Here is a 71,822-nt window from a genome sequence, read left to right on the forward strand (position 1 = left end):
ATTATAGTGCTTAATTTTTTGTTTCAACTTCTGTCAACCAAATAAATCTCAATAAATCTCTTTGATAAACAAAACATCTTGTGTTTGCGTGTTACAGTGGGAACATAAATCAAAAATTATGGATTCACAACATTATCTTGTGATGTTGAAATATTTGAGATGAAAAACTTCCCTTATCTCTAAAACATCACACATAATACATTTAAAAATATTTTATATATGTTTTTCTTTTAAAGTAAAATGAAAGTAAATTACATAAAATGACTAACTGTAAAATAACTAAGCCTTTTTGTTTTAGTATGTTGTAGTTGAACGAATGTACCCTAAATGTGCAGTGCTGAGGGTCCTTGAGGACCAGCGTTGAGAGACTCTGCCCTGGAGAAGGTGTGTTCAGCTCTGTGAGCTCCAGGACCCCTGCCCTAGACCACTATCAGCATGCTATTGCATCAGCCAAATGTCTTGAAACTGCAAAATGTGTGTGGTGCACTATTTGTTTTAATGATTGTCAATAATCAATCAGTTTTGTTCTCGTTATATAAAGTTTGGAATATGGATGTGTGTACTTATACTCTTGAATGCTATCAGTATTTTTATTGCATAATTGATGAAAGGGATTTTTCTGCAGTGTCATGACAAAAACAGAGCTTAATTAAAGGGCCAGTTCACCAAAAAATTAAAACTCTGTCAGTAATTACTTACACCCATGTCTTCATACATCCATAAGACTTTTGTTCATCTTCAGAACATAAATGAAGACATTTTTAATGAAATCTGAGAGATTTCTGTCCCTCCATTGGGAACAACTGAACTTACACATTCAAGGTCCAGAAAGGTATTAAAGACATCATTAAAGTACTCCATGTGACTCCAGTGGTTTAACCTCAATTTTATGAAGCTATGCAAGTGCTTTGTTTGCACAAAAACAAACATAATGGACAGCGGCCCTCCGGGAGCAAGAAGGACATTTGTTTTAAGTGTTTACTTGTTTTACAGGAAATTCATGATCTTATACAACTTTTTTTAAAGATTAGTTGCAAGACCTTTTTTATGAGATAGAGACAGTAAAGATGAAACTGGAATTGACAGAGAGAAGAGTTGGAGGATGGGGTCGGGAATCATTTCATTAATATTTCTTTTGTTTAATTCAGAAAATGTCTTCCGACTGTAACTTTCATAGAGTCAGAGCTGCTCAAAGTACAACTTAGGCATGCAAAGGGTTTTTTAGCCTCTTTTGGCCACTGTGAAACCACACATAGACCTTCACAAGAGTTGTGTTATGATGAGATCGACAGTTTAGTTGAGCTGAATGCATCAAGATCACACCTCAGCTCTTATTCCTCAGAAAACACACACATTATTAGTGTTATAAAATGCAACTTCATCCTCCTCATCTGTGTGTTTGATCTATTTTCTCGTCATTGCTTCTGAGCTCCTGAAAGAAAAAAACAAAAACTCAGAGTCTGACAAAACAGTATAAAAAAAACAGATAACAGTATATTCAAGTAAGTTTGAGGTTAAAGTACAAGGTCAATGTGCAAATCTACTGTATGCACATATTCTATAATATGATGTAAATGTAGTATTTGTTAGCTTCTATTGTGTTTCTGGTCTTCCAGCATCTGTTTTTCACTGGATCATCTGAGGGGTTTGACTGAATCAAGATGCTGCTGATCATTGAAGCTCTTCTTCTCATTTCATCTGCTCTAGGACGGGTAAGCTTGTGTGTTCTGAAGTCAAACACAGACAAACATAACAAGAACTGCATTATGATGAGCTCAATATTTTAAACATTTTATACATCACAGTCACACTTCAGCTGTTATATTCCACAACATGCATATTATCAGCCATATAAAACAAGCTACCTTCCTCTTCCCTTAGTTTCAAACGTCATTATCATCTGACTGTAAGTGAATGACTTTTCTGATCCTTTGCTTTCATCATTGAGCTCCTGAAAAATAAAGATAAACAGACATCAATATTCACAGGTAATTTTGGCAGTAAAGTATAAGGTCAGTTTAATGCACATTTGACAGTTTTTCAAATGTATAATTATGTTATGTAAGAAGTCAGTGAAGCACACGTATTCATTTGAAGTTAGTTTTCATTCTAAATGTTTAATAAAATAAATTTGAGAGAACCTTGCCAAAGTTATGAGAATATTACCTCTAATTTGGGTGTTTTTTATTGTTTATTGTAGACAATGACCAGCAGGTGGCGCTGTGACCACACTGAACAAGTGCATTCAGAGCTTGCAACCATGGCCTCAAAGTGTACTAATTATTATAGTGTGTGTTACAGTAGTACTTTTCATAACTAATTATGGTTGACATAACTGCAAGCACCACAGTACATATTTTAATTAATAAATAGCTTTTATTGATACAATATTTTAGTTTGTTCTTTATCATTAGATCAGAATCAAGTCAAAAGTTAAGCTGTCATATAGTCATATTACATGTTAGAGCATGTTGCAACATTTCACAAAAAATATACGTTTATATAACAAGATCACTTGGTGTATTACATGCATTTCAAAAACAATAATTGTTTAATAACAATGAGATACATGCAGTAGCTATATGCATGCAAGTTAACCGGTTAGCACTTTGCACAGTAAAGTTAATGTTAGTAAAACATTAACAAAAGCAACCCGGTTTCCACCGTCACATACTGCACAGTTCAGATCACTTCTTGTTCCAGTGCTGTTCAACACAAACACAGTCTCACACCAGAGATCACTGAGATTTTCTCTTCTCTTGACGGCAGTGACATTAAACGTCTCATATGGAGGAATCAGCACCTCTTCCTCCTCAGGAAACCTTGAGTAATGTGTGAGATTCGCACCTTCACAAGTTTTGATTTCAAAACAAGAAACATTTCCATAACCTTCTGCTAATTGTTCGATCAAGAGAAGAGGATGCAAATGAGCCGAAACGAATCGTTGAGTTCAGAACATCTCTATTAAATTGGACATTCGTTCCTCGATAAGGTGGAATAGCATCTGTTTTGTGTTTTATTCAGAATCTGTATCGCGTCTGTTAACAGAAAGTGAAGTGAATGCCACACGAAGGTCTTGTCTGTGTAGTTTTGTTTAGCCATTGCGGAACGGCATTATTAAAATCAGCGTATACTTTAAAAGCTGAGTTAGTGTACACATAAATGGCAACTGAATTATTCTTCGTCAAGTTGTCTTCTGGAGCCGTGGCATTCTTTTCACCCAATTTCCAAACGTTTTGATATTCAGGCAAGTAAGACAGTTCCTTCTCTAGATATTTAGTCTTCACCAGATTCACCTTGTCTTTTGTACAACCGTCATATTGATCATCGACAGAATTCAGTGCCATATCCAGTGGATATATCTGTCCTTCAACAGCATCTCTGTGATCCTGCAGCGACAGGAATCATAATGATCACATCATCATCAGTGTTCATGTCTGTAATATTCATACTAGAACACAAGCTTACCTGTCCTAGAGCAGATGAAATGAGAAGAGCTTCGATGATCAGCAGCATCTTGATTCAGTCAAATCCCTCAGGAGTACTGTATGTTTACTATTAGAGTCTTTTACTTTACCTCCAAATTTACCTTGTTATTTTCAGGAGCAATGACGAGAGATCAGTAAAGGAGGTCGCTCATTGCCAAACTTTTTTAAATTATCCCAGTGTGTGTGTGCGTGTGTGTGTGTGTGTGTGTGTGTGTGTGTGTGTGTGTGTGTGTGTGTGTGTGTGGTCCTGGTAAACCCTGTGTTGTAAGAACCAAATAATCCCCACAATGATAGCAATACCAGTCATTTTTGACCTTTCTTTTTAACTTTTGCACTTTTTAATTGTTTTGGAATTGGGGATGATAATTTTTGCCTAAAATCACTTGATAGAAGACTTCAGCTGCTCATTGGTCCATAACCATCGTCGTGTGACTCTCCTTTTCATGAAGAGTCATACATTTTCAAGATCAATACAGATCTGCTGGCCAGTCAGTCACATCCACATGTGTCTATCAAACCATGCAGGATAATTACCATGGACTTCCCAAGAAAGATGTCTCTGTACAATCCCAATATATGCATCCACGTCAATAGTACTCTCACACATATGCGAGTCACCCATGCTGTTTACACCCATATACATGAGAGACGTTTGTTTTTTGCACTTGATGAAAGTTTGGTCCCTTTTGTCTTTGCCACTGAAACTTTAATGTGTGTTTTCCCATTTCCACTGTCTTTGGACTATTTAAGTTGAGCTCAGGCCCAGAGAACTCATTGGCCTCTCTAGAACTGATGTATAGATTTCTCCTTGTGTGAGTTCACCTGATAATTATGGATGGATTCAAAACAGTTTAACTTGGATTTTGTATAATCTTTTCACTTTTATTATGCCTTTGTCCCAACTTTTTTGGAGTGTGTTGCATCCAAGTCAGATTCAAATTTAAGTCAAGTCAAATTTATTTATATAGCGCTTTTTACAATTGGTAATTGTTTCAAAGCAGCTTTACATATTAGAAGCACAGAAAAAAGAGAAGTGGTTAAAAATAAGCTGTACAAGCAAGCGTGGTAATATGTAACATATACAAGATGGTGCTACATTAAGCCAATGTCGGCTGACTCCCAGGGGTGGAAAAAAACCCCTAGGAGAAAAACCCAGCGTGCTAACACTGGGAAAAAAGTCCTAGGAGGGAAAAAACCCCTTGGAAGATATATATAATATATGTAAATGGATATGGAGATCAAAATATGAATTATACATTTTTATTATAGAGATTAAAAATAGATTATATATAAATATATGTAAGCGGATACGGGGATTAAAATCTGAATTATAGATGCAGCCAGAACTGGATCTGTAGGCCCATTGTCTCCTGGGCTACGTTGTAGTCAGGTCCAGACACAGGTTCTCCATCTGATCTGGATACGGCCTGGATCCAGCACTCGGCAAACCTCAGGATAAGCAGAGAGACTGATATTAGCGTAGATGCCATTCTTATTCTGATGTACAGGTATATCTAGTGTTATAGGAAATGTTCTCGGTTCCGGCCGACCTAATTATTGCAGCGTAACAATCCTTTAACGGATTTGAAAAAATGTTAATGTATTGATAATGTGTTATGTGTATGCAAGAGCAAAGAGATGTGTTTTTAGTCTAGATTTAAACTGACAGAGTGTGTCTGCTTCCCGAACAATGCTAGGAAGATTGTTCCAGAGTTTAGGTGCTAAATAGGAAAAGGATCTGCCGCCTTCAGTTGATTTTGATATTCTGGGTATTATCAACTGGCCTGAATTCTGAGATCGCAATAGACGTGAAGGACTATAATGCACCAAGAGCTCGCTTAGATATTGGGGAGCTAAACCATTTAGAGCTTTATAAGTAAGTAGCAAGATTTTAAAATCTATACGATGTTTAATAGGGAGCCAATGTAATGTTGACAGAACTGGGCTAATATGGTCATACTTTCTGGTTCTAGTAAGAACTCTAGCTGCCGCATTTTGGACCAACTGTAGTCTGTTTAAAAGCCGAGCAGAACAACCACCCAGTAGAGCGTTACAGTAATCTAGTCTTGAGGTCATGAATGCATGAACCAACTGTTCCGCATTTGTCATTGAGAGCAAAAAAATCCAACAAAATCAATTTGTTTATACAGGTCCTTCTCAAAAAATTAGCATATTGTGATAAAGTTCATTATTTTCCATAATGTAATGATAAAAATTAAACTTTCATATATTTTAGATTCATTGCACACCAACTGAAATATTTCAGGTCTTTTATTGTTTTAATACTGATGATTTTGGCATACAGCTCATGAAAACCCAAAATCATCTCAAAAAATTAGCATATTTCATCCGACCAATAAAAGAAAAGTGTTTTTAATACAAAAAAAGTCAACCTTCAAATAATTATGTTCAGTTATGCACTCAATACTTGGTCGGGAATCCTTTTGCAGAAATGACTGCTTCAATGCGGCGTGGCATGGAGGCAATCAGCTTGTGGCACTGCTGAGGTGTTATGGAGGCCCAGGATGCTTCGATAGCGGCCTTAAGCTCATCCAGAGTGTTGGGTCTTGCGTCTCTCAACTTTCTCTTCACAATATCCCACAGATTCTCTATGGGGTTCAGGTCAGGAGAGTTGGAAGGCCAATTGAGCACAGTAATACCATGGTCAGTAAACCATTTACCAGTGGTTTTGGCACTGTGAGCAGGCGCCAGGTCGTGCTGAAAAACGAAATCTTCATCTCCATAAAGCTTTTCAGCAGATGGAAGCATGAAGTGCTCCAAAATCTCCTGATAGCTAGCTGCATTGACCCTGCCCTTGATAAAACACAGTGGACCAACACCAGCAGCTGACATGGCACCCCAGACCATCACTGACTGTGGGTACTTGACACTGGACTTCAGGCATTTTGGCATTTCCTTCTCACCAGTCTTCCTCCAGACTCTGGCACCTTGATTTCCGAATGACATGCAAAACTGAGCAACAGTCCAGTGCTGCTTCTCTGTAGCCCAGGTCAGGCGCTTCTGCCGCTGTTTCTGGTTCAAAAGTGGCTTGACCTGGGGAATGCGGCACCTGTAGCCCATTTCCTGCACACGCCTGTGCACGGTGGCTCTGGATGTTGCTACTCCAGACTCAGTCCACTGCTTCCGCAGGTCCCCCAAGGTCTGGAATCGGTCCTTCTCCACAATCTTCCTCAGGGTCCGGTCACCTCTTCTCGTTGTGCAGCGTTTTTTGCCACACTTTTTCCTTCCCACAGACTTCCCACTGAGGTGCCTTGATACAGCACTCTGGGAACAGCCTATTCGTTCAGAAATTTCTTTCTGTGTCTTACCCTCTCGCTTGAGGGTGTCAATGATGGCCTTCTGGACAGCAGTCAGGTCGGCAGTCTTACCCATGGTTGCGGTTTTGAGTAATGAACCAGGCTGGGAGTTTTTTAAAAGCCTCAGGAATCTTTTGCAGGTGTTTAGAGTTAATTAGTTGATTCAGATGATTAGGTTAATAGCTCGTTTAGAGAACCTTTTCATGATATGCTAATTTTTTGAGATTTTCAGGTTTTCATGAGCTGTATGCCAAAATCATCAGTATTAAAACAATAAAAGACCTGAAATATTTCAGTTGGTGTGCAATGAATCTAAAATGTATGAAAGTTTAATTTTTTTCATTACATTATGGAAAATAATGAACTTTATCACAATATGCTAATTTTTTGAGAAGGACCTGTATTTACAAAATACATTTAAATTTGACAATGAAAACATTGGAAATTCTTTCTTTGTACCTTTGTCAATTATCCAAATTACAGATTCTTTTTTTTATTGCATTTTACAATATGTCCCAATTGGGGTTGTATGATAATAAATGGGTTTCATGTTTTTTTTCTGCAGGTAAATTTAGGGACATAGTACAAGATGAACTTCTTGTATGTAAATTTGGTCTACTACTATCAATTTTGTAGCAAAATCAACTAATGGCCAAATTCCTGCTAGGACTATGGTCCCTGTTATCAAAATTGCCAGTAATACAGGTTTGGGCAGGCATGGTTCCTTCCATTTCTTCATTTTTCTTGCCCATTCTTCACATTTTTCTCTATCATCCAATTTCATAATTCCTGAAAAATAAAAACAGAACAATTAATGGGAGTTTTCCGGGGGCCCCCTCCATCCGCTTAATTTACAATGGAAATTCCTGACTCAAGAATAACCCTGCAACGTTATTCCCGAGCCAGTTCCATTTTAACGGCGCAGGCGAATACTTCAGGTTCTGATGTTGTGGTCAAATTCACAATGACTGTAATTTCCAAAGTAAATCTGCGTGCCGGTAGATCTTCTGTTTCACCTTCCATAATAGGTTTTTGCTTTGCACCAGCATTTTTTTTCTGAGGGCTTCCCTCCTGCCAGAAGTCTATCGACACACATCCCACCCTGGTAACTTTTTGTATTATTTTGTTCGGCCAACGTTCTTCGTCAATTTGTCCAAACTGGCATCTCATATTACCATTTTCCTCATCGCATTCACCTCGCCTGGGAAAATCAACTCTTTGTGACATTATTTGTTCTCCATCACCATCAATGGTTACAATTGACTAGATAAAACCTTTCCCTTTCTTTGGTTTCACTGGTCGTCCGTTGTCATCAAAGCACATTTTCAGGTTCTCTAGTTCATGGCCCAGACTCCTTGGATCCACTAGCAACCGTTTGCTTTGAACTTCCTCTATTCCTGCATGACATCTTGGTGTCGAGGAATAATCAATACTGCTGTTGCTTAGCTGTCATTATCTAGGCCCACACTTGTTGCGTTCCAACTACTGCTAACTAAACCACGAGCTTTTTGCCATGCCCACACCCTATGCCTTCCTATCACCAGTAATTCTCCTTTTTCCATATCAATCAATCAATCAATCAAACTTTATTTCTATAGCACCTTCCAACAACCGAAGCTGAACCAAAGTGCTGTACAACATTAAAAACAAGATAAAAAATAATAATGATAATAACAAATAATAATAAAAGTACAAATGGGTCAGCAGAGCACATTCCAACATTAAGATAAAGAGAAGTGTCACAGGGCCACTAAGCGTTAAAAGCTATTCTAAATAAGTGGGTTTTAAGTTTGGATTTGAACAAAGGCAGGTCAGTGATGGAACGTAAGACAATGGCCAGAGCGTTCCAGAGTTTTGGACCGGCCACTGCAAAAGAACGGTCGCCCCACTGTTTGCACCGGGACCAGGGGGACCTCCAGGAGATGTTGCCCATCAGATCATAGAGCTCTGCTGGGTCGGTGAGGACTCAAAATCTCACACAAATAGGAAGGTGCAAGGCCATTGAATGCATTAAAAACAAATGTCAAAATGAATTCTGAACTAGACAGGGAGCCAGTGCAGGGAGTATAGGACAGGTGTGATGTGCTTGTGTTTCCGACTGTTAGTGAGCAGGCGGGCCACAGCATTTTGCACAAGCTGCAAAAAGTGAAGACTAGCTTGGTTAACTCCCACATAGAGCGCATTACAGTAGTCTATGCGGGAACTAACAAAAGCATGGATAGCTTTCTCCAGGTCACAACGGCTCAAGAAGGGTTTAACCTTTGCTAGGAGGCGGAACTGAAAGAAGCTTGCCCTGACCACAGAATCAATTTGCTTATCAAATTTTAGACTGCTGTCTAATTTCACCCCCACATTTTTCACAACATGATTAAAATGGGGGGTCATCACAACAAGACCAGGAGCTGAAACGCTGGGCAGGTTGGATGTGCCAAAAACAATACATTCTGTTTTGTCCTCATTCAAACAGAGAAAGTTCTGAGACAGCCACAATTTGATGTCATCTAAACATCTGTTAATGGATTCAAGACTGTCAGAAGAATTGGGGACAACCATGGATCCCTGTGGCAGACCAGAGGTCATAGGGGCTGAAGAGGATGAGAGGTAATCAATCATAACAGAGAATGTCCTATCTGTTAAATATGATCTAAACCACTGCAGCACAGTTCCCTGAAGGCCAACCTGTTGGGGCAGACGTCTCAGAAGGACTGAATGGTCCACGGTGTCAAACGCTGCAGTAAGGTCCAACATTACCAGCAGCACAGGCTTTTTCGCATCGAGGGACAAGAGTGTAACACCAGCTAAAGCAAAACAACCAGAGTTACACAAAATCTGAGGGGGACATCCACCAGTTGTATTTCAAAGTATTTAACCCCATTACAATATTAATCCCAAAAAATAAATAAATAAATAAATAAATAAATAAATAAATAAATAAAAGAAAAACAAAACAAAACAAAACAAAACAAAACAAAACAAAACATTCATCAGAAAAAATACATCATTGTACTTAACCCCCAAACAGGCATGAGACCAGACTACCCTGCAACCCTCTTCTTACAGGAGCAGACACATTATACACATGAACATTGATGATGGAACCCACAATGTTAATGTCCATATTAAGAGTCCAGTCCTCCTTTTAGAACATGCCTCAAGGAACATCACAAGAATATATCAGTCCAAACGAGTATTCAGGATGAAATTGTCTTTTCTCTTTTCAGTACTCAAGACTGGTTTCAACACTGGTTGATGATTGGTACAGCCCATACAATCACCCAAGAAAACCCTCTGTATACAAACAAAATTAAACAATAATCAGACCAAACCTGAAACATTCCTTTATGCATATACAAAATCCAACCAACGGAACCAAAAAAAAATAACACTTACATTGAGCTGAAAGAACAATGATGTTCCTCAAAATAGGGCCCATACAAGGGCTTAAACAGAGGCCCTGTCCCAAATGGCACACTCCGGACTTGTGGACTTCCTCAGAGTCCACACTTTGGTGACGTCATGTAGTGCAGACCTATAGGGTCCTTGGCGCGAGTCCACGAGGGCGCATTGAGAGGTATTTTTGGGACAGACTCGATCGTCAGGCCGGAAATAACGGTCTGGTTGTTTTTTGACAGGAGCTGCAGGTTCGGGGAATATGCTGCCTATTGTTGTTGTTGTTGTTTTTATCATTGTGTTTGCGAGATGGCTTGCCATGCAGAAAAATCATATTTTTGCGCTCCGACGTCGTAGTCGAATACGAGATTATTTTTCGTGCATACAAATGCTGATGTTATGCACAGAGGAAAGGGTAAGGAAATAAAAGTTATTGACTTTGTAGCTAAATGTTATAATTGTTATAATTGTCAAATCGTTAGTGCATTAAGTAAATAATACACATAATAAACATGTGCGTGAGTTTCAGATGAATTTACAGGTTTACATATAAATACTAGGTTTACATATGACTCAGTAAAGCCCTGACATTCGGTTCTATTTATTTAATGAATCATAATGCGATCGTGTTATTCAACGCGCTATTATTATGTTTGAGATATCAACCACTGGTCGATGACCATAATGTTTGTATAAACTGTAGGTAACAACTGGTAAAATGTACACCTAGGTCATAAAAACCGTAATGATACCTACACTTAAATATTTTCTTCTCAGCCATGTCATCAATTGCTCTTGAGCGAAATCTCCTCCCATCCGTTGTCTGATTGGCATTTCGCAAGGAACCCTGGGTAGTTAAAGTGTGCGGATCCTGCATCTATGCGGGCTTCGCGGAAGACCGCTTCAAGGGTACAAAGAGGGCGCTGCTGAGCACACTTCAGAGCGTTAAATGTTGAATGGGACGGCCTACGGACTCGTAGACTCGGCGAGCACGCGCAATTTAAGTCCACGAGACCGAAAGTCCACATGAAGTGCGCCATTTGGGACAGGGCCAGAGATGAACTCCTAGCCCTGCTACAGCACACCTGGCTACTATCTTACTCACTCTCCTATAAAAGGGTAAGCTAGCATGGTTACGCACCTAAAACTCCCCCTAGTGACAGGGAGGAAAATTACCCCAGGGACAGTTTGTACCAAACTGTTACAAGAGAATATCGTTCTGTACTTTCAGCAGAGCAGATTCAGTGCTGTGTCGTGTTCTGAAGCCAGACTGGAATTTTTCAAAGATTTGATTGTTGTCTAGAAAAGAGTTTAACTGAATGAAGACTATTTTTTCCAAAACCTTGGACAGGAAAAGCAAATGGGACACAGGTCTAAAATTTGACAGGACAGCAGGATCAAGGTTGGGTTTTTTTAGAAGAGGTCTGACCACAGCGTGCTTGAATGCAGTTGGTACAGAACCTGAGCTGAGGCAGCTGTTTATGAAGAAGAGGAGACATGGCCCCACTGTTTTAAAAACCTGTTTAAGCACCTTGGAAGGAATAATGTCCATAGGACAGTTAGTTGGTCTCAACCCCTGGACCACCTCAGCGAGGAGAGACAGTGACACTGGCTTAAAGACAGAGAGTACAGAAGAAGAGCACAAGTCTAAACTGTTAGACATATTGTTAATGCCCTGTTTAACAGAGGCTACTTTGTCAACAAAATAATGGAGAAAATCATCACAGGTTGACTTTGTCGCATGCTGCAGAACATTAATAGATGGATTAGTAACAGACTGAATTGTACTGAATAGCACTCTCGGGCGATTACAGCTGGTGGAAATAACATTTGACAAATACTGACATTTAGCTGCTTTAACAGCATTTTGGTACTCAGTGAGACTGTCCCTCAATATACCCAGTGATACGTGTAACTTGTCCTTCTTCCACTTGTGCTCAGCCTGTCTGGACTGCCGCCTGAGGGCGCGGGTGGTGTCATTAAGCCAGGGGTCTGGTTTGGTTCTGACAGATATGCACCTGAAAGGAGCAATGCTGTTAAAAATCTCTGAGCAGGTGTAATGGAAGGAGGAGATGAAGTCCTCTGGGCACAGAGGAGAGACCATGATGTCCTGGGAATAAAGAGTGGTGTTCATGAAGGCAGCAGCAAATTCTCCAGCTGTGGTGGATGTGATGGTGCGGCGGCGACTGGCTGGAATGAGAGAATGAGAATGAGAGGGAGAGGGACTTTAAATTCAAATATAACAGGGAGGTGGTCCGAAATGCAAATGTCACTTATTTCTGAGATGGATACAATCAGTCCGTGAGAGATTATCAGGTCCAGTGTATATCCATGCTGATTCAATTCAATTCAATTCACATTTATTTGTATAGCGCTTTTCACGATACATATCATTTCAAAGCAGCTTTACAGACAATGCATGTCAACATTACAATTTAAAGAATGCAGTTAGCAAATAATGTAATAATTTAGGCAATTAATTTACAATCACTGTTAGCAGTTTAACTGAACGTAGAAGCAATGAGTTCCTGAAAAATGAATTACATTAACAATAATTAGGATACAGAAATTGTGTAATGTGCATGTTGATCCAGATGATTGCGTCTTCTGAAGTCCTCATAGGAGTTGGCGCCGTCTCTTCATAAGTGTTGGTCATCTGAGGTCTTCTTAAGAGGCTGGATCCAAACTGAAGCTGAAGTCCTCTCTAGTCACCTCGGGACGGGTGTCCCGAGGTAAAACAGAAAAGCAAATAGAGAATAATTAGCGTAGCTGCTGTTCATAACATTAAGCAAAGATAGTCACATGCAATTGATCTGACATGCGATGCATTATGTGAACGCTTGGCTAAAGAGCTGTGTCTTTAATCTAGATTTAAACTGGGTGAGCGAGTCTGAGCCCCGAACATTATCAGGAAGGCTATTCCAGAGTTTCGGAGCCAAATGTGAAAACGCTCTCCCTCCTTTAGTGGACTTAGCTATCCTAGGTACAACCAGAAGTCCAGAGTTTTGTGATCTTAAAGAGCGTGAAGGATTGTAGGGCGATAGAAGATCGGTTAAGTACACAGGAGCTAAATCATTTAGAGCCTTATAGGTCATTAGCAATACTTTATAATCGATACGGAACTTAATGGGTAACCAGTGTAGAGATGATAAAATTAGTGATATATGATCATATTTTCTTGACCTGGTAAGAACTCTAGCAGCTGCATTTTGTACTAATTGTAGCTTATTTATTGAGGAAGCAGGACTACCAGCTAATAATGCATTACAGTAATCTAGTCGAGACGTCATGAACGCATGAACTAACTTTTCTGCATCAGAAATAGATAACATATTCCGTATCTTAGCAATGTTTCTGAGGTGGAAGAAGGCTGTTTTTGAAACATATGAAATATGATTTTCAAAGGACAAGTTGCTGTCTAATATAACACCCAGGTCTTTAACTGTCAAAGATGGAGTAACAGTACATCCTTCTAAATGCAGATTGTAGTCTGAGAGATTCTGTGTACAGGTTTTTGGTCCAATAAGTAATACTTCAGTCTTATCTGAATTTAATAGAAGAAAATTACTAGTCATCCAATGTTTTACTTCTTTAATACATTCTGTCAGATTGGATAATTTAGAGATTTCATCTGGTTGTGTTGAAATATATAACTGAGTATCATCGGCATAGCAGTGGAAACTAATTCCATGTTTTCTTATAATATTGCCGAGTGGTAGCATGTATATTGAAAATAGCAGACGGCCTAACACTATTGCGTGGGGGCGTTTACTGACTGTGTCAGCTCTAAAGAGATCAAAAGGCTTTGAAACTCCTCAGCCAACTGACTGGCTGGGCAGCAAACGTGAATATTAAAATCACCACAAATCAGCAAACTGTCATATTGTGTCTGTAATTCCGCAAGCAACTCTGAGAACTCCGGAATAAAATCTTTATTATATTTCGGAGGGCGATAGACAACAGCACACAGTAAAGGACATGCAAATTGAACCAAAGATAGCTGAAGCTCAAAGCTGTTGTAGTTCTTAGATGGGAGCAAACGGCAGTTCAGGTGTTGTTTAAAAACAGAAGCCAGGCCACCACCATGACTGGACACTCGCGGCGTACTCAGGAAAGAACAGCCGGGAGGGAGGAGGGAGGAGAAAGCGCTGTTATCACCTGGTTTTAGCCAGGTCTCTGTGAGCATGAGACAATCCAGATCGTGAGTGGAAATCAAATCGTTCAGAATAAAGGTCTTATTTGTAAGTGAACGAGTGTTTAATAGGGCTGTACGTACTGACCTACAGCGTACAGTCTGCTGAGCGGCACGACTGAGCAGGCGGAGATTCCCCTGCACACAGCCCTGCGCCTGGATCCTCACAGGCCAGAGACACAGAAGCAAACACCCGACGTCAGGGAGAGCTGGTCGGAGCCACCGATAGCAGTACTCCAGTACAATCCGTGGGTATTCCATTCAGGGAACAGCCAGAATAATCCATACGCGAGGAAGCCAGGTAAGCCTTGAGTTTCACCAGCATCTACCTCCTCTTTTTCCGCGTCTCCTGCGCCTCTTGTTGCGAGGCAACGCGCAGACAGGACGGCATAGGTAGGCCGGCACAGAAGCAAGCAGAGGTGGCGGTGTATTTGAATTAGGGCTGGGCGATATATCGCATGCGATTGTCACGCGCATTTCGTCAGTAAAGCCGGTTCCCTGATTACCGCTAAATCACCATCATCTGCTTTCAAACGGAGCAGCATTTAATAGACAGAGCCGTAGTTCACTGATAAGCCACGCAATATCGCGTTCATATCGCAGATGAATCGCCTTCGATAATGAACGCGATATTGCATAGCTTATCAGTGAACTACGGCTCTGCCTATTAAATGCTGCTCCATTTGAAAGCAGGTGATGGCGATTTAGCGGTAATCAGAGAACCGGCTTTACTGACGAAAAGACTTTACGGCTTTACTGGCCCAGCCCTAATTTGAATGCCCATTTTTTTCACATTGAGGCAAATTGTTCACAGTATCCCGTATTTTCAGCAGGGTCAGACGATTAGTAGTAGTGATGACACATCATGAATGACAAACAGTAGAAACACATAATAATGAACAGCAAACTCAACAGACGCGGACGGCGAGCCATATACAGCGGCGCCATCTTCGATCGAAGATAAACATTTTTCCATATCACTAATGCATTCCTCGCATTTTATCAATTTCAAGCCTGTCCATACACACTCACAGTTATCCTTCGGATTTCCTGTTCTTAGAGTCATTATTACCTCTAGTTTGGGATACTTTATTCTGCATTCCTCACATATGACACATAGTGCTCCCTTTATTGCTCCGTGATGCTCCTTATACTGACTGCACTTAATTTTTGTTTCCTCTAGGGGCTTTTCCTTAAGATCCTTTTTACGGTTTATCTTTAGCTGGACCGTCCCACCATATGTATTCTCCAAAACATCCACGTATTACACAGTTTCCTCCAACAAACAGCCTGCTACACTTTAAACTAACAGCACTGCCTATTTTGCCTGTCTTGTCACAATGTAATTCGTTCTGCTTTTTTTAGACTAATCATGTCTCTGCTCTTATCACTCCTCTCTGTCTGTTGATTGATATCATGTTTTTGAGCTTCAGTTCCTCTGTATCTTGAAAGTCTTTCTTTCGTAATGTTTTAGTCATCTTTGACCAAAGTCATATACTGCTAACGTATTTTGAATTTCTTTACTACTAGCATTATTCAGTATTGTGGCTAAAGTGTGTCCTCCAGGTAAACTTCTGCCCACTTCTCGTAACAATCTGATTTTATCTTCATGAGGGACGTCGGCTTCTATCGAAAGCCACATACTCAAAATTGGCACCCCATCTTTTTGGGCTTCTATCAAATCCTTTTTCCATTGGGCATACTTATCCTTTGTACCTGTGAGTTGTCTGGACTTTTCTAAGGCCTCGGCTGTAATTGCATGGCCAGTACAAGTGCGAACTAGTGATGGGTCGTTCGCGAACGAGCCGGCTCTAAGAGCCGGCTCTTTTACGTGAACGTCGGGAGCCGGCTCACATATCTGAAGAGCCGACTCTATTTTTAAAAACAAAGCCTATAGAAATTCAATCATTATGTAATGAATGATTTAAATTTTATTTAAAACAATAGACTAATAATTCAAAGAATAACACAAAAAAATATAATTATATAAGCCTAGGCGCACACACTAGTGATGGGCATTCCGGCTCTTTCGTGAGCCGGCTCGTTTGAAGAGCCGGCTCGTTTCGTGAGCCGGCTCTTTAAATAATAAACTATGATTTTGACTATGATAGGTGTGAAAACAGTTCTAATTAAATTATTAAATGAAATCATACTCGCAATGTCTCACAATTTCACAAATTGTTTTCACACCTATCATAGTCCAAGACATAGTTAAAACATTTATTATTTAAAGAGCCGGCTCTTTTCAGTGAGCTGAGTCAAACGAGCCGGCTCACAAAAAAGAGCCGGAATGCCCATCACTAGTGCGAACTAACCGTGTAGTTGAGTGTTCATCAAGTCTTGCAGCTTCCGCTGCTTTCATAATGCGGTTTGCATAACTGCTATGGTCTTCGCCCTGTTTTATTTTTCCTACCTGCTGTTTAACTGCTTCTGTTCAATTTATTTTGAATCATTTTGCCTGGTAGTCTATTTGCTCTTCATTTGGCTCTTTTGAGGAATTGAATGTGAAATGTCTAGGATCTGTTCTGTGCACTGGAACTGGTGTGGATGATTTAATCCTGACTCTCCTAGCCTGTACTCTGGGCTCTTCCTCCCAATTGTCACTTCCATCTGTACCTGACTCACTGTCTATGTTATCCTCAGATTCTGACTCCTGTGTCCTGTTTTCCAGACTTTGACCATCCTTCCGCCTTAGCTATACTTTTGTCTGATGGGGATCTACTAGCTGACCTCATTTGGCCATACGTTAGACTGTGTCCTTCAATTATTTTTCGATCCCACTTCCGTTCTAATGATCTACCTCTCTCTCTGCTGGTTGGGTTTTTGTATTTTACTCCTTTGATGTTTACTTCAGGCCAATCGTTTTTTATCTGATGTTACACCCTCCTGATCTCAAGCTCTCCTGCCCTCTTATTACTTAACCTTACTTCTCTAAGATTGTTATCTGATGACTCACTACTTTGACTGGCACGCTCTTCTGTTGTGTCTTGCTCAATAGAATCTGACAGCCATTCTTGTGACCCTTGATCTCCAGTCTCTTGGGGTTCAAGATTGTCTTCCCAAGGTGCAGTTGGTTTCATCTTACTTATAGTTTCTGCTAGCCTTGGCTGTACTTCATACCTTTCTTTTTGCTGTTTAATAAGAGTTTTTATTTTATCTTGATCTCTGTCTTTAACGAGATGATTTATGGTCATTTGAATTTCTTGGGACATTTCTATTATTCCAGCTACAAGTCCCTCTAGACATTGTTCTGTCACTACTGGGGGCATATGTATTTCTTTATCACCTCTGCCGTTAGCTTCTCTAATTACATATTTTATTAACAATCTAGTCTCTTCTCCAGATTGTTCTTCTGTACGTGTCTGTGTACTACTATCAGTTAATACTACATGTGCCACACTATTCCATTTTGGAGAACCTCTACAAATTCTTAGTTCCTGTTTGCTGAGGACCTAATCTGATTCTCATATTCTCTATCTATTTAAGAGCTTTCAGTTCCGTTGTCGACTCTCACTTTTTCAGGCCTTCCCCAGGCTGTCATTAATTCTTGAACTGCTTTAACTATTGTTTTTCCACTAGTTTCTTTCAGAGCTTTAGCCCAAATGGTCCCAGTGTAACTATCTGTTACTACTAATATGTATCTATGTCCTAACTTTGTTTTAGGATTAAGGGGACCAGCTATGTCCATTGTCCATTCTTCATTAGCTCTTTGTGGGGTTATGGATCCATAGTTATTTTTTAACGTTTTCTGGTATCCTTTTCTCATGCAGTTCTCACAATTTTTTCTTACCACTTCATATTTTTCTCCAATTTGGAAGATGTATTTTATTATCACTTAAGATTTTTCCCTTTTTTTTTTTTTCTCTGTAATCTGTTCCCCTGTTTCCCTTTTTTTTCTATATCTGCTTCTTGTATTACTACTATTCTTTGCTTCCGGACTAATCTATCTATTTCGTTGTTTCCCTGCGCCATTTCATTTTCGTCTTTGCTATGTCCTGGTTGATGGATTACCATAAGATCCATTACGTCTATATTCTGTTCTATCTCTCTCCAAATATTTGTGTGTTCTATTGGCTTCACTTTACTCTTTGTATAACCATTTTCTTTCCAAATGTCCAAATTTTGGTTTATTCCTCTTTCAACATACTGTTACAACCACGCCTGTCCTGGACTCCGTTTCCCAGAATCCTCCCTGTTCTTCATCTCTTTGGACTTACCTCGTCAGCTTTCCCACCATCCATGGATTCCCTGCACCTGTTCATTGTCATTAGCACTCCCTTTAAGTTGGACTCACTCCCTGCACTCCCTGTCCGTTCTTGTCGTTAGGTTGATGTAGTTCTGTGCCCTTGTTCATGTGTTTGCTGTTCTGATATCTTGGTTAATAAATACCTGCACTTGTAGAAGTCCGTATCTGCATAACCCCTGCTGCAGCAATGCATTTGTAAGACATACTTACTGTCTGTTACTAATATCGCCTGTTCTATGTTTAGCGCTTTCCATTTTTTTATGGCTTCCAACATGGCTTTAACTTCTCCGGTCTGTGCCGTTCCTTGGATAGTGCCAGTATTCCTATCTTCCTCCTTGCCTTTATGTTTTATTATGGAACCCCAGTGTGCCTGCTCAACTTTAAGAGTTTTTGAACCGTCAGTATAAACAATCGTACTTTTTACCAAGTCAAATTTTTTCTTCTAAAACTTTTTCTGTTCTTTGTGTCTAAATTTGAGGTCTGGGTCTAACAGCATGTTTCCCCATCTTTCTCATCTTGTGGTTTGGGCCTTACTGTCCATAACTTTATTTTTACTCAAGTGTGCCATTACTGGCTCGTCAATGTTAATATAAATTAACTTCCCTCTGGCTAGGCCCTTCAATTCTGGATATCTTTTACTTTTTAATTGGTGTAAACTTTTTCTCTGGGCTTTCCCATGTTCCTGTAATTATTCTTATTGGCATATTACTTCCTTCATTCCTTGCTATTAATTGGTATCCAATAGGATCTATTGACAGGTCTAACTCCAGATTTTTGTCATCTACTCTACCTTCGAGTTGACCCGAGTTTAAAATGGCTTGTTTCAGTTTCTGCAATGACTCATCTGCTGCACTTCCCCAGTTCAATATTCCCCCTTTTATAGTGGAATAAATTGGTTTTGACATTTGACTATAATGTCAAAATAATGTGGACTTCTGGAATAATGTCACAAACATATCCCATCAATCCCATCATTTGTTGAACCTCCCTTACTGTCTCTGGCTTTTTTAACTGGTTTATTTTTTTCTTTCATCGATTGGGTAACTCCTCTATTACCTGCAGTAATCAAAAAGCCTAAAAATTCCAAAATATCTGTCATCAATTGTATTTTCTTTATGTTTAGCTTTAAACCTGATGTTGCAATCTGTTGCAGTACTTCCTTTACCACTTTTACATGTTCTTCCTCATTTTCTGAAACAATAAGAATATAATCTACATAGATTTCTACTTGTAGTCCCTGCATTATGTCCATAATTGTTGCCTGAAAATGTACCGGGGAATTCATGTACCCTTGTGGCAGTCTCTGATATACATAGTTTATTCCCTACTGTAAATTCAGTTTTTTCCTGGCTCTCTTTATCTAGCGGTATTGACCAAAAACCATTTGCTAGGTCAATCTTGGAGAGGTATTTTCCGGACTTATTTTTTTCCGTTGTGTCTCCAGCATTGATTAAGTACCATCTGTCTGGCTTTGTCACTCTATTCAATGCCTTGAAATTGGCCACTAATCTAAACGTTCCATCTGGTTTGGGGACTAATCATATCGGACTATTAGTTACGGCACCTTTGATTTCTTGTATTATCCCTTGCTCCTCAAGCTCCTTTATTGTTTGTGTCAATTCTTCCCATCTTTTCTTATTAATAGGATATTGTCTTTGGGGTTTATGTATTCCTCCTTCAATTTTATGTGCATATTTTTCACTAACCTGAATAAAAATAAATTGGGTCTATGGAAATGTCAGTCAGCAGTGAACAAAACTGACTTCATTCCAGCCTTTGCTACTTATTTTACTTTTAATATCTTGGGCCTGACTGAGACCTGGATTCGTCCAGAGGACTCAGCAACCCCTGCTGTTCTTTCTAACAACTTCACTTTCTCTCATACCCCGCGCCAGTCTGGGAGGGGTGGGGGCACAGGTCTTCTCATTTCTGACAATTGGAAATACTCCACTCATTCCTCTCTTTGCAACAACAATTCATTTGAGTTTCATGCTATTACAATCTCAATTCCTGTCAAAATCCGTATCGTAGTAATTTATCGCCCCCCAGGCCAACTGGGTACCTTTGTAGAGGAACTGGACATGCTGCTGTCCTCATTCCCAGAGGATGGTAGCCCACTTGTAGTCTTTGGCGATTTCAACATTCATCTAGAGAAGGCTTATGCTTTGGACATCCTCTCTCTTGTAGCTTCATTCGATCTCAATCGGCTCATTACCTCAATTACATACAAATCTGGCAACCAACGTGACCTCATTTACACACGCAACTGCATCACTGACAACATTTTGGTAAAACCTCTGCACATCTCCGATCATTTCTTCATTAGTTTTAATCTACAACTCCCCATTTGTTCACCACCAACCCCTCTACCAGTTACCTTCAGACGAAAAACCTGCGCTCTCTTTCTTCTTCTCATCTTTCCTCTGCTGTTTCATCCTCCCTTCCCTCACCCTCACAATTCTCATCTCTGGATGTGAATACAGCAACAGACACATTAGGTTCCACCTTAACATCATCTCTAGATAGTATCTGTCCTCTGTCATCCAGGCCTGCACGTGCCACTCCCTCTAATCCCTGGTTATCTGATGTTCTTCGTGAACATCGGACCAAACTCAGGGCTGCAGAGAGGAAGTGGCACAAATCAAAAGACCAATTTGACCCATGTAGCTATCAATCTCTGCTCTCATCCTTTTCTGCTGAAATTCATGCTGCTAAATCTTCCTATTTCCACAACAAAATCAACAGCGCCTCAAACACATGCTCACTTTTCAAAACATTCAATTCTCTCCACTGTCCCCCTCCACCTCCACCCACCTCATCTCTAACTGCTGATAATTTTGCTAACTTTTTCACTGACAAAACATCTACCATCAGCAGTCAGTTCTCCGCTCCACACACACAGGAACTCAGACCAACCACACACACAGCCACACACCTCCTCTCTTCATTCTCCCCCTCAGTGAGACAGAAGTATCCAAACTTCTCCTCTCCAGTCATCCCACCACCTGCCCTCTAGATCCCATCCCCTCACACCTTCTACAATCCATTGCTCCTACACTTTTACCAGCACTGACACACATCATCAACACATCTCTCCACACTGGCATTGTCCCTAACACATTCAAGCAGGCTCGGGTAACCCCACTGCTTAAGAAACCCACATTAAACACGTCTCTTGTAGACAGCTACAGACCTGTTTCTCTCCTACCATTCATAGCAAAAACACTTGAACGAGTTGTTTTCAACCAGGTGTCATCTTTCCTCTCACAGAGCAACCAATTGGATGGCAATCAATCCGGTTTCAAGAGTGGCCACTCGACTGAGACTGCACTGCTGTCGGTCACTGAATCCCTGCGGATTGCAAAGGCTGATTCCAAATCATCAGTTCTCATTCTGCTCGATCTATCTGCTGCCTTTGACACAGTGAATCATCAGATCCTTCCACTTCTCTGGTTTGAATCCTATCTCACAGGTCTTTCAGAGTTGCCTGGAGAGGGGAGGTATCCAAAGCTCATCAAATGACCACAGGGGTTCCTCAGGGTTCAGTTCTTGGACCCCTCCTCTTCTCCATTTACACTACATCACTTGGTCCCATCATACAGGCACATGGTTTCTCCTACCATTGCTATGCTGATGACACACAACTCTTCCTTTTATTCCAACCAGATGATCCCACAGTAACTACACGAATCTCAAGCTGTCTGACATCTCGGCATGGATGAAAGAACATCATCTGCAACTCAAACTGGCAAAGACTGAGCTTCTCGTCTTCCCTGCCAATCCGACTCTAAATCATGATTTCAGCATCCAGCTAGGTACATCCTGAATTACCCCATCAAATTCGGTCAGAAATCTTGGAGTGACCAAGATGCACCATCCTTGATGACCAACTGACCTTCAAAGACCACATTGCGAAGACAGCTCGGTCATGCAGATTTGCACTATACAACATCAGGAAAATCAGGCCCTTTCTAACAGAACATGCAACACAATTTCTCGTCCAGGCTCTGGTCATTTCTAGGCTTGATTACTGCAAATCTTCTGGCTGGACTGCCATCATGAGCAATCAAGCCTCTACAAAGATTCAGAACGCTGCAGCACGTCTCGTCTTTAACGAGCCCAAAAGAGCCCACGTCACGCCTCTCTTCATCTCTCTGCACTGGCTACCACTTGCTCCAGTATGCATGACGAACACTTTGTAAAGATCCATTTTGAGGGTTATATTAGCTGTGTAAACTTTGTTTATGCACTGTTTAAGGCAAGCACGCGATTTAAAGGGACCGCAACCTGAATCGGCGCATTTCTAATGATGCCCCAAAATAGGCAGTTAAAAAAATGTATAAAAAAAAAAAAAACCTGGTATTTTGAGCTGAAACTTCACAGACACATTCAGGGGACACCTTAGACTTATATTACATCTGGTAAAAAAACATTCGATGGCACCGTTAATTTCTGCTTTTGCCAATTTTTATCCTATCATTCCTTTTTCCATTCTAGATAATTCTTCCTTTTGATTCACTTCTTTTAGCCTTAAGATTTTCTTAAGGTCAAGTTTTCAGCACCTGAGATCATTTTTATGCCAGGTATATGATTGGACATGGATAATTCCAGTCTGTTCTATATGCTCTACTGTTGTTGATATCTCCACTCTGTGTCAATCAAATATTTAATTCCTGATATATCCAAAAACAACTGATCTGACTCCTCTTTTACACGAGGATCACAGAGATTCTTCTTCAGTAGGCCTTCCTCATCCTATTTTGCAGAAACTACAGCTGTGTCTTTAGCTTCCTGTTTCTTCTGTGTGTATCTGTGTTCATTTTCAAAACCAGTATTGCTCAATACCCTATTTCCTCTTACTTTCTTTGTGTTATACGCTCCATTTGTCCTTTTTTCTTTTATTTTCTTTCTTTCTTCTGGAGCCATATGGGCCCATTTTCCTCTGGAATATAACTACTCTTAACAGGTGTAACTGTTTTATTCATTATTCTGGGTTTTCCTGTTCCCCAGTTTTTGTGGCTTTGATTATTCCTATTCGATGGGCTAGGCCCATGCTGTCTACTCTGAAATCGAGTATTATATTTTTTCTGCTCTCCTTTTTTAGATTTAAAGGGTTTACTACAATAACCTGTATACACTCCCTGTTCTGTTCTTCATTTATTCTGAGGCCTTACTTTTTTGGTCTTTACGTGCTGTGTAGTAAGGTCATATACTGCTAACGTATTCTGGATTTCTTTACTACTAGCATTATTCAGTATTGTGGCTAAAGTGTGTCCTCCAGGTAAACTTCTGCCCACTTCTCATAACAGTCTGATTTTATCTTCATGAGGGACGTCGGCTTCTATCGAAAGCCACATACTCAAAATTGGCACCCATCTTTTTGGGCTTCTATCAAATCCTTTTTCCATTGGGCATACTTATCCTCTGTACCTGTGAGTTCTCTGGACCTTTCTAAGGCCTTGGCTGTAATTGCATGGCCAGGACAAGTGTGAACTAACTGTGTAGTTGAGTGTTTCTCAAGTCTTGCAGCTTCTGCTGCTTTCATAATGCGGTTTGCATAACGGCTATGGTCTTCGCCCTGTTTTATTTTTCTTACCTGCTGTTTAACTGCTTCTGTTAAATTTTTTTCTAATCATTTTGCCTGGTAGTCTACTTGCTCTTCATTTGGCTCTTTTGAGTAAGTACAGTGATGTGTCTGTTAGTTATCATATACGGACACTATAAGTAAGTGTCTGTTATTACCCACACTTGTCTATAGGTACAAAGGTAATTACCATGTATGTACCACTGGAAAGTACAGCAGTGTTTCTTATTAGTTTCCATGTACATACATGTCAGGTAAGTACCTTGTGTCACCACTCTTTTACCTGTATGTACAACAGAATTACTCTATGTGTACCAGAAAAGTATACGTTCTGTAAAATAAAGTGCTACTCATATAGCTTTTATCGGCTGATACCACTTATTGGCCGTTACATTAGTGCATCTCTAATATATATATATATATATATATATATATATATATATATATATATATATATATATACAGTACAGTCCAAAAGTTTGGAACCACTAAGATTTTTAATGTTTTTAAAAGAAGTTTCGTCTGCTCACCAAGGCTACATTTATTTAATTAAAAATACAGTAAAAAACAGTAATATTGTGAAATATTATTACAATTTAAAATAACTGTGTACTATTTAAATATATTTGACAAAGTAATTTATTCCTGTGATGCAAAGCTGAATTTTCAGCATCGTTACTCCAGTCTTCAGTGTCACATGATCCTTCAGAAATCATTCTAATATGCTGATTTGCTGCTCAAGAAACATTTATGATTATTTTCAATGTTGAAAACAGTTGTGTACTTTTTTTTCAGGATTCCTTGATGAATAGAAAGTTCAAAAGAACAGCATTTATCTGAAATACAAAGCTTCTGTAGCATTATACACTACCGTTCAAAAGTTTGGGGTCAGTAAGAATTTTTATTTTTTTTTAAAGAAATTAAAGAAATGAATACTTTTATTCAGCAAGGATGCATTAAATCAATCAAAAGTGGCAGTAAAGACATTTATAATGTTACAAAAGATTAGATTTCAGATAAACACTGTTCTTTTGAACTTTCTATTCATCAAATAATCCTGAAAAAAAATATTGTACACAAATATTTTGTACAATTGTACACATTAAATGTTTCTTGAGCAGCAGATCAGCATATTAGAATGATTTCTGAAGGATCATGTGACACTGAAGACTGGAGTAATGATGCTGAAAATTCAGCTTTGATCACAGGAATAAATTACTTTGTGAAATATATTCAAATAGAAAACAGTTATTTTAAATTGTAATAATATTTCACAATATTACTGTTTTTACTGTATTTTTAATTAAATAAATGTAGCCTTGGTGAGCAGACGAAACTTCTTTTAAAAACATTAAAAATCTTAGTGGTTCCAAACTTTTGGACTGTACTGTGTATATATATATTTAACTCCAACCCAGCTCCAAAACACTTTCCTGTAAGTTTCTACACAGCAATGCATGCTGGGCATTTTGATTGGTGCACCCAAAATGTACTGCAAAATGCTTTTTGATTATCACCATTGTTGAGATTCATATACTGATTCTTGATGTCTTGATGTGTGTCTAAATCATTAAAAAAAAAAAAGTGTCCAGAGCTCAACTATAGCAAACACCGATCACAATAATAGTGACTTAAATAGACTCTTTCTTTCAGTGATTCTGCTTTTTAAAGGTGCCATCGAACGTTTTTTTACAAGATGTAATAAAATCTAAGTTGTCCCCTGAATGTGTCTGTGAAGTTGCAGCTCAAAATACCCCATAGATTTTTTTAAATTAATTTTTTTAACTGCCTATTTTGGGGCATCATTAACTATGCACCGATTCATGCTGCGGCCCCTTTAAATTGCTCGCTGTCCGCCCCCTCCCGAGCTCTCGACTCTATCACTGCATAAACAAACAGCTAATATAACTCTCAAAATGGATCTTTACAAAGTGTTCGTCATGCAGCATATCAGATCATGTAAGTATGGTATTTATTTGGATGTTTACATTTGATTCTGAATGAGTTTGATAGTGCTCCGTGGCTAAAGCTAACATTACACACTGTTGGAGAGATTTATAAAGAATGAAGTTGTGTTTATGAATTATACAGACTGCAAGTGTTTAAAAATGAAAATAGCGACGGCTCTTGTCTCCGTGAATACAGTAAGAAACGATGGTAACTATAACCACATTTAACAGTACATTAGCAGCATGCTAACAAAACATTTAGAAAGACAATTTACAAATATCACCAAAAATATCATGTTATCATGGATCATGTCAGTTATTATCGCTCCATCTGCCATTTTTCGCTATTGTTCTTGCTTGCTTACCTAGTCTGATGATTCAGCTGTGCACAGATCCAGACGTTAATACTGGCTGCCCTTGTCTAATGCCTTGAACATGGGCTGGCATATGCAAATATTGGGGGCGTACATATTAATGATCCCGACTGTTACGTAACAGTCGGTGTTATGTTGAGATTCGCCTGTTCTTCCGAGGTCTTTTAAATAAATGAGATTTATATAAGAAGGAGGAAACAATGGAGTTTGAGACTCACTATATGTCATTTCCTTATTCAACTATGCAGAGGTAAATTCAATTTTCAATTCAATGGCATCTTTAAGAGCAGGAGTTTAACACTGGGGTTTTTCGCTGTGTAATGAGTTTGAGGACCTTGATTAACTGGTTTAGGTGTGTTTAATTAGGTTTGCAGTTAATCTCTGCCGGACATTTGCAGGTTTAGGCACCCCGGCCTAAAGGTAACCAAAAACGTGTTTATTTAAGAACAGATTATGCATGAGTGCAGTTTCACATCCAAATGCTGAAATTTTCAGAAAACCTAAATATATCTCATTGCATTATGTAATAAATGAGGACCTGAGAAAGGAATTACATTTTTAATAGTTGTACAAGCTGGCAAATTAATCTTAAGTACTTTTATGCAAATACAGAAAAAGTTTGTCCCGTGTGAAACCACACAGACCAGACCTTTATAAGATTTAGTAATTAGATGACTGTGCTATTTAGATGGTCCATGCATCATGATCTAACGCACACACTTTTATGCAATATTAAAAGGAATAAAAAAAATTAAAAAAAAGCAAACTTCCTCATCTTTTGGTTTAAAAACTGCTGTTGTCATCAGCAATTCTTTTCTCGTCATTGCTCCTGAAGAACCTTACAAAAAGACAACCACATAAAGACAATTAAGGTAAAGTAAAAGATTACTCTGACATGTTGTTTTATCTTAACTGTTATGTCTTCTTGTTGCATTTGTTATTATTGTTGTTGATGATGGTGTGTAAAATAGTTTTGTATTGTGTAATGGTTTAATTGTGCAGCATATTGCAATTGCAGTGATGTGTTTTGTATTTGTTAAACCCTTTTATTGGTCTTTCAGCATCTGTTCTTCATCTGAGGGATTTGACCGGATCAAGATGCTGCTGATCATTGAAGCTCTTCTTCTCATTTCATCTGCTCTAGGACGGGTAAGTGTGTTCTAGTATGAATATTACAGACATGAACACTGATGATGATGTGATCATTATGATTACTGTCGCTGCAGGATCACAGAGATGACGACAATACATATACACTGAATATGGCACCGCAATCTGTCGATGATCAATATAAGGGCTGTAAAGAGAACATGAAAAAGGACGTGGAGACAAAGTATCTGAAGAATGAACTCGATACTTCACCCACTTTTAATGCAGCTTGGAAAAAAGTAAAAGTCGAACCCCCATATGATATCTTGTCAAAGGATCATAAAATCGCCATTTATGTGTACAGTGATGCCAGTGTATACAACGACTTCAATTCTGACACTCGTAGTGGTAAAGAACAGTACAAAAACAAAAAATACAAATGGTATTCACTTTACTTTCTGTTAACTGATGCGATACAGATTCTGAAGAGCAAAACAGAACAAGAAAATAAATGTTATTCAACTTGTCGTCGCACTAAAGTTAAATTCAATGAGAATGCTCTGAACACAGAGGTTCGTTTCGGCTCGCTTGCATCTTCCTCTCCTTGTCCTAAGAAAAAAATTTTTGGAGATGAATCTTGTTTTGAGATCTACACTTGTGAAGGTGCTGATGTGTCAAAATATTCTAAGCTTCCTGAAGAGAAAGAGGTGCTGATTCCTCCATATGAGAAGTTTAAAGTCAAGGCTGTCAAGAAAAGGAAAGATTACAAAGATCTCTGGTGTGAGACTGTGTTTGTGTTGAACACCACTGGAACAATAAGTAACCTGAACTGTGCGGTTGCACAAAAGGACAAAGCCAATCTTTAAAACTTTATTCATATTAAAAGGTGCTTCTGTTAATTATAAGATTTAATAGATTGATTAATTCTAAATAATAATCAAGCTTTAAAAGGTTTAAGTTAAAAAAAAAAAAAGAAAAAAAAATTGAAGCTTTGTACTGATAAGGGCATCAGTTTGGTAACAAAAATGTTTTCAAAAAATAACAATTTTGTACAAAACAGTCATTTGCTGTGTTTATCAAAATAATTTTTAAAATAAACTTTACCATTTTTTACATGTAACTGCTGAATTCAGCAACTCTTGTTTGTGATTTTGTCTTTTTCTAGTGATTAAAGATACAGTTCAATCAAAAATGAAAATTCTGTCATCTTTTACTATTCCAGAGCTGTATGCACTTAAAAATAAATTGATCTGGCTGCTTGTACACTGTTTTTTTTTTTTTTCTTTTTTAATTTTTTTTTTATTTACTTGATTAAAACAAGAGATTGCAACAAAATTCACTGTAATCTCATCAGGTTAAACCATTTTACTTTAATTTACACTGTCTATTAATTATTTTGTTATATTCTGTTGTGTTAAACCAGCATTAGAGAAACTAGGAAAAGGTTTTCTTTTGGAGAATAAGGCTTTGCACAGGGAGAATAATTGTCTAAATAAATGTATTAGAGTTTGTTGGTATTTTTAGGGTAAAGTGTTGAGCTTGAGTTGAGGACATGCAAACAAGAAGTTGTTTTAATAAAAAGACAACTGTGCAATGGATGTAACATTACCATCTGTAAAGAAAAGTATATTTAGCTAGAACCCACATATATTCTTTGATGGCATTTTTTAACCAGCAGTCACATAATCAGTTTTAGGTTTTTCAAGTGGCCGGTTCACCTACAAATATTATAATGAGATCAAATTTTTGCCAAAATTAATGGAATTTTCCCCCTTCAGTAGTTATACACATCTGAGTGCATTTCTTTGGCCTAGAGAGGCCATTAAGAGTTTGTTCTGCAAAATGTCTAGAATTTATGTTTGTACATTAATTTAAGGTCAAAAGAAAAGCAGAATCCTGACATGTTCTTTGTTGATCATCCTGAAGCCAGGTCTAATATCTCTGTCGCCAAACTCTTCTGCATGGTTCACGAGAGCTTCTTTGAGTTTTGTACTCAAATGAAATCATTTCCTCGAACCCCTGTAACTAGAGACATTGACTTGGCTTTACTTGAAAGGTTACACTTGAGATGAATGTTACAAAATTGAAATCTCTAGAAACTTTACTCTTCTGGTCACCAAGCGCATATCTCAGTCTTGAGGAGCGAAATTTTGCCTTTCAAACACCTCCAAGATAACGTCTGTCGTTAAAGGCCTTCAGGAACAGAAACTTCTGCTTTTGTGCATTCATATATTTATTACCCTTAAATTAAAGAGATCACCCAAAAATTATGTCATTAATTACTCAAACCCATGTCTTTCCACACCCCAACATAATTTACCACTTTATTTACAAAAATATTGTCCTGCAATCCAGTGGGGGGAGGGAGCATTATTCTCATTATTGCAGTGCATTATGGGATTGAATGAAACTTAGCAAACTGGCAGGTCCAGTAGTGATGGAAAGATTTATCTTGAACTCTGTCATGGAAACTAGCATGTAAAAACCTTAAATAAAAATGTAAAAATCAATTAAAAAAGAATTTGTACCTGTATTATATTATGCTGTACCCACATTGGACCAGCAAATCGGAAAGCAGATTGATGGGAGATTCAGGTGAGACATGGGAATTAATTCGGCACGATCCTCCCAGTGCATTATGGGTATATTCTTGCTGGCTATCCTGTCAACTATTGCCCTGTTTAATGGTAAAGGGATGATTTCACATACAGCCTTTGATTAGCTGGTTCAGGTTTGTTGGAGGGTTGGAGATCAATTACATGATCTTTCATGATTCATGATCTAATACAACATTTTTAAAGATAAGTTGCAAGGCCTTGTTTATGAGATAGAGACAGTGAGGACAAGAATTAACAGGGGAGAAGAGTTGGAGGATGGGGCCGGGAATAATTTCATTAATATTTCTTCTGTTTAATTCAGAAAATGTCTTCCAACTGTAACTTTCATAGAGTCAGAGCTGCTCAAAGTTCAACTTAGACATGCAAAAGTTTTTTAGCCAGTGTGAAACCACACATAGACCTTCACAAGAGTTGTGTTGAAATCGACAGTTTAGATGAGCTGAATGCATCAAGATCACACCTCAGCTCTTATTCATCAGAAAACACACATTAGCGCATCCTCATATGTTTGTTTGAAGAAGCGTTGTCGTCTGACTGAAAGCAAATTACTTTCTGATCTTCTGACAAAAACAGATTACAGTATTTTCAGGTAAGTTTGAGGCTAAAGTACAGGGTCAGGGTCATTGTGGAAATCACATATTCCTATGGAAGTGGTATAAATATACTATTTGTGAGTTGTGTTTCTTGTCTTTCAGCATCTGTTCTTCATCTGAGGGGTTTGACTGAATCAAGATGCTGCTGATCATTGAAGCTCTTCTTCTCTGCTCGAGGACAGGTAAGCTTGTGTGTTCTGAAGTCAAACACAGACAAACATAACAAAAACTGCATCATGATGAGCTCAATATTTTAAACATTTTATACATCACAGTCACACTTCAGCTGTTATAGCCCACAACATGCATATAATCAGCCATATAAAACAAGCTACCTTCCTCTTCCCTTAGTTTCAAACGTCATTATCATCTGACTGTAAGCGAATGGCTTTTCTGATCCTTTGCTTTCATCATTGAGCTTTTTCAAATTTATGTTATGTAAGAAGTCAGTGAAGCACATGTAACCACCTTATTCATTTGAAATTAGTTGTCATTCTAAATGTTTAATAAAATAAATTTGAGAGAACCTTGCCAAAGTTATGAGAATATTACCTCTAATTCGGGTGTTTTTTTATTGTTTAATGTAGACAATGACCAGCAGGTGGCGCTGTGACCACACTGAACAAGTGCATTCAGAGCTCGCAACCATGGCCTCAAAGTGTACTAATTATTATAGTGTGTGTTACAGTAGTACTTTTCATAACTATTTATGGTTGACATAACTGTCAAGCACCACAGTACATCTTTTAATTAATAAATAGCTTTTATTGATACAATATTTTAGTTTGTTCTTTATCATTAGATCAGAATCAAGTCAAAAGTTAAGCTGTCATATAGTCATATTACATGTTAGAGCATGTTGCAACATTTCACAAAAAATATACATGTTTATATAACAAGATCACTTGGTGTATTACATGCATTTCAAAAACAATAATTGTTTAATAACAATGAGATACATGCAGTAGCTATATGCATGCAAGTTAACCGGTTAGCACTTTGTAAAGTAAAGTTAATGTTAGTAAAACATTAACAAAAGCAGCCCGGTTTCCACCGTCACATAATGCACAGTTCAGATCACTTCTTGTTCCAGTGCTGTTCAACACAAACACAGTCTCACACCAGAGATCACTGAGATTTTCTCTTCTCTTGACGGCAGTGACATTAAACGTCTCATATGGAGGAATCAGCACCTCTTCCTCCTCAGGAAACCTTGAGTAATGTGTGAGATTCGCACCTTCACAAGTTTTGATTTCAAAACAAGAAACATTTCCATAACCTTCTGCTAATGTTCGATCAAGAGAAGAGGATGCAAATGAGCCGAAACGAATCGTTGAGTTCAGAACATCTCTATTAAATTGGACATTCGTTCCTCGATAGGTGGAATAGCATTTGTTTTGTGTTTTATTCAGAATCTGTATCGCGTCTGTTAACAGAAAGTGAAGTGAATGCCACATGAAGGACTTGTCTGTGTAGTTTTGTTTACCATTGTGAACGGCATTATTAAAATCAGCGTATACTTTAAAAGCTGAGTTAGTGTACACATAAATGGCAACTGAATGATTCTTCGTCAAGTTGTCTCCTGGAGCCGTGGCATTCTTTTCACCCAATTTCCAAACTTTTTGATATTCAGGCGAGTAAGACAGTTCCTTCTCTAGATATTTAGTTTTCACCAGATTCGCCATGTCTTTTGTACAACCGTCATATTGATCATCAACAGAATTCAGTGCCATATCCAGTGGATATATCAGTCCTTCAACAGCATCTCTCTGATCCTGCAGCGACAGGAATCATAATGATCACATCATCATCAGTGTTCATGTCTGTAATATTCATACTAGAACACAAGCTTACCTGTCCTAGAGCAGATGAAATGAGAAGAAGAGCTTCAATGATCAGCAGCATCTTGATTCAGTCAAATCCCTCAGGAGTACTGTATGTTTACTATTAGAGTCTTTTACTTTACCTCCAAATTTACCTTGTTATTTTCAGGAGCAATGACAAGAGATCAGTAAAGGAGGTCGCTCATTGCCAAACTTTTTTAAATTATCCCAGTGTGTGTGTGCGTGTGTGTGTGTGTGTGTGTGTGTGTGTGTGTGTGTGTGTGTGTGTGGTCCTGGTAAACCCTGTGTTGTAAGGACCAAATAATCCCCACAATGATAGCAATACCAGTCATTTTTTACCTTCTTTCTTTTTAACTTTTGCACTTTTTAATTGTTTTGGAATTGGGGATGATAATTTTTGCCTAAAATCACTTGATAGAAGACTTCAGCTGCTCATTGGTCCATAACCATCGTCGTGTAACTCTCCTTTTCATGAAGAGTCATACATTTTCAAGATCATTACAGATCTGCTGGCCAGTCAGTCACATCCACATGTGTCTATCAAACCATGCAGGATAATTACCATGGACTTACCAAGAAAGATGTCTCTGTACAATCCCAATATATGCATCCACCTCAATAGTATTCTCACACATATGCGAGTCACCCATGCTGTTTACACCCATATACATGAGAGACGTTTGTTTTTGCACTTGATGAAAGTTTGGTCCCTTTTGTCTTTGCCACTGAAACTTTGATGTGTGTTTTCCCATTTCCACTGTCTTTGGACTATTTAAGATGAGCTCAGGCCCAGAGAACTCATTGGCCTCTCTAGAACTTTCTCCTTGTGTGAGTTCACCTGATAATTATGGATGGATTCAAAACAGTTTAACTTGGATTTTCTATAATCTTTTCACTTTTATTATGCCTTTGTCCCAACTTTTTTAGAGTGTGTTGCATCCAACAAAATCAATTTGTTTATATTTACAAAATACATTTAAATTTGACAATGAAAACATTGGAAATTCTTTCTTTGTACCTTTGTCAATTATACAAATTACAGATTCTTTATTTTATTGCATTTTACAATATGTCCCAATTGGGGTTGTATGATAATATATGGGTTTCATGTTTTTTTTCTGCAGGACATAGTACAAGATGAACTTCTTGTATGTAAATTTGGTCTACTACTATCAATTTTGTAGCAAAATCAACTAAGGGCCAAATTCCTGCTAGGACCATGGTCCCGGTTATCAAAATTGCCAGTAATACAGGTTTGGGCAGGCATGGTTCATTCCATTTCTTAATTTTTCTTGCCCATTCTTCACATTTTTCTCCATCATCCAATTTCATAATTCCTGAAAGATAAAAACAAAACAATTAATGGGAGTTTTCCGGGGGCCCCCTCCATCCCCTTAATTTAAAATGGAAATTCCTGACTTGAGGTTCTGATGTTGTGGTCAAATTCACAATCACTGTAATTTCCAAAGTAAATCTACGTGCCGGTAGATCTTCTGTTTCACCTTCCATAAAAGGTTTTTGCTTTGCCCTAGCATTCTTTTTCTGAGGGCTTCCCTCCTGCCAGAAGTCTATCGACACACATCCGACCCTGGTAACTTTTTGTATTATTTCGTTCAGCCAACGTTCTTCGTCAATTTGTCCAAACTGGCATCTCATATTACCATTTTCCTCATCACATTCGCCTCGCCTGGGGAAATCAACTCTTTGTGACATTATTTGTTCTCTATCACCATCAATGGTTACAATTGACTAGATAAAACCTTTCCCTTTCTTTGGTTTCACTGGTCATCCGTTGTCATCAAAGCACATTTTCAGGTTCTCTAGTTCATGGCCCAGACTCCCTGGATCCACTAGCAACCGTTTGCTTTGAACTTCCTCTATTCCTGCATGACATCTTGGTGTCGAGGAATAATCAATACTGCTGTTGCTTAGCTGTCATTATCTAGGCCCACACTTGTTGCGTTCCAACTACTGCTAACTAAACCACGAGCTTTTTGCCATGCAAAAGAAAAGAAAAGAAAAACAAAACAAAACAAAACAAAACAAAACAAAACAAAACAAAACATTCATCAGAAAAAATACATCATTGTACTTAACCCCCAAACAGGCATGAGACCAGACTACCCTGCAACCCTCTTCTTACAGGAGTAGACACATTATACACATGAACATTGATGATGGAACCCACAATGTTAATGTCCATATTAAGAGTCCAGTCCTCCTTTTAGAACATGCCTCAAGGAACATCACAAGAATATATCAGTCCAAACAAGTATTCAGGATGAAATTGTCTTTTCTCTTTTCAGTACTCAAGACTGATTTCAACACTGGTTGATGATTGGTACAGCCCATACAATCACCCAAGAAAACCCTCTGTATACAAACAAAATTAAACAATAATCAGACCAAACCTGAAACATTCCTTTATGCATATACAAAATCCAACCAACGGAACCAAAAAAAAATAACACTTACATTGAGCTGAAAGAACAATGATGTTCCTCAAAATATGGCCCATACAAGGGCTTAAACAGAGGCCCTGTCCCAAATGGCACACTCTGGACTTGTGGACTTCCTCAGAGTCCACACTTTGGTGACGTCATGTAGTGCAGACCTATAGGGTCCTTGGCGCGAGTCCACGAGGGCGCATTGAGAGGTATTTTTGGGACAGACTCGATCGTCAGGCCGGAAATAATGGTCTGGTTGTTTTTTGACAGGAGCTGCAGGTTCGGGGAATATGCTGCCTATTGTTGTTGTTGTTGTTTTTACCATTGTGTTTGCGAGATGGCTTGCCATGCAGAAAAATCTTATTTTTGCGCTCCGACGTTGTAGTCGAATACGAGATTATTTTTCGTGCATACAAATGTTGATGTTATGCACAGAGGAAAGGGTAAGGAAATAAAAGTTATTGACTTTGTAGCTAAATGTTATAACTTGTCAAATCGTTAGTGCATTAAGTAAATAATACACATAATAAACATGTGCGTGAGTTTCAGATGAATTTACAGGTTTACATATAAATACTAGGTTTACATATGACTCAGTAAAGCCCTGACATTCGGTTCTATTTATTTAATGAATCATAATGCGATCGTATTATTCAGCGCGCTATTATTATGTTTGAGATATCAACCACTGGTCGATGACCATAATGTTTGTATAAACTGTAGGTAACAACTGGTAAAATGTACACCTAGGTCATAAAAACCGTAATGATACCTACACTTAAATATTTTCTTCTCAGCCATGTCATCAATTGCTTTTGAGCGAAATCTCCTCCCATCCGTTGTCTGATTGGCATTTCGCAAGGAACCCTGGGTAGTTAAAGTGTGCGGATCCTGCATCTATGCGGGCTTCGCGGAAGACCGCTTCAAGGGTACAAAGAGGGCGCTGCTGAGCACACTTCAGAGCGTTAAAATGCTGAATGGGACGGCCTACGGACTCGTAGACTCGGCGAGCACGCGCAATTTAAGTCCACGAGACCGAAAGTCCACATGAAGTGCGCCATTTGGGACAGGGCCAGAGATGAACTCCTAGCCCTGCTACAGCACACCTGGCTACTATCTTACTCACTCTCCTATAAACGGGTAAGCTAGCATGGTTATGCACCTAAAACTCCCCCTAGTGACAGGGAGGAAAATTACCCCAGGGACAGTTTGTACCAAACTGTTACAAGAGAATATCGTTCTGTACTTTCAGCAGAGCAGATTCAGTGCTGTGTCGTGTTCTGAAGCCAGACTGGAATTTTTCAAAGATTTGATTGTTGTCTAGAAAAGAGTTTAACTGAATGAAGACTATTTTTTCCAAAACCTTTGACAAGAAAAGCAAATGGGACACAGGTCTAAAATTTGACAGGACAGCAGGATCAAGGTTGGTTTTTTTAGAAGAGGTCTGACCACAGCGTGCTTGAATGCTGTTGGTACAGAACCTGAGCTGAGGCAGCTGTTTATGAACAAGAGGAGACATGGCCCCACTGTTTTAAAAACCTGTTTAAGCACCTTGGAAGGAATAATGTCCATAGGACAGTTAGTTGGTCTCAACCCCTGGACCACCTCAGCGAGGAGAGACAGTGACACTGGCTTAAAGACAGAGAGTACAGAAGAAGAGCACAAGCAGGGGCGCAGGAGACATTTTCAAAGTGAGGGGGACCAAACTGCTTTCCGGGGGGGGGGTTGTTATGACAACGGGCGGTGCACATATGCATGCGCCGAACGCGTCTTTCCCGTGGTCTTTCCGCGCTCATGGGCAAAGGAGTTTCTCTGAAAGGCTTGCGCGAGACTGAACGGAACGCGGGAAATGAAGTATACCCGGGCCTTAACCGCTCTAAATTTTAATGGACTGGAGCTCACGTTCACATCGGGAACACGGGAGCACCGCGATGCGACCGCAAAAGGCACTTTCACTTTCACGATCAAAGTGCACACCACTGATAAGCATTGTAAACGCAGTATTACAGTATACACATACCAGATCAGTATACAGTATATTACAGTATACAGATCTCCTCTCGTGCGTCCTCCACTGGATGAGGCAATATCACTTTCGTTTCTATTTCAGATATCTCTTTTATAGATGCCATCAATGCTTTTGCCTTTCAAGATGTAATTACCGAAATCAAAACAGTCCATAAACTATAAATCCTCACGAAAACTTCAGTCAAGCCAGCTCGCGCGTCAACCTGAGAGATCAGCCTCCTTACCTTAAAGTGTCGAATTTCTCGGTTTCTGAATGGATGGTTTGGCTTGATTGACAAACGCTAACGTTCGGGCCTGATTTATATAACATCGACCTGTCCTAAAACGTTAGCACGCTTTGATCGATGGTTTGGAGATCGCATGTTTCTCCGTTCGAGAGCGCATTTCCTGTTCACATCCGTGACAAAACAGTTGATTATTTACGAACGGAAGCTCACAGAAACGTGAGAATGGTCTCATTTGAAAGAAAATATCCTAAGCTAAAAGATTATATAGTGTGACTAAATGAAGCAGCTCTTATCAAAAGTGCGGGGGTCGACTTCTATCTTTTCAAAACTGCGGGGGTCCTGACCCCCCTGTCCCCCGTGCCAACGGCGCCCCTGAGCACAAGTCTAAACTGTTAGACATATTGTTAATGCCCTGTTTAACAGAGGCTACTTTGTCAACAAAATAATGGAGAAAATCATCACAGGTTGACTCTGTCGCATGCTGCAGAACATTACTAGATGGATTAGTAACAGACTGAATTGTACTGAATAGCACTCTCGGGCGATTACAGCTGGTGGAAATAACATTTGACAAATACTGACATTTAGCTGCTTTAACAGCATTTTGATACTCAGTGAGACTGTCCCTCAATATACCCAGTGATACGTGTAACTTGTCCTTCTTCCACTTGCGCTCAGCCTGTCTGGACTGCCGCCTGAGGGCGCGGGTGGTGTCATTAAGCCAGGGTTCTGGTTTGGTTCTGACAGATATGCATCTGAAAGGAGCAATGCTGTTAAAAATCTCTGAGCAGGTGTAATGGAAGGAGAAGATGAAGTCCTCTGTGCACAGAGGAGAGACCATGATGTCCTGGGAATAAAGAGTGGTGTTCATGAAGGCAGCAGCAAATTCTCCAGCTGTGGTGGACGTGATGGTGCGGCGGCGACCGGCTGGAATGAGAAATTTGGCTGCAGGGAGAGGGACTTTAAATTCAAATATAACAGGGAAGTGGTCTGAAATGCAAATGTCACTTATTTCTGAGATGGATACAATCAGTCCGTGAGAGATTATCAGGTCCAGTGTATATCCATGCTGATGCGTGGGGGCGTTTACTGACTGTGTCAGCTCTAAAGAGATCAAAAGGCTTTGAAACTCCTCAACCAACTGACTGGCTGGGCAGCAAACGTGAATATTAAAATCACCACAAATCAGCAAACTGTCATATTGTGTCTGTAATTCCGCAAGCAACTCTGAGAACTCCGGAATAAAGTCTTTATTATATTTCGGAGGGCGATAGACAACAGCACACAGTAAAGGACATGCAAATTGAACCAAAGATAGCTGAAGCTCAAAGCTGCTGTAGTTCTTAGGTGGGAGCAAACGGCAGTTCAGGTGTTGTTTAAAAACAGAAGCCAGGCCACCACCATGACTGGACACTCGCGGCGTACTCAGGAAAGAACAGCCGGGAGGGAGGAGGGAGGAGGAAGCGCTGTTATCACCTGGTTTTAGCCAGGTCTCTGTGAGCATGAGACAATCCAGATCGTGAGTGGAAATCAAATCGTTCAGAATAAAGGTCTTATTTGTAAGTGAACGAGTGTTTAACAGGGCTGTACGTACTGACCTACAGCGTACAGTCTGCTGAGCGGCATGACTGAGCAGGCGGAGATTCCCCTGCACACAGCCCCGCGCCTGGATCCTCACAGGCCAGAGACACAGAAGCAAACACCCGACGTCAGGGAGAGCTGGTCGGAGCCACCGATAGCAGTACTCCAGTACAATCCGTGGGTATTCCATTCAGGGAACAGCCAGAATAATCCATACGCGAGGAAGCCAGGTAAGCCTTGAGTTTCACCATCATCCACCTCCTCTTTTTCCGCGTCTCCTGCGCCTCTTGTTGCGAGGCAACGCACAGACAGGACGCCATAGGTAGGCCGGCACAGAAGCAAGCAGAGGTGGCGGTGTATTTGAATGCCCATTTTTTTCACATTGAGGCAAATTGTTCACAGTATCCCGTATTTTCAGCAGGGTCAGACGATTAGTAGTAGTGATGACCCATCATGAATGACAAACAGTAGAAACACAATAATGAACAGCAAACTCAACAGACGCGGACGGCGAGCCATATACAGCGGCGCCATCTTCGATCGGAGATAAACATTTTCCATATCACTAATGCATTCCTCGCATTTTATCCATTTCAAGCCTGTCCATACACACTCACTCAATCCTTCGGATTTCCTGTTCTTTGAGTCATTATTACCTCTAGTTTGGGATACTTTATTCTGCATTCCTCACATATGACACATAGTGCTCCCTTTATTGCTCCGGGATGCTCCTTATACTGACTGCACTTAATTTTTGGTTCCTCTAGGGGCTTTTCCTTAAGATCCTTTTTACGGTTTATCTTTAGCTGGACCGTCCCACCATATGTATTCTCCAAAACATCCACATATTACACAGTTTCCTCTAACAAACAGCCTGCTACACTTTAAACTAACAGCACTGCCTATTTTGCCTGTCTTTTTCATGTTGTGTGTTTGTCACAATGTAATTCGTTCTGCTTTTTTTAGACTAATCATGTCTCTGCTCTTATCACTCCTCTCTGTCTGTTGATTGATATCATGTTTTTGAGCTTCAGTTCCTCTGTATCTTGCAAGTCTTTCTTTCGTAAAGTTTTAGTCATCTTTGACCAAAGTCATTGTTTTGCGATGCGTCTCTAAGCACCTTTACCTTATTTTTATTATTCTCAGGTTAGGTAAGAAAGTCAAATCTGACTTAAATTATAAGCATTTTAAAAAATACTTACAATCAGACAGAAGACTTCTCCGTGGTCTGTTCAGGCTCAACGACTTAAATTAATGCCACATGAGGCCAAGTTTAGTTATAAAGCTATAAGTTCATTTATTTATTACACTAATACTACTAACATTACATATATTCTACTAACATTCTATACAAGTAATTAAATAAAGTATAAGTATTGAAAAGTTCTTCAGTCAAGGCAATATCAGCGATGGAGGCATCATCAGCTGGTTCTGGTGTCGGAGGTACAGCCTCAGGTGTGAAGCAGCCCCTCCTACTCTCTTCATGGTCCAGCCTTTTATAGACTATCTGACCACTTGATGTCATCTTCTTGGGAATTCCCCTCATCTGAATCTATATATAGAGGCCTGTCTCTTTGTTCTGGACTCTATTCCTCTGCTGCGTCCCGCACTTCTGATCAAGACATCCTTCAACGGTAAGACTGCCTTTCTTTCTAATACATGTTAGTTCCTTTCTAACCTACTAGCATGTTACTAACAAATGCATTATAATAACAGTTGTTTTTCATTCTTTAAAAAGTGATTAATACATGCAATAAAGGCATTACAATACCAATTGTCTGTTCATTCTTTGGTAATTAATATATACTTTAATAAAGTCATTACAATAACAGTTGTCTGTTCATTCTTTGATGGTTAATATAGCCTATATACTTTTAGGCTCTTTCTATTTTTTTTCTGTTTTATTTTGATGTGATCACATCCTTTCTATTGACCTGATCAAATACCTCTGTTCTTATACACAAATATCAATCTCGTATAAAGATATCATTCTCGTATAAAATACCATTCTTGTACAAAATACCATTCTCGTACAAAAACAAATATCATTCTCGTACAAAAATACCATTCTCGTACAATATGCCATTCTTGTACAAAATATATCATTCTTGTACAAATATATCATTCTTGTACAAATATATCATTCTTGTACAAGTATATCATTCTTGTACAAAATATATTATTCTTGTACAAATATATCATTCTTGTACAAATATATCATTCTTGTACAAAATATATCATTCTCTTATATATTTCAATAAACATTTTCAAATTAATATCTGTAGTTGTGTCTTTCTTTTTATTACTATGTTACTCTTGCAGACAGGAAATGTACTTTCAGTATCAAAGTTGCATTATTCTAATGAGACAGGGCGTGGCTATCAATAACATCATATACTGCTAACGTATTTTGAATTTCTTTACTACTAGCATTATTCAGTATTGTGACTAAAGTGTGTCCTCCAGGTAAACTTCTGCCCACTTCTCGTAACAATCTGATTTTATCTTCATGAGGGACGTCGGCTTCTATCGAAAGCCACATACTCAAAATTGGCACCCCATCTTTTTGGGCTTCTATCAAATCCTTTTTCCATTGGGCATACTTATCCTTTGTACCTGTGAGTTGTCTGGACTTTTCTAAGGCCTCGGCTGTAATTGCATGGCCAGTACAAGTGCGAACTAACCGTGTAGTTGAGTGTTTATCAAGTCTTGCAGCTTCCGCTGCTTTCATAATGCGGTTTGCATAACTGCTATGGTCTTCGCCCTGTTTTATTTTTCCTACCTGCTGTTTAACTGCTTCTGTTCAATTTATTTCGAATCATTTTGCCTGGTAGTCTATTTGCTCTTCATTTGGCTCTTTTGAGGAATTGAATGTGAAATGTCTAGGATCTGTTCTGTGCACTGGAACTGGTGTGGATGATTTAATCCTGACTCTCCTAGCCTGTACTCTGGGCTCTTCCTCCCAATTGTCACTTCCATCTGTACCTGACTCACTGTCTATGTTATCCTCAGATTCTGACTCCTGTAACGTCCGCTGTAACTCTCTATTTTCTTTTTTAAGTGCCTTTAACATTTTATCCTTTTCTCCAACTGCCTTCCTCATAGGAATAACCTTCCTGGAATATAGCCTGTTTTCCAGACTTTGACCATCCTTCCGCCTTAGCTATACTTTTGTCTGATGGGGATCTACTAGCTGACCTCATTTGGCCATACGTTAGGCTGTGTCCTTAACACTCTGAGGTCTGAAGGTATCGCCGGCGATACCACCGTGGTTTCTTCTTATCAGTGTGAAAGAGAGTCAAAATACTCCGTCAATGTTGCACATACAATTAAGAGTTATACACCATTTTAATCTGTGGAATATCTTCTTTCATTTGTGTACACTCAGAGTAAAAACAAAATGTTGTGCTCTTTGTAAAATAAAGAAAACTAACATGATGCGTGATCTCTCCTCTCCCTCTGAACGAAGTCCAATCTGATAGTTCTTAGAAAATGAACTGTAACTTAGTGAATACTAATGACAAAAAAATTACACTTATGTCTAAAAAAACGTTAAGATGTCAGGTTTTAAAACATGTAAGTCAAATCGAAAACAAACCTTCTGTGTTTATGTAATCTGTATGAAAAGAGAGCCATGTCAGAAGTCCGTGATTCAGCTCATTATCCGCTAATGCGGCCACGCCCACGGAGCCAGCGCTATTCAGACGCAAATTCAGAGGCAATACATGCATTCATCATCTCAATCGTGTATTTATTGTCTTCAAAAGTGTTTTGAATAGCCATATTTAGCGATCTCTTGCCTCTGTTAGTTCCTTGATTGTCACATGATATTCCTCTTCTTTTACTGAGGCATTTGTGGACAAAAGGGGCAGAGCGCCCTCCGGGTGCAAGTATGAATGATGAAAACACAGTATCCAGCACTCATAGTAATGACAATAAATATAGAATAATAAATATTATCTCTGTATAGAAAATTGATATAAACATATGAGAATCCATCAATATTTCTCCAAATGTGTATGCTTTTAAGAAATTATGGTCAATATAAGATTTTAAGAGTCAAAATGTGAAGCTTGAGTCTTAGATCTTTTTAATGATGTATAGTTTGTCAACTGCACATCAACATTTAGGCTCTATAATATAACAAATATAGTAGCCTATATGAAATGCCCTAGAGGTAGGAATGTTCAGACGCTTTGCATCACAGAAATACATTATATTTGAAAGTATATTAAAATAGAAAACCATTATTTGGTTAGAGACTTGAGACTTCTTTTAAAAACATTATAATGACATTATAATGTGTTCAATCTTTTGACTGGTAGTGTAATTTAACATAGGCCTATACAAAATTTTCTTCATATCATGTGCAATAATACGTGCATGCATGAGATCACAAAAATCATGTTTTTTTTGTCCTGAGTGGACTTTAATCCTGTTATTAGCATGATCACAGAGGGTTTTTTCACAGCCTACCTGACTGAAAGGCCTCATTAATATGCAAGTCATTTTAGGTCATTATTATTCAATTCTTTTGTCTTCTCAGGTGAGAATCACCCATTACACATGAGGATTCCTGCCTCCTCGCATACTGTGTTTCTTGACCAAAAGTGTCTTAGAAAATTTAAATCTCTCTATTGTTTTATATGAAGGAGTAGGAAGGATAATTTTTACTTCATTCTGAAGCAAAAACTCTAGTCTACAACCTCCAATACCTAGAAGTCTTATGAACATAGATTTAATATACTTTTTTTGGCCTTATTTCAGTGACTTAAGTTTTTTGTTTTTTCAATAACCACGCATAAACGTTATTCCTTCAAAAACACAAACATGTACATACATGTTCCTCACATATTATTGTAGCCTAGTTTGTGCTGAATACAGTGTAATGACACTTTTTCCATTAATATGTTTATGAACAACTGAAAAAAGCACAAATGTCAGGGCATGTCAAAACTTCTCCAGGGCCCCAAAAATCCTCAGACCCCTGAGGGTTAAATTATTTTTCGATCCAACTTCTGTTCTAATGATCTACCTCTCTCTCTGCTGGTTGGGTTTTTGTATTTTACTCCTTTGATGTTTACTTCAGGCCAATCGTTTTTTATCTGATGTTACACCCTCCTGAGCTCAAGATCTCATGCCATCTTATTACATAACCTTACTTCTCTAAGATTGTTATCTGATGACTCACTACTTTGACTGGCACGCTCTTCTGTTGTGTCTTGCTCAATAGAATCTGACAGCCATTCTTGTGACCCTTGATCTCCTGTCTCTTGGGGTTCAAGATTGTCTTCCCAAGGTGCAGTTGGTTTCATCTTACTTATAGTTTCTGCTAGCCTTGGCTGTACTTCATACCTCTCTTTTTGCTGTTTAAAGTTTTTATTTTATCTTGATCTCTGTCTTTAACGAGATGATTTATAGTCATTTGAATTTCTTGGGACATTTCTATTATTCCAGCTACGAGTCCCTCTAGACATTGTTCTGTCACTACTGGGGGCATATGTATTTCTTTATCACCTCTGCCGTTAGCTTCTCTAATTACATATTTTATTAACAATCTAGTCTCTTCTCCAGATTGTTCTTCTGTACGTGTCTGTGTACTACTATCAGTTAATACTACATGTGCCACACTATTCCATTTTGGAGAACCTCTACACATTCTTACAGTTCCTGTTTGCTGAGGACCTAATCTGATTCTCATATTCTCTATCTATTTAAGAGCTTTCAGTTCCGTTGTCGACTCTCACTTTTTCAGGCCTTCCCCAGGCTGTCATTAATTCTTGAACTGCTTTAACTATTGTTTTTCCACTAGTTTCTTTCAGAGCTTTAGCCCAAATCTTCCCAGTGTAACTATCTGTTACTACTAATATGTATCTATGTCCTAACTTTGTTTTAGGATTAAGGGGACCAGCTATGTCCATTGACCATTCTTCATTAGCTCTTTGTGGGGTTATGGATCCATAGTTATTTTTTTACGTTTTCTGTTATCCTTTTCTCATGCAGTTCTCACAATTTTTTCTTACCACTTCATATTTTTCTCCAATTTGGAACATGTATTTTATTATCACTTAAGATTTTTCCCATATTTTTTTTTTCTATAATCTGTTCCCCTGTTTCCCATATTTTTTTTTTTTTCTATATCTGCTTCTTGTATTACTACTATTCTTTGCTTTTGGACTAATCTATCTATTTCGTTGTTTCCCTGCGCCATTTCATTTTCGTCTTTGCTATGTCCTGGTTGATGGATTACCGTAAGATCCATTCCGTTTATATATTGTGTTCTATCTCTCTCCAAATATCTGTGTGTTCTATTGGCTTCCCTTTACTCTTTGTATAACCATTTTCTTTCCAGATGTCCAAACTTTCAACATACTGTTACAACCACGCCTGTCCCGGACTCCATTTCCCAGAATCCTCCCTGTTCTTCATCTCTTTGGACTTACCTCGTCAGCTTTCCCACCATCCCTGGATTCCCTGCACCTGTTCATTGTCATTAGCACTCCCTTTAAGTTGGACTCACTCCCTGCACTCCCTGTCCGTTCTTGTTGTTACCTTGATGTAGTTCTGTGCCCTTGTTCATGTGTTTGCTGTTCTGATATCTTGGTTAATAAATACCTGCACTTGTAGAAGTCCGTATCTGCCTAATCCCTGCTGCAGCAACGCATTTGTAACACATACTTACTGTCTGTTACTAATATCGCCTGTTCTATGTTTAGCGCTTTCCATTTTTTTATGGCTTCCAACATGGCTTTAACTTCTCCGGTCTGTGCCGTTCCTTGTATAGTGCCAGTATTCCTATCTTCCTCCTTGCCTTTATGTTTTATTATGGAACCCCAGTGTGCCAGAGTTTTTGAACCGTCAGTATAAACTACTGTACTTTTTACCAAGTCTAATTTTTCTTCTAACGCTTTTTCTGTTCTTTGTGTCTAAATTTGAGGTCTGGGTCTAACAGCATGTTTCCCCATCTTTCTCATCTTGTGGTTTGGGCCTTACTGTCCATAACTTTATTTTTACTCAAGTGTGCCATTACTGGCTCGTCAATGTTAATATAAATTAACTTCTCTCTGGCTAGGCCCTTCAATTCTGGATATCTTTTACTTTTTAATTGGTGTAAACTTTTTCTCTGGGTTTTCCCATGTTCCTGTAATTATTCTTATTGGCATATTACTTCCTTCATTCCTTGCTATTAATTGGTATCCAATAGGATCTATTGACAGGTCTAACTCCAGATTTTTGTCATCTACTCTACCTTCGAGTTGACCTGAGTTTAAAATGGCTTGTTTCAGTTTCTGCAATGACTCATCTGCTGCACTTCCCCAGTTCAATATTCCCCCTTTTATAATGGAATAAATTGGTTTTGACATTTGACTATATTCTGGAATAATGTCACAAACATATCCCATCAATCCCATCATTTGTTGAACCTCCCTTACTGTCTCTGGCTTTTTTAGCTGGTTTATTTTTTTCTTTCATCGATTGGGTAACTCCTCTATTACCTGCAGTAATCCAAAATCCTAAAAATTCCAAAACATCTGTCATCAATTGTGTTTTCTTTATGTTTAGCTTTAAACCTGATGTTGCAATCTTTTGCAGTACTTCCTTTACCACTTTTACATGTTCTTCCTCATTTTCTGAAACAATAAGAACATAATCTACATAGATTTCTAGTTGTAGTCCCTGCATTATGTCCATAATTGTTGCCTGAAAATGTACCGGGGAATTCATATACATAATGTTTATTCCCTACTGTAAATTCATTTTTTTTCCCTGGCTCTCTTTATCTAGCGGTATTGACCAAAAACCGTTTGCTAGGTCAATCTTGGAGAGGTATTTTCCGGACTTGATTGCATTAAGTACCATCTGTCTGGCTTTGTCACTCTATTCAATGCCTTGAAATTGGCCACTAATCTAAACATTCCATCTGGTTTGGGGACTAATCGTATCGGACTATTAGTTACGGCACCTTTGATTTCTTGTATTATCCCTTGCTCCTCAAGCTCCTTTATTGTTTGTGTCAATTCTTCCCATCTTTTCTTATTAATAGGATATTGTCTTTGGGGTTTATGTATTCCTCCTTCAATTTTATGTGCATATTTTTCACTAACCTGAATAAAAATAAATTGGGTCTATGGAATTGTCAGTCAGCAGTGAACAAAGCTGACTTCATTCCAGCCTTTGCTGCTAATTCTTCTCTTAATATCTTGGGCCTGACTGAGACCTGGATTCGTCCAGAGGACTCAGCAACCCCTGCTGCTCTCTCTAACAACTATACTTTCTCTCATACTATAACTATACTTTCCCGCGCCAGTCTGGGAGGGGTGGGGGCACAGGACTTCTCATTTCTGACAATTGGAAATACTCCACTCATTCCTCTCTTTGCAACAACAATTCATTTGAGTTTCATGCTATTACAATCTCAATTCCTGTCAAAATCCGTATCGTAGTAATTTATCGCCCCCCAGGCCATCTGGGTATCTTTGTAGAGGAACTGGACATGCTGCTGTCCTCATTCCCAGAGGATGGTACCCCACTTGTAGTTTTTGGCGATTTCAACATTCATCTAGAGAAGGCTTATGTTTTGGACATCCTCTCTCTTGTAGCTTCATTCGATCTCAATCGGCTCATTACCTCAATTACATACAAATCTGTCAACCAACTTGACCTCATTTACACACGCAACTGCATCACTGACAACATTTTGGTAAAACCTCTGCACATCTCCGATCATTTCTTCATTAGTTTTAATCTACAACTCCCCATTTGTTCACCACCAACCCCTCTACCAGTTACCTTGAGACGAAACCTGCGCTCTCTTTCTTCTTCTCATCTTTCCTCTGCTGTTTCATCCTCCCTTCCCTCACCCTCACAATTCTCATCTCTGGATGTGAATACAACAACAGACACATTATGTTCCACATTAACTTCTTCTCTAGATAGTATCTGTCCTCTGTCATCCAGGCCTGCAGGTGCCACTCCCTCTAATCCCTGGTTATCTGATGTTCTTCGTGAACATCGGACCAAACTCAGGGCTGCAGAGAGGAAATGGCACAAATCAAAAGACCAATCTGACCTAAGTAGCTATCAATCTCTGCTCTCATCCTTTTCTGCTGAAATTCATGCTGCTAAATCTTCCTATTTCCACAACAAAATCAACAGTGCCTCAAACACACGCTCACTTTTCAAAACATTCAATTCTCTCCACTGTCCCCCTCCACCTCCACCCACCTCATCTCTAACTGCTGATAATTTTGCTAACTTTTTCACTGACAAAACATCTACCATCAGCAGTCAGTTCTCCGCTCCACACACACAGGAACTCAGACCAACCACACACACAGCCACACACCTCCTCTCTTCATTCTCCCCCCTCAGTGAGACAGAAGTATCCAAACTTCTCCTCTCCAGTCATCCCACCACCTGCCCTCCAGATCCCATCCCCTCACACCTTCTACAAGCCATCGCTCCTACACTTTTACCAGCACTGACACACATCGTCAACACATCTCTCCACACTGGCACTTTCCCTAACACATTCAAGCAGGCTCGGGTAACCCCACTGCTTAAGAAACCCGCATTAAACACGTCTCTTGTAGACAGCTACAGACCTGTTTCTCTCCTACCATTCATAGCAAAAACACTTGAACAAGTTGTTTTCAACCAGGTGTCATCTTTCCTCTCACAGAGCAACCACTTGGATGTCACTTAATCTGACTTCAAGAGTGGCCACTCGACTGAGACTGCACTGTTGTCAGTCACTGAATCCTTGCAAATTGCAAAGGCTAATTCCAAATCATCAGTTCTCATTCTGCTGCCTTTGACACAGTGAATCATTAGATCCTTCCACTTCTCTGGTTTGAATCCTATCTCACAGGTCTTTCAGAGTTGCCTGGAGAGGGGAGGTATCCAAAGCTCATCAAATGACCACGGGTGTTCCTCAGGGTTCAGTTCTTGGACCCCTCCTCTTCTCCATTTACACTACATCACTTGGTCCCATCATACAGGCACATGGTTTCTCCTACCATTGCTATGCTGATGACACACAACTCTTCCTTTCATTCCAACCAGATGATCCCACAGTAGCTGCACGAATCTCAAGCTGTCTGACATCTCGGCATGGATGAAAGAACATCATCTGCAACTCAAACTGGCAAAGACTGAGCTTCTCGTCTTCCCTGCCAATCCGACTCTAAATCATGATTTCAGCATCCAGCTAGGTACATCCTGAATTACCCCATCAAATTCGGTCAGAAATCTTGGAGTGACCAAGATGCACCATCCTTGATGACCAACTGACCTTCAAAGACCACATTGCAAAGACAGCTCGGTCATGCAGATTTGCACTATACAACATCAGGAAAATCAGGCCCTTTCTAACAGAACATGCAACACAACTTCTCGTCCAGGCTCTGGTCATTTCTAGGCTTGATTACTGCAAATCTTCTGGCTGGACTGCCATCATGCGCAATCAAGCCTCTACAAAGATTCAGAACACTGCAGCACGTCTCGTCTGTAACGAGCCCAAAAGAGCCCACGTCACGCCTCTCTTCATCTCTCTGCACTGGCTACCACTTGCTCCAGTATGCATGACGAACACTTTGTAAAGATCCATTTTGAGGGTTATGTTAGCTGTGTAAACTTTGTTTATGCACTGTTTAAGGCAAGCGCGCGATTTAAAGGGACCGCAACCTGAATCGGCGCATTTCTAATGATGCCCCAAAATAGGCAGTTAAAAAAATTTATTAAAAAAAAATCTATGGGGTATTTTGAGCTGAAACTTCACAGACACATTCAGGGGACACCTTAGACTTATATTACATCTTGTAAAAAAACATTCGATGGCACCTTTAATTTCTGCTTTTGCCAATTTTGATCCTATCATTCCTTTTTCCATTCTAGATAATTCTTCCTTTTGATTCACTTCTTTTAGTCTTAAGATTTTCTTAAGGTCAAGTTTTCAGCACCTGAGATCATTTTTATGCCAGGTATATGATTGGACATGGATAATTCCAGTCTGTTCTATAGGCTCTACTGTTGTTGATATCTCCACTCTGTGTCAATCAAATATTTAATTCCTGATATATCCAAAAACAACTGATCTGACTCCTCTTTTACACGAGGATCACAGAGATTCTTCTTCAGTAGGCCTTCCTCATCCTATTTTGCAGAAACTACAGCTGTGTCTTTAGCTTCTTGTTTCTTCTGTGTTCATTTTCAAAAACATTATTGCTCAATACCCTATTTCCTCTTACTTTCTTTGTGTTATACGCTCCATTTGTCCTTTTTTCTTTTATTTTCTTTCTTTCTTCTGGAGCCACATGGGCCCATTTTCCTCTGGAATATAACTACTCTTAACAGGTGTAACTGTTTTATTCATTATTCTGGGTTTTCCTGTTCCCCAGTTTTTCTGGCTTTGATTATTCCTATTCGATGGGCTAGGCCCACTCTGTCTACTCTGAAATCAAGTATTATATTTTTTCTGATCTCCTTTTTTAGATTTAAAGGGTTTACTACGATAACCTGTATACACTCCCTGTTCTGTTCTTCATTTATTCTGAGGTCTTACTTTTTTGGTCTTTACGTGCTGTGTAGTAAGGTCATATACTGCTAACGTATTTTGGATTTCTTTACTACTAGCATTATTCAGTATTGTGGCTAAAGTGTGTCCTCCAGGTAAACTTCTGCCCACTTCTCGTAACAATCTGATTTTATCTTCATGAGGGACGTCGGCTTCTATCGAAAGCCACATACTCAAAATTGGCACCCCATCTTTTTGGGCTTCTATCAAATCCTTTTTCCATTGGGCATACTTATCCTCTGTACCTGTGAGTTCTCTGGACTTTTCTAAGGCCTCGGCTGTAATTGCATGGCCAGTACAAGTGCGAACTAACCGTGTAGTTGAGTGTTTATCAAGTCTTGCAGCTTCCGCTGCTTTCATAATGCGGTTTGCATAACTGCTATGGTCTTCGCCCTGTTTTATTTTTCCTACCTGCTGTTTAACTGCTTCTGTTCAATTTATTTCGAATCATTTTGCCTGATAGTCTACTTGCTCTTCATTTGGCTCTTTTGAGTAAGTACAGTGATGTGTCTGTTAGTTATCATATACGGGCACTATAAGTAAGTGTCTGTTATTACCCACACTTGTCTATAGGTACAAAGTAATTACCATGTATGTATCACTGGAAAGTACACCAGTGTTTCTTATTAGTTTCCATGTACATACATGTCAGGTAAGTACCTTGTGTTACCACTCTTTTACCTGTATGTACAACAGAATTAATCTATGTTTACCAGAAAAGTACATGTTCTGTAAAATAAAGTGCTACTCAATTAATAGCTTTTATCGGCCGATACCGCTTATTGGCCGTTACATTAGAGCATTTCTAATATATATATATATATATATATATATATATATATATATATATATATATTTAACTCCAACCCAGCTCCAAAACACTTTCCTGTAAGTTTCTACACAGCAATGCATGCTGGGACTTTTGATTGGTGCACCCAAAATATACTGCAAAATGCTTTTTGATTATCACCATTGTTGAGATTCATGTACTGATTCTTGATGCCTTGATGTGTGTCTAAATCATAAAAAAAAAAGTGTCCAGAGCTCAACTATAGTAAACACCGATCACAATAATAGTGACTTAAATAGACTCTTTCTTTCAGTGATTCTGCTTTTTAAAGGTGCCATCAAACGTTCTTTCACAAGATGTAATATAAGTCTAAGGTGTCCCCTGAATGTGTCTGTGAAGTTGCAGCTCAAAATACCCCATAGATTTTTTTTTTATTGATTTTTTTTAACTGCCTATTTTGGGGCATCATTAACTATGCACCGATTCATGCTGCGGCCCCTTTAAATTGCTCGCTGTCCGCCCCCTCCCGAGGTCTCGACTCTATCACTGCATAAACAAACAGCTAATATAACTCTCAAAATGGATCTTTACAAAGTGTTCGTCATGCAGCATGTCTAATCGCATAAGTATAGTATTTATTTGGATGTTTACATTTGATTCTGAATGAGTTTGATAGTGTTCCGTGGCTAAAGCTAACATTACACACTGTTGGAGAGATTTATAAAGAATGAAGTTGTGTTTATGAATTATACAGACTGCAAGTGTTTAATAATGAAAATAGCGATGGCTCTTGTCTCCGTGAATACAGTAAGAAACGATGGTAACTTTAACCACATTTAACAGCACATTAGCAACATGCTAACAAAACATTTAGAAAGACAATTTACAAATATCACCAAAAATATCATGACATCATGGATCAGTCAGTTATTATTGCTCTATCTGCCATTTTTCGCTATTGTTCTTGCTTTCTTACCTAGTCTGATGATTCAGCTGTGCACAGATCCAGACGTTAATACTGGCTGCCCTTGTCTAATGCCTCCATCATGGGCTGGCATATGCAAATATTGGGGGCGTACATATTAATGATCCCGACTGTTACGTAACAGTCAGTGTTATGTTGAGATTCGCCTGTTCTTCAGAGGTCTTTTAAACAAATGAGATTTACATAAGAAGGAGGAAACAATGGAGTTTGAGACTCACTGTATGTCATTTCCATGTACTGAACTCTTGTTATTCAACTATGCCGAGGTAAATTCAATTTTCAATTCAATGGCATCTTTAAGAGCAGGAGTTTAACACTGGGGTTTTCGCTGTGTAATTAGTCTGAGGACCTTGATTAACTGGTTTAGGTGTGTTTACTTAGGTTTGCAGTTAATCTCTGCCGGACATTTGCAGGTTTAGGCACCCCGGCCTAAAGGTAACCAAAAACATGTTTATTTAAGAACAGATTATGCATGAGTGCAGTTTCACATCCAAATGCTGAAATTTTCAGAAAACCTAAATATATCTCATTGCATTATGTAATAAAAGAGGACCTGAGAAAGGAATTACATTTTTAATAGTTGTACAAGCTGGCAAATTAATCCTAAGTACTTTTATGCAAATACAGAAAAAGTTTGTCCCGTGTGAAACCACACAGACCAGACCTTTATAAGATTTAGTAATTAGATGACTGTGCTATTTAGATGGTCCATGCATCATGATCTAACGCACACACTTTTATGCAATATTAAAAGAAGGGGAAAAAAGCAAACTTCCTCATCTTTTGGTTTAAAAACTGCTGTTGTCATCAGGCTGGATGCACTTCTTTTCTCATCATTGCTCCTGAAGAACCTTACAAAAAGACAACCACGTAAAGACAATTAAGGTAAAGTAAAAGATTACTCTGACATGTTGTTTTATCGTAACTGTTATGTCTTCTTGTTGCATTTGTTATTATTGTTGTTGATGATGGTGTGTAAAATAGTTTTGTATTGTGTAATGGTTTAATTGTGCAGCATATTGCAATTGCAGTGATGTGTTTTGTATTTGTTAAACCCTTTTATTGGTCTTTCAGCATCTGTTTTTCACTGGATCATCTGAGGGATTTGACTGAATCAAGATGCTGCTGATCATTGAAGCTCTTCTTCTCATTTCATCTGCTCTAGGACGGGTAAGTGTGTTCTAGTATGAATATTACAGACATGAACACTGATGATGATGCGATCATTATGATTCCTGTCGCTGCAGGATCACAGAGATGACGACAAGATATATATACTGGATAAGGCACTGAATTCTGTCGATGACCAATATGACGGCTGTAGAAAGAACATGAAAAAGGACGTGGAGACAAAGTATCTAGAGAATGAACTCAATACTTCACCTGATTTTAAAAAAGCTTGGAATAGAGGAAAAGCTTCAGTCAAGCCCCCATATGATATCTTGTCAGAGAATCATGAAATTGCCATTTTTGTGTACAGTGATGATGTACACAGTGAAATATACAAAGACTTCAATTCTGACAGTCGTATTGGTAAAGAACGGTACAGAAACAAAAATTACAAATGGTATTCACTTTACTTTCTGTTAACTGAAGCGATACAGATTCTGAAGAGCAAAACAGAACAAAAAAATAAATGTCTTTCAACTTATCGTGGCACTGATGTTAAATTTAAAGAGAATGTTCTGAACACAGAGGTTCGTTTCGGCTCGTTTGTATCTTCCTCTTCTAGTCGTGAAAGTGCACAGAATTTTGGAAGGAAATCTTGTTTTGAAATCGAAACTTGTGAAGGTGCTGATGTGACAAAATACTCTGCGTTTCCTAATGAGGAAGAGGTGCTGATTCCACCTTATGAGATGTTTAAAGTCACTAAAGTCAGGACAAGAAAAGATGACAAAAATCTCTGGTGTGAGACTGTGTTCACTTTGAAAAAGAATAAAAAAATGAGTAACCTGAACTGTGCGGTTGCACAAAAGGACAAATCTTTAAATCTTTATTCATATTAAAAGGTGCTTCTGTTAATTATAAGATTTAATAGATTGATTAATTCTAAATAATAATCAAGCTTTAAAAGGTTTAAGTAAAAAAAAAAGAAAAAGAAAAAAAAAAAAAAGAGTTACCAAACTGATAAAAGCATCAGTTTGGTAACAAAAAAGGTTTCTAAATATAACAGTTTTGTACAAAACTGTCATTTGCTGTGTTTATCAAATCAATGTCTTTTTAAAATCAAGTTTTCCAATTTTCACATGTAACTGCTGAACTCAGCTACAACTCTTGTGTGTGATTTTGTCATTTTCTAGTGATTAAAGATACAGTTCAATCAAAAATTAAAATTCTGTCATCATTTACTATTCCAGAGCTGTATGCACTGAAAAATAAATTTGTTTTGTTTTATTTACTTGATTAAACAATTTTACTTTAATTTACACTGTCTATGACTATTAATTATTTTTTATATTCTGTTGTGTTAAACCAGCATTAGGGAAACTAGGAAAAGGTTTTCTTTTGGAGAATAAGGCTTTGCACAGGGAGAATAATTGTCTAAATAAATGTATTAGAGTTTGTTGGTATTTTTAGGGTAAAGTGTTGAGCTTGAGTTGAGGACATGCAAACAAGAAATTGTTTTAATAAAAAGACAACTGTGCAACGGATGTAACATTACCATCTGTAAAAAATATATATATATTTAGTTAGAGCCCACATATATTCTTTGATTTAAAGGCATTTTTAAGCCAGCTGTCACATAATCAGTTTTAGGGTTTTCAAGTAGCCGGTTCATCGACAAATATTATAATGAGGTCAAATTTTTGCCAAAATTAATGGAATTTTTCCCCTTCAGTAGTTATACACATCTGAGTGCATTTCTTTGGCCTAGAGAGGCCATTAAGAGTTTGTTCTGCAAAATGTCTAGAATTTATGTTTGTACATTAATTTAAGGTCGAAAGAAAAGCAGAATCCTAACATGTTCTTTGTTGATCATCCTGAAGCCAGGTCTAATATCTCTGTCGCCAAACTCTTCTGCATGGTTCACGAGAGCTTCTTTGAGTTTTGTACTCAAATGAAATCATTTCCTCGAACCCCTGTAACTAGAGACATTGACTTGGCTTTACTTGAAAGGAACAACAAAGTACAGTGCTTTAAAATTACATGATATAACCATGTTCATCAGTTCAGGATCTCTGATGTGACATTGTGTTTCTTTGAACAGCTATAGAAAAATAAGCGATCTGAACTGTGCAGGAGAATCCAACAATGAAAAACTAGTTGCTTTCTGTAACGTGTAACAATTTTAACATTATTTTGTTGTGTGTTAACCTGTAGATACTGTATGTTTCTGTCTTGCTTTATTGAGTCACAACATTATTTTGTCTGATTGCACAGTTAGTTTCACATGGTAAACTTCAGAAAAATTACTGTGCTTAATTTATTTATTTTTTTAGTCAGTTTCAACTTCTGTCAACCAAATAAATCTCAATAAATCTCTTTGATAAACAAAACATCTTGTGTTTGCGTGTTACAGTGGGAACATAAATCAAAAATTATGGATTCACAACATTATCTTGTGATGTTGAAATATTTGAGATGAAAAACTTCCCTTATCTCTAAAACATCACACATAATACATTTAAAAATATTTTATATATAATTGTTTTTCTTTTAAAGTAAAATGAAAGTAAATTACATATATGTAAAATGACTAACTGTAAAATAACTAAGCCTTTTTGTTTTAGTATGTTGTTGTTGAACGAATGTACCCTAAATGTGCAGTGTTGAGGGTCCTTGAGGACCAGCGTTGAGAGACTCTGCCCTGGAGAAGGTGTGTTCAGCTCTGTGAGCTCCAGGAACCCCTGCCCTAGACCACTATCAGCATGCTATTGCATCAGACAAATGTCTTGAAACTGCAAAATGTGTGTGGTGCACTATTTGTTTTAATGATTGTCAATAATCAATCAGTTTTGTTCTCGTTATATAAAGTTTGGAATATGGATGTGTGTACTTATACTCTTGAATGCTATCAGTATTTTTATTGCATAATTGATGAAAGGGATTTTTCTGCAGTGTCATGACAAAAACAGAGCTTAATTAAAGGGCCAGTTCACCAAAAAATGAAAACTCTGTCAGTAATTACTTACACCCATGTCTTCATACATCCATAAGACTTTTGTTCATCTTCAGAACATAAATTAAGACATTTTTAATGAAATCTGAGAGATTTCTGTCACTCCATTGGGAACAACTGAACTTACACATTCAAGGTCCAGAAAGGTATTAAAGACATCATTAAAGTACTCTATGTGACTCCAGTGGTTTAACCTCAATTTTATGAAGCTATGCAAGTGCTTTGTTTGCACAAAAAAACAAAAACAAACATAATGGACAGAGGCCCTCCGGGAGCAAGGAGGAATTTGTTTTAAGTGTTTACTTGTTTTTACAGGAAATTCATGATCATATACAACTTTTTTAAAGATTAGTTGCAAGACCTTTTTTATGAGATAGAGACAGTAAAGATGAAACTGGAATTGACAGAGAGAAGAGTTGGAGGATGGGGCCGGGAATAATTTCATTAATATTTCTTTTGTTTAATTCAGAAAATGTCTTCTGACTGTAACTTTCATAGAGTCAAAAGTACAACTTAGGCATGCAAAGGGTTTTTTAGCCTCTTTTGGCCACTGTGAAACCACACATAGACCTTCACAGAAGTTGTGTTATGATGAGATCAACAGTTTAGTTGAGCTGAATGCATCAAGATCACACCTCAGCTCTTATTCCTCAGAAAACACACACATTATTAGTGTTATAAAAAGCAACTTCATCCTCCTCATATGTTTGTTTGAAGGGTCATTGTCATCTGGCTGAAAGCAAATCTGACAGAATCTGACAAAACAGATAACAGTATTTTCAAGTAAGTTTGGGGTTAAAGTACAAGGTCAAGGTCAATGTGCAAATCTACTGTATGCACATATTCTATAATATGATATAAATGTAGTATTTGTGAGTTGTGTCTCTTGTCTTTCAGCATCTGTTCTTCATCTGAGGGGTTTGACTGAATCAAGATGCTGCTGATCATTGAAGCTCTTCTCATTTCATCTGCTCTAGGACGGGTAAGCTTGTGTGTTCTGAAGTCAAACACAGACAAACATAACAAGAACTGCATCATGATGAGCTCAATTTTTTAAACATTTTATACATCACAGTCACACTTCAGCTGTTATATTCCACAACATGCATATTATCAGCCATATAAAACAAGCTACCTTCCTCTTCCCTTAGTTTCAAACGTCATTATCATCTGACTGTAAGTGAATTACTTTTCTGATCCTTTGCTTTCATCATTGAGCTCCTGAAAAATAAAGATAAACAGACATCAATATTCACAGGTAATTTTGGCAGTAAAGTATAAAGTATAATTTATTGCACATTTGACAGTTTTTCAAATTTATGTTATGTAAGAAGTCCGTGAAGCACACGTATTCATTTGAAGTTAGTTGTCATTGTAAATGTTTAATAAAATATATTTGAAAGAACCTTGCCAAAGTTATGAAAATATTGCCTCTAATTCGGGTGTTTTTTATTGTTTATTGTAGACAATGACCAGCAGGTGGCGCTGTGACCACACTGAACAAGTGCATTCAGAGCTTGCAACCATGGCCTCAAAGTGTACTAATTATTATAGTGTGTGTTACAGTAGTACTTTTCATAACTAATTATGGTTGACATAACTGCCAAGCACCACAGTACATATTTTAATTAATAAATAGCTTTTATTGATACAATATTTTAGTTTGTTCTTTATTATTAGATCAGAATCAAGTCAAAAGTTAAGCTGTCATATAGTCATATTACATGTTAGAGCATGTTGCAACATTTCACAAAAAATATACGTTTATATAACAAGATCACTTGGTGTATTACATGCATTTCAAAAACAATAATTGTTTAATAACAATGAGATACATGCAGTAGCTATATGCATGCAAGTTAACCGGTTAGCACTTTGCACAGTAAAGTTAATGTTAGTAAAACATTAACAAAAGCAACCCGGTTTCCACCGTCACATACTGCACAGTTCAGATCACTTCTTGTTCCAGTGCTGTTCAACACAAACACAGTCTCACACCAGAGATCACTGAGATTTTCTCTTCTCTTGACGGCAGTGACATTAAACGTCTCATATGGAGGAATCAGCACCTCTTCCTCCTCAGGAAACTTTGAGTAATGTGTGAGATTCGCACCTTCACAAGTTTTGATTTCAAAACAAGAAACATTTCCATAACCTTCTGCTATTGTTCGATCAAGAGAAGAGGATGCAAATGAGCCGAAACGAATCGCTGAGTTCAGAACATCTCTATTAAATTGGACATTCGTTCCTCGATAGGTGGAATAGCATCTGTTTTGTGTTTTATTCAGAATCTGTATCGCGTCTGTTAACAGAAAGTGAAGTGAATGCCACATGAAGGTCTTGTCTGTGTAGTTTTGTTTACCATTGTGAACAGCATTATTAAGATCAGCGTATACTTTAAAAGCTGAGTTAGTGTACACATAAATGGCGACTGAATGATTCTTCGTCAAGTTGTCTCCTGGAGCCGTGGCATTCTTTTCACCCAATTTCCAAACTTTTTGATATTCAGGCGAGTAAGACAGTTCCTTCTCTAGATATTTAGTTTTCACCAGATTCGCCATGTCTTTTGTACAACCGTCATATTGATCATCAACAGAATTCAGTGCCATATCCAGTGGATATATCTGTCCTTCAACAGCATCTCTGTGATCCTGCAGCGACAGGAATCATAATGATCACATCATCATCAGTGTTCATGTCTGTAATATTCATACTAGAACACAAGCTTACCTGTCCTAGAGCAGATGAAATGAGAAGAAGAGCTTCAATGATCAGCAGCATCTTGATTCAGTCAAATCCCTCAGGAGTACTGTATGTTTACTGTTAGAGTCTTTTACTTTACCTCCAAATTTACCTTGTTATTTTCAGGAGCAATGAGGAGAGATCAGTAAAGGCAGTCGCTCATTATCAAATGGTAATTATTAAGCCAAGGTATGAGGAAGTTGGCTTTTTAAAATTATCCTGTAAGATAAACAGAACCTCAGATACATTGATCTCCTGAGATATGGAAAGCAAAAACACACACAGCCATTTGTCTCCACACCCCACAGAGTGAAGTTGCTGGAAAGCTTTTTTCCATCCTGTCCTTCCTTTTGCTCCTTCTCCCCCACTTCCTTCCCGTTACCCATTCTTCCCATCACTCAGTTCACTTAAAAATATTATATACAATTATAATGTTCTGTCAATGCTAGTGAATTAATTAACAGTCATGTTTGCTATCGTTTGAAATGTCTCAGTGTAACTGGTACAATGGTCTCGTCTACATGGAAGTAAACCAAAGGTATTAAAGATTTTAAGAGTTTAGGGATACTTTGGTTGCAACCATGGGTGTGCCTCTTTCCCAGGGTCTTTCATCCAAACTACCTCCTGTTCCACAGCAAGGTGCGAACCCCTGAGGTCTGTGACCCTAGTCGATGCAAATTCTGATTGTAAGTTCATGGCCCACATTGGGGGATGTTTTGTCTTGGTCTGAGTATTTAAAGAAATATTGCAAAAGGCTCGGGGCAATTCTGTATTCAGATGAAGCCCACATTGCTGAGTGTCCAGGACATTAGTATTTTTCTAATGTCAGGTATGCATCTTACTTTATTTCTGAGCATTTGATGTTTTGTATTTATCATCTTTAAATTGATTACATAATTGGCATGATACATTTACATGACTAATAAATTGTCACATTTGATTTTATTCTGATTTACTCTGAAATTATTGACTTTAGTAGATTCCGATGTATCCATTGTTACCGCAAATCTGCGTCAGGTTAGTAACGGACTAAAGTCCAGTTGAGTGGAGCATAGGGCACACTAACTGTGATTTTAGAGCTCCGACTAACGCTTGGTATTAGTTCAAGTGTACTTAGACTGTAAAGGCTAAAAGGGAATTTCCATTTAGGACAACAAAATGTTGATCGACCAACCTAAATAGGGTGAGCCTTACCTCTGTTTAATGTAATGTTACTCTATCTAAGTGTACATGGGAAACCATGGCATAACCAAACCAAAGCTACTATAAGAGAAGTAATATTGGTCGGCTTATCTGTAGTAGTGGTTATGACCTCTGACTAGAGTTAGTGTTGCTTTATTTCAAGTGTATACAGATCTATGGGGACTAAACAAATACTTTTAGATAGAGCAAGCATGAAAGCGGCACTCTATTAGTTTAGTCAATTACCTCTGTCTAGTGACCAAGACTGGCGAGTTTGTGATCGTGGGCCCGCATATTAATGAATGGCCAGTGCGAGGACCCTGTGCGACTCTGAGAACCAAATGAACGAGTACAGTAAGAGTAAAGAGTTAAATAGAATATTCAAATGTAGAGCCAAATTATTATACAAATGACCAATGATCAATTGGCATTCTAAACTAAATTTGAGGTCATAATAACATGGAGTCAGATAAGAGTTTAATTGGAATTAAACTACCTTGCCACACTAAAAAGACAGAACACGCAAGAAACCTTCCCCGTCCTGTGGGAAAACCGCCGTTGGGCCTATTTGGCGGGCTTGACAATCCCATAGTGTGTGTGTGTGTGATCCAGGTAAACCATGTGTTGTGAGGACCAAATAATCCCCACAATGATAGCAATACCAACCTTCTTTCCTTTTAATTGCATTTTTGGGGATTGGGGATGCTAATTGCAAGCAAAATGCTTAAACTCACTTGATAGAAGACTTCAGCTACTCATTGGTCCATAACTGTCGTCATCTGATTCTCCTTTTCATGATGAGCCATACATTTTCAAGATCATTACAGATCTGCTGGCCAGTCAGTCGCATCCACATGTGTCTACCAAACCATGCAGAATGAGACCTGGCATTGTCTAATACGAACTCCCTATGAACTCAAACTGAATTGTACTACACTGGTGCCGAAACCCGGGAAGGAAGACGGGCTGCCGCCGCCATGCAAACATCGTCCTCCACGCCGTTTGCGGACGTCATCGCATCCCTCGCGGTCCTGCATCAGGAGCAACATCAGGCCCCTGAATCAAGATGCTGCTGATCATTGAAGCTCTTCTTCTCATTTTATCTGCTCTAGGACAGGTAAGCTTGTGTTCTAGTATGAATATTACAGACATGAATACTGATGATGTGACATGCTAGGCAGCTTATTAAACTTTCAAACTTTCAGGCAAGGCTTTGTTGAGCCAATGAACCTTACTTTCTAGTTCTAAATTTGCACTTCTGCAGTTTGAATACGGTGTCATTTACTGGTCAAAATGTGTAAATCATTTACTTAAGTTATGCTTGTAGTTTAACTCCCTCGGGTCAGCGGTCACGCCGGCGTGATCACCGCGTTTTTTTTCTAACCAGTGTGAAAGAGACTCAAAACACTCCGTCAATGTTGCACATACAATTAAGAGTTATACACCATTTTAATCTGTGGAATATCTTCTTTTATTTGTGTACACTCAGAGTAAAAACAAAATGTTGTGCTTTTTGTAAAATAAAGAAAACTAACATGATGCATGATCTCTCGTCTCCCTCTGAGCGAAGTCCAATCTGATAGCTCTCAGAAAATGAACTGTAACTTAGTGAATACTAATCACAAAAAAATTAGACTTGTATCTAAAGAAACGTTGAAATGTCAGGTTTTAAATCGTGTAAATGTGTTTATGTAATCTGTATGTAAAGAGAGCCATGTCAGAAATCCGTGATTCAGCTCATTATCCGCTAATGCGGCCACGCCCATGGAGCCAGCGCTATTCAGACACAAATTCTGAGTCAGTACATGCATTCATCGTCTCAATCGTGTATTTATTGTCTTGAAAAGTGTTTTGAATAGCCATAGTTAGCGATCTCTGGCCTCTGTTAGTTCAGTTATTTCCTGGATTGCCTATTCTTCTTTAGTGTTTAATATATTTATTGAATTTTAAATTTATACATACAAAAACAAAACAATACCCTCCCACAAAAAGCACAATCCCCTGCGCCCGCTGTCAATCACACACAGACAAAAATACAAAAAAAAAAAAGAACAGACCCACAGTGATAAAGTCAGCCAGAATATACTATACAAAACTAAGTTACTCTTTCACCTTTGTAGATGGTTGATCAAAAAAGTTTAAGAAAGGCCTCCAAACCTGATTAAATTTCTTTTCTGAACCCCTCAAGACAAATCTAATCCTCTCCAGTTTTAGATGGAACAACACATCTTTGATCCAATGTGACACCGTGGGTGGGGCAGCATCCTTCCACTTCAAAAGGATCAAGCGTCGAGCCAACAAAGTTGAAAAAACAATGAGCCTCAGACCCCCAGCAGGTAATGCTAAACCCTCAGTATTGACCCCAAAAAGAAATAGTAATGGATTCAGTGTTATTTTGACTCCAAGTACACAAGTCAGTGCTTCACAGATATCTCCCCAAAATTGTTGTAGTTTAGGACAATACCAGAACATGTGTATTAGAGTGGCCTCTGCTGTTTTACACTGATCACAGGTAGGGTTAAGTTGAGGATAAATCTTAGCTAGTTTCGATTTATGAAGATGTACCCGATGAACCACTTTAAACTGAATAAGACAGTGTTTCGCACATATTGAAGATGAATGAATCTTCCTCAAAACGTCATCCCAATCTGACTCACTGATGCTAATTTGTAGATCCTGCTCCCTGTTACAACAGAGACACGGAGACTGAAGTAGAAGCAATCCAGTTAAGTATTTATTCACAAGTTGATGAGCACAGGGTGATAGCAAGCAGATATAGAGTTCTGAGAGATGAATGGAATGTAATACTGTCCTTTTAAACTTGCAGATGCTGGATGAGAGATGCAATGGAGGAAGACGATGGAGACACTCACACACACAGGTAGGTTTGCACACGAGGAGACCAGGAGACGAAGGAGATGAAGGAGATCGCTGGAGCAGGTAAGTAAGTCGTTTGGGAGTCCTTAAGGTAAGCATACATATGTTGTAGTGCGAACGAGACCGGACAGTGAGTGTGTGTGAGTGTGGTGGCTTTATGGTGCTGGTGATTGCCGAGTTAATGACGTGCAGGTGGCGGTGATTAGAAGGCTGGTGATTGAGTGCGTGGGTACTGCAGTGAGGTGGAACCTGACGTGTCTGTGACAGTACCCCCCCTCCCACGGCCCGCTCCTGAGGGCCGCGGACCTCGACGCCGTGGTGGTCGTCCTCTAGGTCGTGGGGCAGGTCTGTCCGGTTGATTGCCGTGGAAGTTCTGTAATAGGATAGGATCAAGGATATCATTCTTGGGCACCCATGAGCGTTCCTCGGGGCCATAACCTTCCCAGTCAACGAGGTATTCGAGCTGACCACCACGGCGCCGGGAATCCAGGATCTCATGAACCACGTAAGCTGTGCCGTCCTCCAGGATGAGTGGAAGGGGGGGCTCGGCGGCTGCCACGTCAGGTTCTGTGGAGGGAACAACAGAAGGGTGGTGAGGTTTTAGCAGAGAAACGTGGAAAGTAGGATGAATTCTACTATACTGTGCAGGGAGTTGGAGACGGTAAGTGACGGGGTTGATCTGCCGAAGGATGGTGAACGGGCCAATGAAGCGGGGACTCAGCTTCTTGCAGGGCAGACGCATCCTGATGTCCCTGGTGGACAGCCAGACCTTCTGCCCCGGTTGATAGACTGGAGCGTCGGAGCGCCGAAGGTCGGCTGTCCTCTTGCGTCTGCGCAGGGCTCTCTGCAGTTGGTGGTGAGCTGAGTCCCATACCCTCTCGCTCTCCCGGAACCAGTAGTCGACTGCAGGGACGTTGGAGGGTTCCCCATCCCAGGGGAACAGCGGGGGTTGGTAGCCGAGTACGCACTGGAAGGGTGTTAGTCCAGTTGTGGCTTGACGGAGGGAGTTCTGTGCGTACTCGGCCCAACCCAGGTACTGGTTCCAGGAGTTCTGGTGGCCGTGACAGAAGGTACGCAGGAAGCGGCCAATCTCCTGGATCTTCCTTTCCGTCTGCCCGTTCGACTGAGGATGGTATCCAGATGACAGGCTGACGGTCACACCCAGGAGGGAGAAGAAGGCATTCCAGACGTTGGAAATGAAATGGGGTCCTCTGTCAGAGACTATATCTTCAGGTATTCCATAATAGCGAAAAACATGGTTGAATAGCATCTCTGCAGTGGCCATAGCGGTAGGTAGACCCTCCAGGGGTATCAAACGGCAGGACTTAGAGAAGCGGTCTACCACCACCAGGATGCACGTGTGACCGTCAGACTCAGGGAGATCGGTGACGAAGTCCACTCCCAGGTGTGACCAGGGTCGCTCAGGAACGGGCAGAGGAAGTAGCTTGCCGGTGGGAAGATGGCGTGGACTTTTGGAGATGGCGCACTCCCTGCAGCCCTGCACGTACCTTCTGACGTCGTTGGCCATGTTGGGCCACCAGAAGCGTTGTTTGAGCAACGAGAGGGTCTCATTGACCCCCGGGTGACCAGTGCCAAGTGATGAGTGGGTATTGTGCAGAAGTGGAGTGCGACGTGCCCGTGTGACATATTGCAAGCCTTGGGGGCAACCCGGCGGAGTGCGTGTGGAGGCATTGGAGGAGGGAATGGTTTCTTCAGACCACTGGATAGGGTTCACGAAGATGGACTCCGGCAGGATCTTTTCAGGCTCTTCGGGCTTTTCCTCAGGGGAATGGATACGAGACAGAGCGTCAGCCTTAGTGTTCTTAGAACCAGGGCGGTAAGAGATGGAGAAATTGAATCTCGAGAAAAACATGGCCCAGCGAGCTTGGCGAGGGTTGAGTCTTTTGGCAGCCTTCAGATATTCGAGGTTTTTATGGTCAGTGAGAACTTGAAACGGATGAGTAGCCCCCTCCAACCAATGCCTCCACTCCTCGAGGGCAAGCTTGACGGCCAGGAGTTCGCGGTCACCGATGTCATAATTGACCTCCGCCGGGTTGAGCTTGCGGGAGAAGAAGGCGCATGGATGGAGTCTACTTGGCGTCCCCTGCTGCTGTGAAAGGACCGCTCCCACTCCGGTGGTGGAGGCGTCCACTTCCACGATGAATGGTAGATCCGGGTTAGGGTGGACGAGGAGGGGAGCGGTGGTGAAGGCTCTTTTCAGGGTCTCGAAGGCGTTGGTGGCAAGTTGGGACCAGGACAGAGACTTGGGCTGGTTACGGAGTAAGTTGGTGAGTGGACTGACGATGGTACTGTAATTCTTGATAAATCTGCGGTAGAAGTTGGAGAAACCTAGGAATCGTTGGAGCTCTTTGATAGTTGATGGAGTGGGCCAGGACTGGATAGCGGAGACCTTCCCCTCGTCCATCCGGATGCCACTGTGATCAATGATGTATCCCAGAAACTGGATGGAGGGCTGGTGAAAGGAACACTTTTCAGCTTTTAGGAAGAGGTGGAACTGCCGTAAGCGTTGAAGGACCTCCGCAACGTGGTGGCGATGTTCGGCCAAGCTCCGGGAGTAGATGAGGATGTCATCAATATATACCAGAACGAACTTGTGGAGAAACTCCCGGAGCACCTCGTGAATGAAATCCTGGAATACGGAGGGGGCGTTGACCAGGCCATACGGCATAACGAGATATTCGTAGTGTCCGGTGGGCGTGACAAAGGCGGTCTTCCACTCGTCCCCCTCACGTATCCGGATGAGGTTGTACGCGCTGCGGAGGTCCAACTTAGTGAACACAGTGGCACCGCGGAGATGTTCCAGGGCCGCTGGGACGAGGGGAAGTGGGTAGCGGAATTTGACGGTGATCTTGTTTAGGGCACGGTAGTCGATGCAGGGCCTCAAGCCTCCGTCCTTCTTTGCCACAAAAAAGAAGCTTGAAGCAGCAGGGGAAGTAGACGGGCGGATGTATCCCTGTTCGAGTGCCTCTTTGATGTATTCCTCCATGGCCTTCTCCTCCGGTAGTGATAGGGGTAAATGTGTCCCCTAGGCACTGGTTCACCCGGTAGCAGATCGATGGCACAGTCCCATGGCCGGTGTGGAGGAAGTTTGGAGGCGCGCTGCGGGCAGAAAACGTCACTGAAGGGGGCGTAGTCCGGGGGAACATCCACGGAGCGTTTCTCGACAGGGCTTTCGATTGAGGTGGCGTTCATGGAGAGAGACTTGGAGAGTGGAGACTTTGGAACAGGAAGCGCTGGGAAACAGTCAGGAAAGCAGTGATCGCCCCACTTCAGGACTTCGCCCGTGCGCCAAGAGATGGTGGGATTGTGTTGTTCTAGCCACGGGCGCCCTAGAACCACGTCAGCGGTGGATTCCTCCAGAACCAGCAGATGTACCTTCTCAGAGTGCAGGATGCCGACACAGAGTTGAAGAGGTCCCACATAATGACGGATGTTCTTACGGCTCAGGGGTTTGCCCGTGATGGAGTGGATTTGATAGCTAGTCAGAGACGGGGAGACCTTGAGGTTGAGTTGTCGGCAGAGGGCGCCAGAGATGAAATTTCCTGCTGACCCTGAGTCGAGGAGCGCCACCACTGGAACAGAGGTGTTTGCAGCAGTAAGGATTACAACAGTAGTGAGTGGTTTCATTTTTTGGATTGAGGGAAAAATTGCACTCACCACGGGCCGAGGAGGACGGGTTGGGCATGTGGAGATGACATGCCCCGGAGATCCACAATATAAGCATAAGTTCAGGGTCAGCCTTCTTTGTCTTTCATTTGTGGTGAGACGAGAATGATCAATCTGCATGGGTTCGGTGGCTGGTTCTGGAGGGCTGACGGGTTCGGACCGACGGAGGAGGTTGGTGGTGGTTGACTGGCCCTGGTGCTCTAGGAGACACGACTGCATACGGGACCCCACGCGAATGGCGAGTTGGATAAAGCGTTCGAGTCCAATGGAGTCCTCGTATGCAGCGAGATGCAGCCGCATATTGGGTTCCAACCCCTGACGGAATGTTGTGATGAGAGCTTGTTCATTCCATCCGCTGGTGGCGGCTAGCGTTCGGAACTGCAAGGCATATTCGTTAACAGAGCGATTTCGTTGTTTTAGATTGTAGAGTTTCTCACCAGTCGATGAATCCGTCAGAGGTTTCCCGAAGACCTCCCGGAAGTGAGAGACGAACGCCGAGTATGATCTGACAACAGGGCCTTTTTGAGTCCACAGAGAGTCTGCCCATTGCAGGGCCTTACCTTGCAATTGCGAAATGATGAACGCTATTTTAGCCGTGTCGGTGGTGTAGAAGTGCGGCTGCATCTCCAGGACCAGTTCGCATTGGAGAAGGAATCCGCTGCATTCCTCCGCCGATCCAGAGTAGGGCGCCGGTTTGGCCATGGGACTGGCGGTGAATGCTGGTGAGGAAGCGGTGCTGGTTGGTGCTGGAGTGGAAGCGTTGCTGGAGGAAGATGACGATAGCTGTGGTGTGAGTGCTCAGCGCAGCGTGTCCACGAGCTCTTGAAACGGGTCGTTGGTGCTCATGCTGTGAAGTTGTTAAGGTCCGGTCTTCTGTTACAACAGAGACACGGAGACTGAAGTAGAAGCAATCCAGTTAAGTATTTATTCACAAGTTGATGAGCACAGGGTGATAGCAAGCAGATATAGAGTTCTGAGAGATGAATGGAATGTAATACTGTCCTTTTAAACTTGCAGATGCTGGATGAGAGATGCAATGGAGGAAGACGATGGAGACACTCACACACACAGGTAGGTTTGCACACGAGGAGACCAGGAGACGAAGGAGATGAAGGAGATCGCTGGAGCAGGTAAGTAAGTCGTTTGGGAGTCCTTAAGGTAAGCATACATATGTTGTAGTGCGAACGAGACCGGACAGTGAGTGTGTGTGAGTGTGGTGGCTTTATGGTGCTGGTGATTGCCGAGTTAATGACGTGCAGGTGGCGGTGATTAGAAGGCTGGTGATTGAGTGCGTGGGTACTGCAGTGAGGTGGAACCTGACGTGTCTGTGACACTCCCAGGATTTCTTAATAGCAAACATAGAAGGGGAGTGCCTATTCTTCTTTAGCATTGGCATTTGTCTCCGGCTGCAAGTATGAATTGTAAACACAGTATCCAGCGTTCACAGTGACGACAATAAATAATGAATAAATACTCCTCTGTATAGAAATTGACATAAACATGAGAATCCATCAATATTTCTCCAAATGTGCATGCTTTTAAGCTAAAAGCCTATATGAAATGCCATAGAGGTAACATAACTGTTCAGACACTTTGTATCATAGAAATGCATTATATTTTAATAATAGAATACCATTATTTTAAATTGTAATAATATTTCACAGTATTGCTGTTTTTTCTGTATGTTTGATTTACATTATGATGAGCTTGAGACATGATCAACAGAGGGTTTTTTCACAGCCTATCTGACTGAAAGAGCTCATTATTATGCAGGTCATTAGAGCTCTTTATGCGATTCTTTGTCTTATCAGGTGAGAATCACCCATTATACATGAGGATTCACGCCTCCACGCATACTGTGTTTCTTGACCAAAGATGTTTTAGAAAATTTTAATCTCTCTATTGTTTTATATGAAGGAGTAGGAATGATAATTTTTACATAATTTTGAAGCAAAAACTCTAGTCTACAACCTCCAATACCCAGAAGTCTTGTGAACACAGATTTAATATATATTTTTTGGCTTTATTTCAGTGACTTAAGTTTTTTGTTTTTTCAATAACCATGCATAAACGTTATTCCTTCAAAAATACAAACATGTACATACATGTTTCTCACATATTATTGTAGCCTAGTTTGTGCTGAATACAGTGTAATGACACTTTTTCCATTCATATGTTTATGAACAACTGAAAAAAGCACAAATGTCAGGGCATGTCAAAACTTCTCCAGGCCCCAAATCAGCCTCAGACTCCTGAGGGTTAAAGTCATTATTCACCTCTTACAGAAAACTCATTAAGGTCATGCACCTTTCTGCATCTTCAAACTTGTTCACAGATCCTTTTCAGTTTTACTCTGACAAAGCTTCAAGCCTGTTCTCATAAAAAACCCTGTTGTAAGTGTCACAGAGAAAACCACAAAGGTTCGAACAGGAGGGGTTACACAAGCAGATGTCTTGTTAGTACTTGGCAGAGAATCCGATTGAGGCAGGAACTGTGATCGCGGAGAGGGCGGCGCACAGCAGCTCATTTGCATTTAAAGACACATGCACAAAAACAGCCTCTTGACTGTAATCAGAAATGGGTATTTGCAAAATGGATTTATAAATGATCTGTGAGGTATTTTAAGCTGAAACTTCAAAGACACATGCTGGAGACACCTTAGACTTAAAATGCATCTTGTAAAAAGGGCATTATTGTTAAGTTAAACTTGAAATTCTAAGGGAAATTTTTTTATTCATTATTGTTAAATAAAGACTGGAAATCTATCAGATGAGATGAGGTTTGATGTGAGATCAAAATGAATGAATACTATTGGTTGTGGACACGTAGTGCAACCTGGAAGGAACAAGGAATCTGATTGGCCATTGGATCTCCACATGTCACATAGAGCCAGGTGTGCCTGTTTGATTATCAGTGTGCAGAGGATCTCTGCTGGCAGTGAATGTGCTTCTTTTACCCAAGTTGGTGCTAATACTGGTTATAAAACCAAAGGAGAAGTGTTACTAAAGCATGCATGGATATAGCCACTGAGTTTGGAAGAAACCACATGCTGAGTTTGGTCAAAGACAGTTGGGAAAAGCCACAATGTGTTCATCAACTTTGAGACGCTACTGGTAGGAAAAAGAATAATTTATTAAGACTACAGACTGTTTAAAAGAACAATTGTGAGTGTCTTGCAAGTTGTTTGTTCATGCTAACAGTTTTAGCATTTAATATGCTAATTGGCCATGTGCAATGAGCACGTTTGATTTAGTGTTGTGGTTGAACTGCACTGCTATGTATTGTACTTTATGTGATTTATGAGTACTTTAACATTGTTTGTAGTATAAATGATCTTTAACTGATCTCATTGCTGTTTATAGTAACTTATATATTTGTATGTTTCTATGTGTAGGTTATTAAGCTAAACATCTGACTAAGCATCTGAGTTAAACATCTGAATTAACCTGTGAAGAAAAGCAAATGAGGATCAAGTTGTTACTGAAAATAAATTGCTTCGATGATAAAGGATGTTTTGAGTTATTCCATGCGCACTCAAGAGTTGATTGAAGCCTTTGTCAAGTTAGGGCAAACATTGTGGCAGAGAAGAATCCCTAGATAACTTGACAATTATAGGTGTCCTTTAACGTCTTAAAGAAAATCCAGAGCTTCTCAACTTTTTAAATTCAAATGAGTTAAAAGATTGTTAGGCTGCATAACATGATGTCGCACCTGTTTTCTGCTGGCACTGACATGACAGGAAAGCAGGGTTTGTTTTTTGTCAAATCACACATTAACCAGTGTTGCATTAGCAGAACAATTGAGATGCATCGTGACCACACTTCAGCGATCTCAACACAAAAGCAAAGTCATTTTCAGTGATATAAAAATGCACCTACCTCATTCTGTTAGTTTGAAGAGTTGCTGTCGTCTCTCTGAGAGTGAATGATTTTTCTGGTCTTCTCCTTTCACCACTGAACTCCTGAAAAACAGATAATATTCTCAGGAAATTTTGGTGGATTTGATCGGATCAAGATGCTGCTGATCATTGAAGCTCTTCTTCTCATTTTATCTGCTCTAGGACAGGTAAACTTATGTTCTAGTATGAATATTACAGACATGAACACTGATGATGTGATCATTATGATTCCTGTTGCTGCAGGATCACAGAGCTGCTGTTGAAAGAAAGACATTTCCATTGGATATGGCACCGAATTCTGTTGACGATCAATATGACGGTTGTACGAAACACATGGCGAATCTGGTAACGACTAAATATCTACAGAAGGAAACATCTGACTCAGAATCTAAATTTTCAATTGCTTGGAAAGATGCTGTAAACGAAAAAATACCACCAAGAGACGGCTTGACTATGAATAATTTAAATGCCATTTATGTGTACACAAGCTCAGATTTTGAGCTATATAAGAATTTCAATAATGCTGTTCACAAAGATAAGAAAAAATACAAAAAGAAAAAATACGAATGGTATTCACTTCACTTTTTGTTAACAGACGCAATACAGATTCTGAAGAAAACACAAACAAATTGTTATTCAACTGTTCGTGGTACAAATATTCCATTTAAAAAGAATGTTCAAAACAAAAAGGTTCGTTTCGGGTCATTTGCATCCTCCTCTCTTGATCGTAAAGTAGCAGAATTTTTTGGAAACGTGTCTTGTTTTGAAATCTACACTTGTGCAGGTGCTGATCTGACAAAATATTCTAAGCATCCTGAGGAGGAAGAGGTGCTGATTCCTCCATACGAGAAGTTTAAAGTCACTGCTGTCAAGAAAAGAAAATATCAGAAAGATCTCTGGTGTGAGACTGTGTTTGTGTTGAACAGCTCTGGAATAAGAAGTGACCTCAACTGTGCTCTGTTCAAGATAGCAAATGAGACCATTACAAAGTACTAAGGC

The 71,822-nt window shown here is 39.6% G+C and overlaps 6 protein-coding genes across 7 annotated transcripts in view; 4 read left to right on the forward strand and 2 right to left on the reverse strand.

The window, feature by feature from the left end:
- The window catches only part of LOC125261882 (NAD(P)(+)--arginine ADP-ribosyltransferase 2-like), a 3,799-nt gene extending 3,754 nt beyond the window's left edge, over nt 1–45 (forward strand). For both annotated transcript variants that reach the window (XM_048180445.1, XM_048180446.1), the window contains one exon: nt 1–45. This exon is cut by the window's left edge and continues 1,027 nt beyond it. The gene's annotated coding sequence lies outside the window, so the exon portion shown is untranslated.
- A 27,280-nt stretch (nt 46–27,325) lies between these two features.
- Nucleotides 27,326–28,749, forward strand: LOC125261878 (erythroblast NAD(P)(+)--arginine ADP-ribosyltransferase-like). The gene is made up of 3 exons (XM_048180439.1): nt 27,326–27,412; nt 27,602–27,689; nt 27,767–28,749. The coding sequence occupies exons 2-3, from the start codon at nt 27,639–27,641 to the stop codon at nt 28,493–28,495; spliced, it is 780 nt and encodes a 259-aa protein (XP_048036396.1). The 5' UTR covers nt 27,326–27,412; nt 27,602–27,638; the 3' UTR covers nt 28,496–28,749.
- A 2,851-nt stretch (nt 28,750–31,600) lies between these two features.
- Nucleotides 31,601–32,814, reverse strand: LOC125261877 (ecto-ADP-ribosyltransferase 5-like). Its single transcript, XM_048180438.1, has 2 exons — nt 32,695–32,814; nt 31,601–32,615 (listed from the first exon to the last, which is right to left on the reverse strand). The coding sequence occupies exons 1-2, from the start codon at nt 32,743–32,745 to the stop codon at nt 31,824–31,826; spliced, it is 843 nt and encodes a 280-aa protein (XP_048036395.1). The 5' UTR covers nt 32,746–32,814; the 3' UTR covers nt 31,601–31,823.
- A 19,793-nt stretch (nt 32,815–52,607) lies between these two features.
- On the forward strand, nt 52,608–55,814 carry LOC125261880 (T-cell ecto-ADP-ribosyltransferase 1-like). Its single transcript, XM_048180442.1, has 3 exons — nt 52,608–53,202; nt 53,392–53,487; nt 53,565–55,814. The coding sequence occupies exons 2-3, from the start codon at nt 53,437–53,439 to the stop codon at nt 54,321–54,323; spliced, it is 810 nt and encodes a 269-aa protein (XP_048036399.1). The 5' UTR covers nt 52,608–53,202; nt 53,392–53,436; the 3' UTR covers nt 54,324–55,814.
- A 2,239-nt stretch (nt 55,815–58,053) lies between these two features.
- On the reverse strand, nt 58,054–59,494 carry LOC125261879 (ecto-ADP-ribosyltransferase 5-like). The gene is made up of 2 exons (XM_048180440.1): nt 59,168–59,494; nt 58,054–59,088 (listed from the first exon to the last, which is right to left on the reverse strand). The coding sequence occupies exons 1-2, from the start codon at nt 59,216–59,218 to the stop codon at nt 58,297–58,299; spliced, it is 843 nt and encodes a 280-aa protein (XP_048036397.1). The 5' UTR covers nt 59,219–59,494; the 3' UTR covers nt 58,054–58,296.
- Nucleotides 59,495–70,687: 11,193 nt separating this feature from the next.
- LOC125261876 (erythroblast NAD(P)(+)--arginine ADP-ribosyltransferase-like) overlaps nt 70,688–71,822 on the forward strand; it is a 1,518-nt gene continuing 383 nt past the window's right edge. The window contains exons 1-2 of the mRNA XM_048180437.1: nt 70,688–70,990; nt 71,067–71,822. The exon at nt 71,067–71,822 is cut by the window's right edge and continues 383 nt beyond it. Coding sequence (XP_048036394.1) covers nt 70,940–70,990; nt 71,067–71,819 — 804 coding nt within the window. The 5' untranslated portion in view covers nt 70,688–70,939 and the 3' untranslated portion in view covers nt 71,820–71,822. The remainder of the gene's footprint in view (nt 70,991–71,066) is intronic.

Source organism: Megalobrama amblycephala, unplaced genomic scaffold (genome assembly GCF_018812025.1).
Source record: "Megalobrama amblycephala isolate DHTTF-2021 unplaced genomic scaffold, ASM1881202v1 scaffold518, whole genome shotgun sequence".
Classification (NCBI taxonomy): domain Eukaryota; kingdom Metazoa; phylum Chordata; class Actinopteri; order Cypriniformes; family Xenocyprididae; genus Megalobrama; species Megalobrama amblycephala.

Bases quoted from the DNA above. Each gene is read 5' to 3' on its own strand.
- LOC125261878 (XM_048180439.1), top strand. From the start codon at position 27,639: ATGCTGCTGATCATTGAAGCTCTTCTTCTCATTTCATCTGCTCTAGGA. The intron at 27,690-27,766 runs GTAAGTGTGTTC...CTGTCGCTGCAG, and splicing joins TTTCATCTGCTCTAGGACGG to GATCACAGAGATGACGACAA.
- LOC125261877 (XM_048180438.1), bottom strand. From the start codon at position 32,745: ATGCTGCTGATCATTGAAGCTCTTCTTCTCATTTCATCTGCTCTAGGA. The intron at 32,616-32,694 runs GTAAGCTTGTGT...CTGTCGCTGCAG, and splicing joins TTTCATCTGCTCTAGGACAG to GATCAGAGAGATGCTGTTGA.
- LOC125261880 (XM_048180442.1), top strand. From the start codon at position 53,437: ATGCTGCTGATCATTGAAGCTCTTCTTCTCATTTCATCTGCTCTAGGA. The intron at 53,488-53,564 runs GTAAGTGTGTTC...CTGTCGCTGCAG, and splicing joins TTTCATCTGCTCTAGGACGG to GATCACAGAGATGACGACAA.
- LOC125261879 (XM_048180440.1), bottom strand. From the start codon at position 59,218: ATGCTGCTGATCATTGAAGCTCTTCTTCTCATTTCATCTGCTCTAGGA. The intron at 59,089-59,167 runs GTAAGCTTGTGT...CTGTCGCTGCAG, and splicing joins TTTCATCTGCTCTAGGACAG to GATCACAGAGATGCTGTTGA.